At 43.5% G+C, this 72,089-nt stretch overlaps 1 protein-coding gene across 2 annotated transcripts; it reads right to left on the bottom strand.

Moving 5' to 3' along the window:
* Positions 1 to 23,141: 23,141 nt before the first annotated feature.
* On the bottom strand, positions 23,142 to 62,345 carry CEL (carboxyl ester lipase). 2 transcript variants are annotated; one of them, XM_085855676.1, is made up of 10 exons: positions 62,106 to 62,345; positions 51,814 to 51,961; positions 51,408 to 51,530; positions 51,046 to 51,243; positions 30,223 to 30,353; positions 29,873 to 30,098; positions 26,577 to 26,760; positions 24,180 to 24,383; positions 23,862 to 24,065; positions 23,142 to 23,732 (listed from the first exon to the last, which is right to left on the bottom strand). In XM_085855676.1, the coding sequence occupies exons 1-10, from the start codon at positions 62,328 to 62,330 to the stop codon at positions 23,525 to 23,527; spliced, it is 1,851 nt and encodes a 616-aa protein (XP_085711802.1). In that variant the 5' UTR covers positions 62,331 to 62,345; the 3' UTR covers positions 23,142 to 23,524. The 2 variants fall into 2 exon arrangements, with proteins under 2 accessions (XP_085711802.1, XP_085711803.1); XM_085855677.1 differs by lacking the exon at positions 62,106 to 62,345 and adding an exon at positions 52,080 to 52,202.
* Positions 62,346 to 72,089: the final 9,744 nt, after the last annotated feature.

Here is a 72,089-nt window from a genome sequence, read left to right as displayed (position 1 = left end):
TAATCCAGGAAACCGTGAAAGGTTTATTATTTTGACGTTTCAATCACTTGCCTTTCGTGGGCGATTGTGAGTAATCTCGTTCTGCAAACTTCACCAAACACCCCTCTGTATAAGGCATCGACCATTTGATGATTAAATCATTTACTGGATAAAACAATCGTGCATCGTGCATCGTCAATTGTTTTACAGAGTAAATCATTCCGATCGGTATTGCGTTCGGCAACAAGTGAACGTTTTATTTTTATGCACCACTTGATGTGTTACAGAGATTGACGTCATACATTTGCTGTGTCGTCATGATTTACACCAATCACAATACAAACATTTCTTTTGCACAAATTGATTTTGTAATATTGATGATATTATATTTATTTGTAATTTATTTGAACTATTAAAAGTTCCAAGTGGTCTAAAGCTCTAAATGGTCAAGGATAGAAGCCTCTGTTCTTCGTTGCATGGCCTGGCGGCCCCTGGTGGCCTAAAGTGCGGCCCCTGATGTGTTGCTGATAATACACAAATGCAGAAACACCCCATAATGTTCCGCCATGAATGCCATGAAATTGACCCAATGGTTTCAAATGAGTGTTCCAACACGAAGCGTAAAAGTAACATCAGTAGGTGTTAATCATCGTGTCCAAACATAAAACGATGGACGAAATCAATTGTGCCAAAAGACAGAGAATGGTTTTGACATTGTGCACAAAAATGGAGTTGTTAGATAGTGAGCAAGAGGTGAACGTGCAGCATGTGTGGGCTGCCATTAGGAGATCAGGGATCAGTTGTTGTCAGTACATAGACATGTGAAGCAAGCTTTTAAACAATGAACATTGTGAAAAGAAAACAGAGGAATAGATTGACGAATGAACATTTGGACTGTCTCACGAAGATTGCTGTGACGGATTACAAATACTGCATGAAGAGGGTCATGGAGTATCAGGCACACTTCCGCTCATCCAGCATTTAAAGTAAGTTTTGAAATCTAACTCATATTATTATTATTATTATTATTGTAATATTATCTGTATTATTTTGCCTTAAGTAGGTGATACCTTAAGTACTTTTCCCTTAAGTAGATGGCTTTGTATTACATTTTTTGTTTCTAATAATGAAGCCGTTATTGTTTTATTCTACATGCAGACTTCTATTTAGTTAATGTAGCTGTTATCTATCTCTCTATATTATATTACTAAAACTTTCATCTTGTATGTATGTATGTATGTATGTATGTATGTATGTATGTATGTTCCCGAAATACAGCCAAAACAGTACACGACAGCACAAAAATTTTAGGGCCACCTGACTCACCTTTCTCCTGCGGTGTGCAGAATCAAGTTTCGTTCCAATCAGGCAACGAAAAACTAATTTTAAAAATCAATTCCAGATTCAGTCAATTACTCTTCGGGAGAATTTGATCAATGCAAACAACCTCAGTGGTATAGTTCGCTAGAGCTATCTTTCTTTATTTTTTTTTTTGTCAACCACCGTCACAACGGGAACCCAATGGGTTCACGGGTCGTCTAGTATATTATTAAAACTCTCATCTTGTAAGTATGTATGTATGTATGTATGTATGTATGTGTATGTGTGTATGTGTGTATGTTCCCGAAATACAGCCAAAATGGTACATGATAGCGCAAATATTTTCAGCCCACCCTACTTACCATTCACCTGTGGTGTGCAGTATCAAGTTTCGTTCAAATCGGGCAACGAAAAAAATTATTTAAAAAATCAATTCCCTATTCAGTCAAGAACTCTTTGGGAGAATTTGATCAATGCAAACAACCTCAGTGGTATAGTTTGCTGGAGCTATCTTTTTTTTTTGAAATGATTTTTTTATCAACTGCTGTCACAGCGGGAACCCAACGGATTCACGGGTCATTTAGTATAACATTAAATTGCACAAAGGATTGCATTATTTCATCTTGCATGTGCAGTGGCGGCAATCACACTGATGTCTTATCGGTGAAAGTGGCCTCCTATCTTTAAAATAGTGAAGATCACCTGTTTAATCTGACTGAAAGGTGAAAGGGGTCTAAATGGTGGAAAGGTTTAAGGGGTCGAAAGGGTCTTAATGATCTTTGGGGGTGTTGTGGATCTTTTGGGTTCTCTGGATCTTTTGGGTCTTCTGGGTCTTTGGGGTCTGTTGGGTCTTTGGGGGTCTTTTGGGTCCTCGGGGACTTTTTGGTCTTCGGAGTCTTTAGGGTCCTCAGGGTCTCCTGAGCCCTCTCGGTCTTTTGGGTCCTCTGTGTATTTTGGATTCTCAGGTCTTTGGGGCCTGTTGGGTCTTTTGGGTCCTTGAGGTCTCCTGGGCCCTGAGTCTTTTGTGCATTTTGGGTCATTTGGGTCATGGTATTTTGGGTTCTCAGGGTCTTTTTGGTCTTTTCGGTGGTCACGGTCTTTTGGGCCCTCGTCAGGTCAGGTATGGGAGTATGTGCTGCAGCAGCCCAAAAGACCCTGAAGACTTCAGGGTCCTCGTGGTATTTTCGGTATTTTTGGTCTTCGGGGTCTTCAAGGTCTTTGGGGTCGGTTGGGTCTTTTTGATTATCAGAGTACTTTAGGTGAAGTATTTCAGGTTACAATTGTGGAAGACGTAAGGTCCGCTGTCCAACCAATTGGTGAAGTGCAGATTCCAGACATAAATACATAAACACCGACACTTGCTCCATTTGATAAAAATTATTAATTACATGGCACAACAGTACAAAATCACACATAAAATACACCGCACAAAAATACACATCACCACACAAAATTCACCGCACAAAACTACACATCACCACACAAAATACACCGCACAGAACTACATAAAATACACCACACAAAAATACACATCACCACACAAAATTCACCGCACAAAACTACACATCACCACACAAAATACACCGCACAGAACTACATAAAATACACCACACAAAAATACACATCACCACACAAAATTCACCGCACAAAACTACACATCACCACACAAAATACACCGCACAGAACTACATAAAATACACCACACAAAAATACACATCACCACACAAAATTCACCGCACAAAACTACACATCACCACACAAAATACACCGAACAAAACTACACATCACCACACAAAATACACCGAACAAAACTACACATCACCACACAAAATACACCGCACAGAACTACATAAAATACACCACACAGAACTACATAAAATACACAATCACCACACAAAATACACCACACAGAACTACATAAAATACACCACACAAAACTACACAATCACCACACAAAATACACCGCACAGAACTACACAAAATACACCACACAAAATAGACCGCACAAAACTACACATCACCACACAAAATTACACAATCACCGCAAAAATACACCGCACAAAAATCACCGCACAAAACGACACAATCACCACACAAAATACACCGCACAGAACTTCACAAAATACACCACTAAGAACAACATGAAATACACAACACAAAACTACACGTCACCGCAAAAAATACAACGCACAGAACTAGACAAAATCCGCCACACAAAATCCACCGCACAGAACTACACAAAATACGACACTCAGAACTACATAAAATACACCACACAAAACTACACATCACCGCACAAAATACAACGCACAGAACTACACAAAATACACCACACAAAATATACCGCACAGAACTACACAAAATACACCGCACAAAATACACCGCACAAAATTCACCGCACAAAACTACACAATCACCACACAAAATACACCGCACAAAACTACACAATCACCACACAAAATACACCACACAGAACTACACAAAATACACCACACAAAATACACCACACAAAATACACCGCACAAAACTACACATCACCACACAAAATTACACAATCACCACAAAAATACACCGCACAAAACTACACATCACCACACAAAATAGGCCGCACAAAACTACACATCACCACACAAAATATACCGCACAGAACTTCACAAAATACACCACACAAAATACACCGCACAAAATACACCGCACATCACCACACAAAATACACCGCACAGAACTGCACAAAATACACCGCACAAAACTACACATCACCACACAAAATACACTGCACAAAACTACACAATCACCACACAAAATACACTGCACAAAATACACCGCAGAAAACTACACATCACCACACAAAAAACACCACACAAAATACACTGCACAAAACTACACAATCACCACACAAAATACACCGCACAAAACTACACAAAATACACCGCACAGAACTACATAAAATACACCATACAAAACTACACAATCACCACACAAAATACACCGCACAAAACTACACAAAATACACCACACAAAATACACCGCACAGAACTACACAATCACCACACAAAATACACCACACAGAACTACATAAAATACACCACACAAAATACACCAAATACACCACACAAAATACACCGCACAGAACTACACAATCACCACACAAAATACACCGCACAGAACTACAAAAACACCACACAAAATACACCACACAAAATACACCGCACAAAACTACACAATCACCACACAAAACTACACAAAATACACCGCACAGAAACTACATAAAATACACCATACAAAACACACCGAACAAAACTACACATCACCACACAAAATACACCGCACAAAACTACACAAAATACACCACTCAGAACTACATAAAATACACCACACAAAACTACACATCACCGAACAAAATACAACGCACAGAACTACACAAAATACACCACACAAAATATACCGCACAGAACTACACAAAATACACCGCACAAAACTACACATCACCACACGAAATTCACCGCACAAAACTACACAATCACCACACAAAATACACCGCACAGAACTACATAAAATACACCACACAGAACTACATAAAATACACCACACAAAACTACACAATCACCACACAAAATACACCACACAGAACTACATAAAATACACCACACAAAACGACACAATCACCACACAAAATACACCGCACAAAACTACACATCACCACACAAAATTACACAATCACCACAAAAATACACCGCACAAAACTACACATCACCACACAAAATAGACCGCATAAAACTACACATCACCACACAAAATATACCGCACAGAACTTCACAAAATACACCGCACAAAACCACACGTCACCACACAAAATACACCGCACAGAACTGCACAAAATACACCGCAGAAAACTACACAATCACCACACAAAATACACCGCACAGAACTACACAAAATACACCACACAAAATACACCGCACAGAACTACAAAAACACCACACAAAATACACCGCACAAAACTACACAAAATACACCACACAAAATACACCGCACAGAACTACACAAAATACACCGCACAGAACTACACAAAATACACCGCACAGAACTACACAAACACCACACAAAATACACCGCACAGAACTACACAATCACCACATGAAATACACCACACAAAACTACACAATCACCACATGAAATACACCACACGAAACTACACAATCACCACACGAAATACAACGCACAGAACAACACAAAATACACCACACAAAATACACCGCACAGAACTACACAAACACCACACAAAATACACAATCACCACATGAAAAACACCACACAAAACTACACAATCACCACACGAAATACACCGCACAGAACAACACAAAATACACCGCACAGAACTACACAAACACCACCGCACAAAACTACACAATACCACACAAAATACATCGCACAAAACTACACAATCACCACATTTAATACACCGCACAAAACTATGCAATCACCACACAAAATACACCGCACAGAGCTACACAATCACCACACAAAATACACCGCACAAAACTACGCAATCACCACACAAATTACACCGCACAGAACTACACAATCACCACACAAAATACACCACACAAAACTACACAATCACCACACAAAATACACTACACAGAACTTCACAATCACACAAAATAAGTCCTGGCGAGGGTCTGTAATCTCTGATTGCTCATTTTCTTGTTCTTTGTTGTTATTCTTCTTTATTATTCTTCTTTTTCATTCCTCTTCTTCATTCATCACAATCCCACAACAAAAGTAAAATGTCAAACGATATTGTGATGATAAACCATGAGAGGATTGTGGTGTCGTATTGTGGAATCGTACTGTGGTGTTGTTCTTCATTGCTGTTCTTCCTCTTCGTTATCCTTCTTCCTCCATAAAAAAGTAAAATGTCATGATGATAAAATCCATGAGAGGATTGTGGTGTCATATTGAGTTGATGCCTTTCTTACCTTGTTTTTTTTTATTTTATTTAAGATTTTATCCCTCTATGGTTTTACGTTTTTTAAAATATTCTTATTTTCTTGAATATAAATGGAAGTTGGTATATATATATATATATATATATATATATATATACATATATATATATATATACATATATATATACATATATATACATATATATATATATATATATATACATATATACATATATATATACATATATATATACATATATATATATATATATATATATATATACATATATATATATACATATATATATACATATATATACATATATATATACATTGTTGCGGTTGAGGAAATTCGCAAACCACAATTCAGGTCCCGTAGGTGAGATATCTCTATAAGTACATGTGTAGTTAGCCCCAAACTCGTTGTTTAGAGGGAATAAATGTGATTCATTTGGGCTGCGACACTTTGAGATAGCCGTTTTTCTGTTCTATCTTTATTTTGAACCAACCACGTCTCAACCGCCATCACACAACAACCACCAACCACAACAACAACAACGCCAACAGCCACGATCTTTACCTTCACAACTCGCTCCCGCAAACATCGCATCACCGCCATTCCAAACGGCACCATGGCCATAAACCACCACCATAAACCCTCCACCACCTTCACCTCTCTCCTTCTGCGGCCATTCCCGCACCACCTGTGAGCACCGAGCGTCGGGCTGTCCTGGGCTCGTACAAGATACGCACCGAGCCGCAAGTGCAAAATGCGGCTTTTCCGAGGAGAATTCGGATCAGGAATGCTACACGCCCACTTCTGATCCGTCCAATCAGCAAGCGCAGGGCGGCTTGGCCCCGCCTCCAGGCGCGTCTGTGTGGAATCGAGATATGCAAGTTCTAGGATCACGGGAGGTTCACGCCCCTTTTCCTCCATCAAATGGGCGAGCGTGGGTCCACCCCCGAGCTCGTCCTGATCCGGAAATTTGCATATGGGTTCTCCTGCCAGCCTAGAAAGCGCCGAGCGCAAGGCGAATCTGGGCAGAGTCAGTTTTGGAAGAGCGGAGAGTGGCAGAAAAGAGAGAGTTTGGAAGAGCGGAGTGGAGTCGGGAGGCGAGGGTGTCCCAGTGGTTTTCGGCAGTCAGCTGAGGAGAATTGGGGGAAGAGTCCGAGGAGCTCGGGTCTGAGGCAAGGAAGACGGCGGTCGGCGACAAGGTTGCGGTGGAATCGCTCGTCACGGGACCCAAGCAATCCAGCTATACTCTTTCCCCAGAGCATCAACAATTCCCCCCCCCCTTTTCCCCCCGTGCTGATATAGTGCGAAAAGGGATCCCCGTTTCCACCCCACTCCAAGCAGTGCCAACGAAATCCGCGAAGGAGCACGAAGTCGGGGCACCGCCGCGCTGCCACATTTGCGGCTCATCACAAAGACGCGGGTAGGACCCACCCGGTCTCGCGCACCTGACCGCTCTTTCAGGTCCCGCGCAAATATTGGCCCACAGGCCCCGTCTGCCCCCTTGTCTTTGAGGGTGGCCTTTTCTTTTGCTTTTGAGTAAATGTGTTGTTGGCGCCGTCTTTGAAGTAAAACTGTTTAAGTGTTGCCGTGTGTCGGTCTTAGTCGGTAGTATCTCTGCGTCATTGTTTCTTTTGTAGGATTTGATATATGTGCATTCTGTTTGGCTGTATATGTGTGCTCTCCATGTGCCGCAGAATAAATGTGGATCATGTTGAACTGTTTTCCCGTTTCGCTTCGTCTTTTCTTCAATTGAATCTCCATGTTGCTTCACGTAAAGGGTTGGTACTGGGCTTAATACGCCCGATAATTAATCGGAACCGTCGAGGCCGACGATAACACCGCTCGGTTATCCCGATAGTACGGAACGGATCGCTTAAGCGGCCCGTGTCCGGAGTCGACCTGCGGCGAGGTGCGATCGCCCGGTCCACCCTCCGCGTGGGTACTTAGGTAGGTCGAGTTTGGCGAACAACCCTATCCCACGCGGGTGGCCGATTGGCACGATCGTGGTGAGGCCGACAGGCCCACCCATGACTAGCTCCCGACGTTAGTCCGAGAGGGTCACGACAGAATTGTCCGTCCGGTGGGCGACGTGCCGCGATTCGAATCACGTGGCCGTTCGCACGTCGGCGGGCACGAATTCGCAACAATATATATCAATATATATATATATATATATATATCAATATATATATACAGTTTATAATAAAGACCCACCCACATCTCTCACCTGTGAATGGAGGGAATAGGCAATCAACTCTCAACTAATCAATTGAACCCAGTTGGCAAGGACATAATCCTCGCCACCTCCATTCACAGGTGAGAGATGTGGGTCGGTCTTTTTTATTTATATATTGAATGCTTTTGACCTTTGCACGTGGTACATGTTTGGGAGCCTCATTGGTATACATTGCTATCTACGCTATCGCTAATGATTCGCCAATAAGCAATGAAACCGGTCCGATAGCTGAGGGGGTGTGTAGCATTGGGATTTCCATGTGTGTACTATGTGTGAACATCTTTATAGTTGTTGAGGAACTCTGGGAAGGGTTTGAAACAGCGTAGTGCTTACCTTGTGTCGATCTTATTGGGTTGCTTTATGTAGCTTCTTCAGCTGGAGAAGTGTGGGGGTCAAAATATATATATATATATATATATATATATATATATATATATATATATATATATATATATATATATATATATATATATATATATATATATATATATCCTTTATGTGCTCTGGATTCACACTTTCTGTTTCAAATGAGGTTTCAAATCAACATTTCCTGGAAAAAGAAAACAAAACGCAGCTTTCTCTGCCGTTTGTATATCTTTCAGCGAATTGATTGGCAGCGTGTTCAAAGTTTTCCAATGAGTTTCAAAACACGCTTTGGCAAAGTTCTCGAGTGATGACAAGCTCCGAATTCGTGGGTTTGATTTGAGCAGGGTGGGAGGACATGTGTTGGGGAGGGGGGGGGGGTCGTTTTGACGAGAAAGACGAGCGACAAACGAGGAAACTTTGACGAAGTTCATTGGGAGATAAATAAAAGTGCGATGATGACTCAAAAGGTAGTGCACAGATTCGGCTCAATGTGGAACAAGGAACAGGTGAACTTTATCGATGAATCAGTACACCTATTCGCTTAGATCGAAACGGAAACATTTTCACCGCGGGTAGTCATGGAGCAAGTGACACTGGAATTGAGAGTAGGGTTTTAACGGTCGTTGGGACTTTAGAAGGGACACCAAATATCCGTTTCGCTGTTAAGGAGCCTTACAATAAGAAGCCTTTGAGCTGTCCATTGTAGTTTCGATTCCCGACCTGACTGACGACATCACAAAATGTGCCGTCCCTTGAATTGACATTAAGCTGGATGTCCTGTCTGCTAACATGAGCAGGTGGATGTTAAAAGACCCCACTCTGTCTTAAGTGAAGAGTACATGAGTTATCACTGCCACCCTGAACATATTACAAATTCCTGCCAAAATCAGCTCCATCTGAACGTCAGGTTTTGTTAGCTTGTTCGTGAAAGACTTGCACTGATGGACACAGTCGACGAGGCGTCAACCCCGATTTAATGGGAAATGACGTAAGAACGAGAATATTTTGGTGGTTAAGACGTTTTCAGAAGGGAAGTCAAGTTACAGTTTTTGATGAGTGTTAAATGTAATGTAAAGATCACTTAATCTAAACAAATTTAATCTTTATAGTTTTTGCACATCACGTGGTTATTGTACCCAGAATTAAACTAATCTCTGAAAATGTCCTATTATAAGTTGCTCATATGTCCTGTACACAGTCGTGGCCATAAATATTGGCAACCTTGCACTTTTTTCAAATAATGCACCATTTCCTCCAGGAAATTGTTGAAATTAAAAAATCTTTTGGTTTCCACAGATGTATGTATTTCTTTAGTTTACAGTGGAACAAAACAAAACAGAGTTGGTGTCAAAGCCACCCAATGCTCGCCTGTTTATACATTTATCATTTTTAAAAGACTCGTCTAATAATTAATATTTTTTTTATAAAGCATTGCAGTGAAGTCTGATCGAAATAATTTTTAAGCAATATATGTATTTGTATATTGTAATCAGTAACAAGAGCGCAAGTGAGCACTTTATACGCCCGAACAAGAAGGTATATACAGAATTGTGCTGCGACATGGAAAACAGAATCCTGGTTGCCATGGCAACCACTTTAGATGACGAACGTATGTCGCGCTACACCGTCTCCACAGTCTGTACCTATATACCAAATATGAAACGTGAAAGATGAAAACTTTGGGAGTTAGAGTGCGGACAGGAAGGGATGGAAAACAGCATCCTGGTTGCCATGGCAACCACTTTAGATGACGAACGTATGTCATGACACACCGTCTCCACAATCTGTACCTATGCACCAAATATGAAACGTGAAAGTTGAAAACTTTGGGAGTTAGAGTGCGGAGTACCAGTATACTGGGCCCGGTGTATGCCCCGGGTAAAAATAGGTGTACCATATCCCTGTGTCGTAAGAGGCGACTAGGGTTGCGTCAGGAAGAGCATCCGGCGTAAAAACTAAGCCAAATCACTATGTGGATCATACAGATGATCCGCTGTGGTGACCCCTAACGGGAGCAGCCGAAAGAAGAAGAAGAAGAAGAAGACATGTGTATATATATATATATATATATATATATATATATATATATATATATATATATATATATATATATATATATATATATATATATATATATATATATATATATATATATATATATATATATATATATATACAGTGGGGAGAACAAGTATTTGATACACTGCCGATTTTGCAGGTTTTCCCACTTACAAAGCACGTAGAGGTCTGTAATTTTTATCATAGGTACACTTCAACTGTGAAAGACGGAATCTGAAACAAAAATCCTGAAAATCACATTCTATGATTTGTAAATAATTAATTTGCATTTTTCTTGCATGAAATAAGTATTTGATCGCCTACCAACCAGTAAGAATTCCGGCTCTCACAGACCTGTTAGTTTTGTATTTAAGAAGCCCTCCCATTCTCCACTCATCCCCCGTATTAACTGCACCTGTTTGAACTCGTTATCTGCAAAAAAGATAGCTGTCCACACTCAATCAGACTCCAACCTCTCCACAATGGGCAAGATCAGAGAGCTGTCTAAGGACATCAGGGACAAAATTGTTGACTTGCACAAGGCTGGGATGGGCTACAGGACAATAGGCAAGCAGCTTGGTGGGAAGGCAACAACTTTTGGTGCAATTATTAGAAAATGGAAGAAGTTCAAGATCACAGTCAATCTCCCTTGGTCTGGGGCTCCATGCAAGATCTCACCTTGTGGAGCCTCAATGATCATGAGAAAGGTGAAGGATCAGCCCAAAACTACACGGCAGGACCTGGTCAATGACCTGAAGAGAGCTGGGACCACAGTATCAAAGAAAACCAAAAGTAACACACTACGCCATCATGGATTAAAATTCTGCAGCGCACGCAAGGTCCCTCTGCTCAAGCCAGCGCATGTCCAGGCCCGTCTGAAGTTTGCCAATGACCATCTGGATGATCCAGAGGTAGAATGGGAGAAGGTCATGTGGTCTGATGAGACCAAAATAGAGCTTTTTGGTTTAAACTCCACTCGCCGTCTTTGGAGGAAGAAGAAGGATGAGTACAACCTCAAGAACACCATCCCAACCGTGAAGCATGGAGGTGGAAACATCATTCTTTGGGGATGCTTTTCTACAAAGGGGACAGGACGACTGCACCGTAATGAGGGGAGGATGGATGGGGCCATGTATCGCGAGATCTTGGCCAACAACCTCCTTCCCTCAACAAGAGCATTGAAGATGGGGCGTGGCTGGGTCTTCCAGCATCACAACGACCCGAAACACACAGCCAGGGCAACTAAGGACTGGCTCCGTAAGAAGCATCTCAAGGTCCTGGAGTGGCCCAGCCAGTCTCCAGACCTGAACCCAATAGAAAATATTTGGAGGGAGCTGAAAGTCTGTGTTGCCCAGCGACAGCCCCGAAACCTGAAGGATCTGGAGAAGATCTGTATGGAGGAGTGGGCCAAAATCCCTGCTGCAGTCTGTGCAAACCTGGTTAAGAACTACAGGAAACGTCTGATCTCTGTAATTGCAAACAAAGGTTTCTGTACCAAATATTAAGTTCTGTCTTTCTGATGTATCAAATACTTATTTCATGCAATAAAATGGAAATTAATTATTTAAAAATCATACAATGTGATTTTTAGGATTTTTGTTTTCGATTTCGTCTTTCACAGTTGAAGTGTACCTATGATAAAATTTACAGACCTCTACGTGCTTTGTAAGTGGGAAAACCTGCAAAATCGGCAGTGTATCAAATACTTGTTCTCCCCAATATATATATATATATATATATATATCTGAAGAATTGTTTATCAAGCCTCCTTCTCGGGACCCTTGAACTGATTCACTAAACATAAACTGAAAACAAGACTGACATACAAATTGATATTACACGAGTACGGTCAATTTACCTTAAAACTTGCCAAAAATATGAACCCTCTTGTCTGCCGATCCAGTTAAAAACTTTGTAGCAATGTCTTGGGGGTCAAGTGCAGTCAGACGATCTCGGTGAACATGACAGATCATGAGATGGTTGAGGCGTTGTTGGGTCATTGTGGAACGTAACCAAGTCTTCATACGTCTGAGTGCGCTGAATGACCGTTCAGCTTCGCATGAACTTGCTGGGGAAACCAATATAAGCCTCAGCAAATGTTCTACCTGTGGGAACATTCGACGGACTTCCGGCACCATGTCTACAAATATCTTACGGTAATCCTCAACAGATGAACCACTGAACTGGTTACGAAAGAAGCCAAGTTCTTGCTCTCGGGAATCCGACAGTTCGGGATATTTGCGGACTATTTGTGGTTTGAATGACCCAGACAGGAGCATTTCACCCAAGTCCCTATACGCCATGAGGTCGGTTGATGTGAAGTACTCGTTCAAGTTCTTGGATGTGCTGTCGATGACTTAAAAAAATTCAACTCTGTATACCTCCTCTGCAGAATTGGCAGTGTATTCCTGTGTGCCTCTATCAAGTCTCTTTGGAAGCTTGCGCTTACGAGGGAGGGTCACTGGATCTAGTTGGCACTGCTGGAGCTTCTGTTGTGCTGCTTCCAAAGCCTCCTTAAGCGTCTGGTTGGTACGGAGAGACTGGAGATTCTGTGCAGTTACCTTTGCAGCGGTAAGCATAACAGAGATGGTAACTTGTGAACCCTGAAGTGCCTTATTGAGGTATTCAAGGGATTGGAGAACGGGCAATGATGCAAACAGACTGAGAACACACTTTCCTGATGAAAGACAGCTTCGAATACCATTGGCTCGCGATGCCGTGTTCGTACCAAAGTCATCACTTGCTTGTTGAAGGGCATCTAGTACCGCTTCATAGTTATAGTGGAGCAACTTAGCTAAATATAGCATAACAATTGTGCATTTTGTGAGGAAAGCACCAAATTTGGCACACTAGTAGCCTATCATATTATGAACAGATTTGGATATTGGGCCATCTCAAATTTTTGATAGCAGTGTAAAATGGCTGCCACAGCCATCAGCGGCTGAATTTGAGATGGCCCAATATCCAAATCTGTTCATAATATGATGGGCTACTAGTGTGCCAAATTTGGTGCTTTCCTCACAAAATGCACAATTGTTATGCTAAGTTGCCCCACTATTATCCAATATCGAGTTCACGGCAGGAGAACGAGTTAACCAATGTGTCGTCGGGCAAATTGGCCTCAGGCGTGTAGGGCAAGGAGTGTCAGCATCGTCAGCATGGATATTCAAGTACAGATGCTTGAATTTTCCAGAGTTGTTGTGGATGTTGCTGAGTACCTGGACATAATCAAGGGCGTCTCTTATGAACGGTGCAGTTTGTAGGGCTTTCAATGTAATGAGTTGGGTGACATGAGCTCCACAGTGAACATAATTGGCCAGCGGTTGGAGTTTTTTTAGTTGTGCTTGACAGCCCTTGTACTTTCCGGACATGTTGCTTGCCCCATCGTAAGTCTGCGCTCTAAGGTGTTCAATGGGGAGTTGACACCGAATTAGGACATCCTGAAACATCTTACAAAGTGATACTCCTGTTGACGATACTTGGTAGAGGCCGATGAGATCTTCTTGAACATCAAAGGAATCCATCACGTAGTGCACACACACCGACTCCTGCTCATTACCCTGAATATCTTGCGTTCCATTAGTTACGAGTCCAAACTGAGTGGACATTTCATTCACTTTACTGCAGATATTTCTGCGGATGGCATGACTCATCAACTGTAGAATTTCGTTCTGAATTTCTCCACTTGTGAACGTCGTCTTCCTTGACAGCCACGTCTTGAGGTTTACATCATCCTCGGCCCGCAACTATAAGAGCATTTTGAAATTCCCTTCAGAGGCATCCTTCCCACGAATTGCAAAACCTTGTCGGGCTAAATATTGCAGTGAGGTGATAATCTTCAGAAGTGCTGACCATGCAGATCTTTGCTGTTCTAGCATTTTGCTGCTCAGCTGAACATGGACACCAGGTTGACTTCTGCGACATTTCAGATTTTCAGAGGCAAGCCTATGTGTGTTTGATCGTTCGTGTTGTCTGAATTTTTCTGTAGCCTTCTTCCAGTTCTGAAAGCCCTTTGAGACAAATGCGTCTTCTGCACAGCGGGCAAGTTCGGTAAGTTTTTCACGAGAAGCGTCCGTACAGGTGTGACAGAGTACACCGCTGATGCTCTGATCAAAATGAAGCCACGGAAAATGTTTGAATCACTATTGTTGAAACTTCAACTTTCGGTTTGGCAGTATTTGGACTGAGATACAACTGACATCATGAGGTTGAAAAGGCATATCTGGGAAATTAGGCCGAGTGCTCGCACATGCACCCTTTTCTGCTATCTTCTCCTTTGAATCGTCCACCTCTTTCTGGAAACTTGATTGCTCCAGGAGTGGTCAGGGATGTGCTACTTGATGCTGTCGCGAAAAACTTTCTGATATCCATATCCTCTATGAAACGAGAAGGGAATTACATTTCAGTTGAATAAATTTTGACATGTGAATTAAAAAGGTTATTTTTGTGTAACAGGGCATTTTTAAGGTGAACATACTTTTGGCTAGGTCACTATACCTCCAGGCACAATGTTGAAGTGTGATAAGCTTTACGTAGCACATGTATTACTAAAAGAACACCGATACAAGTTCAGTTCTTAATTTAGCATCTGAGCTCCCAATTTAGCATTCCATTACTCACTTAGTTCCCGGCTATGCGCTTATTACTTTTAGTTAGGGTCAGATACCCTGGTATTTTATTACCAGGGATTATTAATATTCATCATTTTATTTAATCTGCATTTAATTTACCAATGAGCTAAAGTTGAGTGAGATGATTATGATATTATTGGTTCATAGTTAGCGTCGTCGTTAAAGATTGTGTACTTGATTTGCATGCCATCAAAAGGGTTCACCAAAGAATGAGCTAAAATCAGTTGTAATTTGAACATTTATGTAATTCTTTAACTCTCACAAACCACGTAACCAGGATATGAGGGATGAAGATCTGTTGCCGTCAGTGTTGGCCTCACGGGGGGGGGGGGGGGCAATGCCCACCCAGATTAGACTTTGTCCAGACACCCCCCAGTCCAGACTTTCTGTATAGTTCTTGTTTTGTTAAGGTGTCAACTGAACTTTTAGCCTATACTTGTAGCCTTTTTCAAAGCACTTTCACTGTGCTGTTTATTGTATCGGTGAGCATTTGCTTGCTACATATAGGGGTGTTGAAAAATAAAGTGCCCCCTTTGGAAAAATGAATGCCCCCCTGCTGATTATAGCCTGCAGCCAGCACTGGTTGCCATCCGGACGTGCACTCTCTTCTTTCCAATTGTTGTACATAGTTTGTTGATTTGTAAATACGTTCATCATTTCCACTAGTGCGTGCCTGTACGTGCAAAAAAAATACAACTTTGAAACCGCGTGCCTTTGTTCAAGTACAGTGCGTGCCCGTACGTTTTGTTTAAGTCGAGTGCGATACAAGTTATAAAGGTGAAATAAACCATTTTAGTCGCCAAAGGAGACCAGAACCGTTGCGGGGTCGACATGGTGAAGAAGAAGAAGAAGCTGACAATCCTCTTTATTTTATTTTCAACGCTGCATTTAAAATCTCTAATTTAATCATTCTAAATCACACAGTTTAATGAGACACCTTATTCGGTCGGTCTATCCTTTGTCTTTGTCCTCGTGCTAACGGAAAATTATTCGGATGATGGCGGAAGAGAAATTCCTTCCGGAACGTTATTTTTCCTCGTAAAAATTGCAAGCCGCGGCTGAGCTACTAAGCCTAAGCCTTTTTTAATCGGATTTTCGAGGTAATCTCATTATTACCCTATAGATACTGAATAATCCGAGAACAGAATTCAAAAATAATTTTCCGTTCGTTTGTCCGAACCGCTGAGGTGAATTTTGCATATTTTTCAACAGCTACCTTTTAAAAGCTATAATTTAATCCTCATAAGTCCGACGACCGAATGATACCTCTCGTTTTGTAGGTCTATACCTCCCCTAAGTCCAAGTACCGATGAAAAAATTATTGACATTAACCGCCGCAAAAGCGAGTGAATCAGCGCATTTTATTTTACGTTTCCCAAGTATTCAAAGCTAATTTAGTCGCCAAAATACCCACTTTCCTTCGATTTTCAACGTTGGGATTTAGGCCGCTGTTATCGACTGCGAAATATGAAAACAGAATTACAAAATATCTTTCCTTCGTTCGTGCGAGCCGGTAGAGTGAAACTGCGTCATCCTGCATCCACCATCTCAATCAGCATACCAGGCCGTGAAATCTTTTATTAGCTTATAACTCGACGGTGCAAAGTCACAAAAATTAAACACACACATCATCGTGCAGGTAATAATATCAGGCATCCGGCGATACAAGTTAGAAAGGTGAAATAAACTATTTTGGTCGTTAAAGGAGCCCCGAGCCGTTGCGGCCTAACACTATCCGAGGCGTGGCGCTCCGGGCCATGAAGCCGCGATTTCTTTAAACACTCATAAAATGACGATACACAGTCCGAAAACGTCCCAACATACCTCAAAATGTCCAGGTCACGTTCCCTGTTAGTGGGTGAACAATCCAACGCTTGGCGAATTCTGCTTCGCAATGAGAGGAAGAGCGACATCGAAGGATCAAAAAGCGACGACGCTATGGGCGCTTGGCCGGTGGGAGACCATGGCTTGGGAAGCACGGATTATCAATGTTGAATTGTTAACCTATCATCTTTAAATGAACTATTATAATAGACCAATAAAACTTTAATAGAGATTTAAAAATTTATTCTTGTATTTGAGGAGCATCTCGGCCTGGTTGTACTAGAGCAGCTCGTTTTGTGTTACGTAACTTACGTTCAATGAAAAAGTGGGGGGGAAGGACAATCGACATATTGTCCCCCCCCCCTTGATAAAAAGTGGGGGGGACATGTCCCCCCCATCCCCTACCAATCGACGCCCATACCCACCCCCATCCCTCTCTCCAGCTCTTTCCCTCTCCACCTCACCCCCATCCTCTCTCCCTCCCTTCCATCCCTCCCCCTCCCTTCCATCCCTCCCCCTCTTCCTCTTCCTCCCCCCTCCCCTTCAATATTCCTATCAGTGAAGTGATGGATTGTATTTGCTAGTAATAAATAAATTAATGTCCCATTTAATCTACGGCTTTTTAAGGACAACGATGTCTCTTAAAAGGACCTCCTTCAAGTTACTCGGTCATCAAACACACCGTTGATTCCAAAGTTTTAACTGTTTTACATTCCACTGGACATGCGATTTATCTCAGGATTTAGAATTATTGTGGAGACAATTACAGTATTGTGTGAAGAACGCAATGAATGGTTTAAACCTTTACAGAAGACAAGTTAATGAACGGTAAAATTAATATTTAGACTTCATCTGCACAAATTCAATCTGGCTCTCCTGCCTCTCACATCTTTCTCAGCTTGACGTTGTGCAAACCAAAACCTACATCCCCCACCGTGAAGCTGGGTCTCTGGGCCTATCACTTGGCCATTGCAAACAGGTGGGTGGTCTCTCTGTCTTCCACCGCATCATTTCTGGTCTTGCACCCACTGCTCTTTCCGTGCTTTGTCCTCTCCACCTCCCCCGACTTCTGCAGGGCTCACACGGCCCCCCATCAACCCCCTTCTGGCGAAACTACTTAAATCCAGGATCACTTCTCACCTCCACTCATTTGTTCCTCTTTTGTCCCACTTGTGGAACCAACTTCCATAACTTCTTCAACCTCATTCTTCCCTCCAGGTCTTCAAGCCAGCTGTTCACCACCATCTCAGATCATCCCCAATACAACACATGATCTTTATTGCCCTCGATAACGCACCCTCCCGCCAACTCCCACAACGCACCCCAATCCCTCTTCCTTCCTAATTTCCAATTTTCCCTCCTTGGAGTTTCCTTCTGTATCCATTTTGTCAAACAATGGCCATGTAATTTCTCCTCCCCCCCCCACCTCCACCCAATCCTCCCAACACCCTTTGTTTGTCCAAGTCTTCCTTTGTCTTGGGATTCGACTCTGCTGTTGGTGTTTCCCCTCTCTTCCCCCCTCTTCTCCCTCTCTCCTCTCTTCTCCTCTCTCCTATCTCTTCTCTCTCTCCCCTCTCCCTTCTCTGTCACTCTCTTCTCCCTCTCCTCTCTCTTCCCTCTCTCTTTTCTCTCGTTTTGTATGTGTTCTATGCATGGCCACATATATTAAGTTACAAACTCCAAACTTGGGGTACAAATAGAACTGTGTGTGTGTGTGTGTGTGTGTGTGTGTGTGTGTGTGTGTGTGTGTGTGTGTGTGTGTGTGTGTGTGTGTGTGTGTGTGTGTGTGTAACATCGGGTATGTGGCCATGGCGTCACTTGCGAGTGTGGGGGGTGGGGAATAAATTCACTATGTAAATGTGTACCATGTAGTGCCACCTGGTGGTGGTGGCAGAGGGTATAACAATCTCCAAATTACCTTTGGCTCACAAAGTGTTACTTCGTCATGTTTCTCTTCCCAAGAAACACCGAGTAAGTATGCGAGTATATATTTTAAAAAAAATACATATATATATATATATATATATATATATATATATATATATATATATATATATATATATATATATATATATATAGTATACACACACACACACACACACACACACACACACACACACACACACACACACACACACACACACACACACTGTACTATGTCCACCACCTTTCCCTCATCCACCCAATCAGACACTGCATCATTGAACTCTAAAAGATTTGTTAAACAGGGACTACCTTTGGTAAAGCCATGCTGACTACCTTTAATTAGTTTGTATGAACCCTCATCTGGACCTTAATTAATGTTTCCACCACCTTCCCCACAACTGAAGTCAAACTTCTCATCCTCTCTTTTGGCTTGCCGAGTTATTTTCTTAACTTGCCTTTGTTTACTCCGATAGTGATATAAATCTAACTCCAGTCCTGTTATTTTATACCTAATAAATACCTTTACTTCTGCTTCTCCTTCACAGCGTTCCTTATCTCACAACTCAACCACCCTGGTGTCTTTCTGCTTCCAGTTTTACACCTCATTGGAATGTACACACTCTACACATTTGCTTTCTCAGTAGAGTTCTCTTGGTATGCATGCAAAGTTTCAGGTTGCTCGGTTTCATTGTTTTGGAGTTATGGACACACATGGAAATGCATACAAAATGATAGATTAGCACAAAAATGTTTCATTAGCTCAATGAATTTTACAATTCGATATAACCGAGTCCCCTCCCTCACAATGGTGTGTGTGTGTGTGTGTGTGTGTGTGTGTGTGTGTGTGTGTGTGTGTGTGTGTGTGTGTGCCCGTGTGTGTGTTAGTAGGTATGTGCGTGTGCGTGTTCGCGTCTGTGTATGTAGGTGTGTGTGTGTGTGTGTGTGTGTTCGTGTGTGTGTGTGTTCGTGTGTGTGTGTGTGTGTGTAGGTGTGTGTTTGTGAGCGTGTTCGTGTGTGTGTAGGTGTGCGTGTGTGTGTATGTAGGTGTGCGAGTGTGTGTTTGTAGGTGTGTGTGTGTGTGTGTGTGTGTGTGTGTGTGTGTGTGTGTGTGTGTGTGTGTGTGTGTATGTAGGTGTGCGTGTGTGTGTTTGTAGGTGTGTGTGTGTGCACGTGTGTGCGTGTTCGTGTGTGTGTGTGTGTGTGTGTGTGTGTGTGTGTGTGTGTGTGCATGTGTGTGTGTGTGCGTGTTCGTGTGTGTGTGTGTGTGTGTGTGCGTGTGTGTGTGTGTATGTAGGTGTGCGTGTGTGTGCGTGTTCGTGTGTGTGTGTGTGCGTGTGTGTGTTTGTAGGTGTGTGTGTGTGTGCGTGTGTGTGTGTGTGTGCGTGTGTGTGCGTGTGTGTGTGTATGTGTGTATGTAGGTGTGCGTGTGTGTGTGTGTGTTTGTAGGTGTGTGTGTGTGCACGTGTGTGCGTGCTCGTGTGTGTGTGTGTGCTTGTAGGTGTGTGTGTGTGCACGTGTGTGCGTGTTCGTGTGTGTGTGTGTGTTTGTGGGTGTGTGTGTGTGTGTGTGTGCATGTGTGTGTGTGTGCGTGTTCGTGTGTGTGTGTGTGTGTGTGTGTGCGTGTGTGTGTTTCGCTCACAAGCCTTACCTCTATCGGTGTAACTCGATCGTCACGCTTGAGTGCTCTATTTGTCCAGCTCACCTTTCCTCTACCGTTTGCTTTACAGTGTACAAATAAAGACTACTTGTGACGCGGCCACAAGTCCAACTACTGTGTGTACAGCTTGGTAGTTGGAAACTTCGTCGACCGAGAATTAACAGGGTCTATCTGACATTTCATTCAAGTTTATAAGAAGTCCATGTAGAAGGGCAACAGAGGAAACTAAGTAAGATTATTTTATGTAACCTTTATATGTACCTGTTATGTAACACACGATATGAAAATAAAATGTTATGAGATAGCGGCAATTCCACTTTGAATTTTTGATTTCATTTTTCTCAAACTTTAAAAAAGTGTAGTTGGACCCTGTTAATTCTCGGTCGACGACTTGTCACCCGCCGGGCACTTGGCCGAGAGGGCTTTGATTCGATGATATGGTGGTGACTGGTGGTAAACAGATCAACCAATTGATTGATTCAATCATTCCTTCATTGTTTTTGTCCCGTGAACTGAGTGATGGATCGATATCCCAGGTGTTTTACCGGCCAATGAATTGTTTGTCCGGGTTGTGTTTTTTTCCCCACCGAACGGAAAACATGAGCCTGTAAACCCTCGTCCTGGTGTTTCACCTGCGTCACTGATCACGCTGCGGGTCTTCGAAGGGATTTTAAGCCGGCTGTCCCTTCTGTTAACATTTACCTATGTCGTGACGTTGCCCGTCCCATTGTCACTGTACGAAAGAGTCGGCTATTATGTGCCCAGACATCCATGACTGCAGTCGCAGTAATGGGAAGGAAGCGGAGGGACGTCCATTGAGCATGTGGCGTGAGTGAGATGCGGAGGAGGGAAGGAATTTCCATCATTATTTGTGTACGTATTAAAAAGATGTCCTTATCTCTCGTCGTTAGTCTGTTTGTTCAATCAAATCCCTTCACGCCCGGTTGAGATCCCTTTTTACAGACTCCCCACAAGTGGGTTTTCCGAATAATCTGGTTTATGAAGGAAGGCAACAAGACGACTTAATGGTGTAATCAATTAATTCACCATAAAGGAATAAAGCTGGATTTGTGTTTGACACACACACACACACACACACGCACACGCACACACGCACACGCAAACACGCAAACACGCACGCACACGCACACGCACACACACGCACACGCACACGCACACATCTTTTTAATGTTTTTTTAATCATGAACTGCTTTATTTCTGGAAAGTTTGTATCACCGTTGGGAACATTATGGTGGGGGGGGGGGGGGTTGAATGGAAAAGTCTTTCTTGCGGACACGACGAGTACACGTGTGTATTTGAAACAGGTGCAGCGGACATGGACACGACGAGTACACGTGTGTATTTGAAACAGGTGCAGCGGACAAGGACACGACGAGTACACGTGTGTATTTGAAACAGGTGCAGCGGACATGGACACGAGTACACGTGTGTATTTGAAACAGGTATAGCGGACATGGACACGACGAGTACACGTGTGTATTTGAAACAGGTGCAGCGGACAAGGACACGACGAGTACACGTGTGTATTTGAAACAGGTGCAGCGGACGTGGACACGACGAGTACACGTGTGTATTTGAAACAGGTGCAGCGGACAAGGACACGACGAGTACACGTGTGTATTTGGACACGACGAGTACACGTGTGTATTTGAAACAGGTGTAGCGGACATGGACACGACGAGTACACGTGTGTATTTGAAACAGGTGTAGCGGACATGGACACGACGAGTACACGTGTGTATTTGAAACAGGTGTAGCGGACATGGACACGACGAGTACACGTGTGTATTTGGACACGACGAGTACACGTGTGTATTTGGACACGACGAGTACACGTGTGTATTTGGACACGACGAGTACACGTGTGTATTTGGACACGACGAGTACACGTGTGTATTTGAAACAGGTGTAGCGGACATGGACACGACGAGTACACGTGTGTATTTGAAACAGGTGTAGCGGACATGGACACGACGAGTACACGTGTGTATTTGAAACAGGTGTAGCGGACATGGACACGACGAGTACACGTGTGTATTTGGACACGACGAGTACACGTGTGTATAGCGGATTGCTCTACCTGGTTCCACAATGAGGTTTTGGACGTTTCTCGTCACCACCTAAAGTAAACCGTCATGGCAGAGAACACCAAACGTTTTGTGCAAATAATTTTATTTTTAGCGGCTGTCGATCTCTTACATGACGTCGTACACACTGGGAAAGGTGGGGGCAACATGGAGAAGAGTGAGGATGATGTGACCGAGGAGGAGGTGGCGGAGCGAGGAGGGAACGGAAAGAGGTTTTAGAGGACGTGTGGGGAAAGGGAGCGAAGGAAAGGGGACATGTTACCAATTTGGGTATGGTGGGTTGTGGTGGTCAAACAATTGCACCACGTTTGCGTACATAATAAATAGATGACTGGTGTCGACGCGTGTGCAGCGGCAAAGCAGGGAAGGAAGAAGGGAAGCTATTTCATCGCAAAAAGAAAAAGCGAATCCGCGGACTATGCACGGTCTGCGCCGCGTTCCATTTCAAGCCTTAAGATCCAAAGGTCTCGAGATCCTTGGAGAGGGTACAATTCCCCTTGGTTGAGAAAGCGTTTGCCCAGAACTTGGTGAACTCGAGCCGAAGGTTCTGCTTCATCGAGTCATAATTCATGTCGTGGTTGATGTCCAGGTAGTATCGGTAGTCCGTATCAAATGGGTACCAGTTGGCGGGAACGCCATTCTCCCCGTTGTTCGGGTCTCTGCCCACACACAGCACGGGTTCGTGGGGGAGGAGAGACGAGAGACGTTGGGCATGTTTTAAATAATAAGGTTCATTCAAGGGATTCATTCATGCGTTTTGTTGTATTGTTTGTCAGTTCCAAGCTCACCCTGTTCGTGCAAAGTTGGTCCAGTAATTGATAAAATAAGTGGACACGTCACGATCCTGGGGTCGGTAACCCAACGGCGTCACGAAGGGTTTCCCAAACACAAACTGAAGATCATCGGCATGGTCCGCGCCCATCCAATCAGGATAGAGGAAAAGACGTGATGGGTGGGAGAACACGTACGCGTAGGTCTTGGAGGTGCTGTTCCTGCACACGCAAGCACAGATCGCGGGTTTGCCTGGGAAACACATGGTGAGCAGGTGCCGAGGCTCGATGCGGAAGTGTGATCAGGTGTATCCAGGTGGGAAACGGCTGGCGCACCTGCACGCACGCTCGTGCAGCTCCAGCGAGATCTGGTTCGGAACCAGGAACATCACATCGGTCTCGAGGTCCACGACGGCCCTGGCAGCTTCTTCCTGGGTTTCGAGTCCACCCCAGGAGTTCGAGTACAGATCGAATGCATCCTGCATGACCTTCCGACCCTTGTCCTTGGTGAATGCCTTCAGAACTCGACGCAGGTCGCGACTGTCGAGCAACACGATCACCACAATTAGCATTGATACTTGTGCCATCACGACCTCTTATTACCGGTGACGGAGGTTACGTTTTCACCCCTCTGTCTGTGTGCAGGATATCTCAAACAGTTGTGGACGGATCCGGATGAAACTTGGTGGACATGTTGGGTGTGTGGCAAGGACGAAATGATTCGATTTTGGTGATGATCCGAATCCGGATCTGGATACGAGGGTTATTTAATTTTTTTAAGTGATTCTTCACCATTGACAGATTGGGTGAAAATATCATGTTGTGGTGTATAGCATGAAAATACCATGTGGTGGTGTATAGCATGAAAATACCATGTGGTGGTGTATAGCATGAAAATACCATGTGGTGGTGTATAGCATGAAAATACCATGTGGTGGTGTATAGCATGAAAATACCATGTGGTGGTGTATAGCATGAAAATACCATGTGGTGGTGTATAGCATGAAAATACCATGTGGTGGTGTATAGCATGAAAATACCATGTGGTGGTGTATAGCATGAAAATACCATGTGGTGGTGTATAGCATGAAAATACCATGTGGTGGTGTATAGCATGAAAATACCATGTGGTGGTGTATAGCATGAAAATACCATGTGGTGGTGTATAGCATGAAAATACCATGTGGTGGTGTATAGCATGAAAATACCATGTGGTGGTGTATAGCATGAAAATACCATGTGGTGGTGTATAGCATGAAAATACCATGTGGTGGTGTATAGCATGAAAATACCATGTGGTGGTGTATAGCATGAAAATACCATGTGGTGGTGTATAGCATGAAAATATCATGTTGTGGTGTATAGCATGAAAATACCATGTGGTGGTGTATAGCATGAAAATACCATGTGGTGGTGTATAGCATGAAAATACCATGTGGTGGTGTATAGCATGAAAATACCATGTGGTGGTGTATAGCATGAAAATACCATGTGGTGGTGTATAGCATGAAAATACCATGTGGTGGTGTATAGCATGAAAATACCATGTGGTGGTGTATAGCATGAAAATACCATGTGGTGGTGTATAGCATGAAAATACCATGTGGTGGTGTATAGCATGAAAATACCATGTGGTGGTGTATAGCATGAAAATACCATGTGGTGGTGTATAGCATGAAAATACCATGTGGTGGTGTATAGCATGAAAATACCATGTGGTGGTGTATAGCATGAAAATATCATGTTGTGGTGTATAGCATGAAAATACCATGTGGTGGTGTATAGCATGAAAATACCATGTGGTGGTGTATAGCATGAAAATACCATGTGGTGGTGTATAGCATGAAAATACCATGTGGTGGTGTATAGCATGAAAATACCATGTGGTGGTGTATAGCATGAAAATACCATGTGGTGGTGTATAGCATGGAAATACCATGTGGTGGTGTTTAGCCTGATATTTCAAACATGTACCGGGCCCAATATGTTCTCATGGATCAGGCATTACATGGCGGAGGGATGCGCTCGACCGAGTGCCCTTCTAGTTATATTTATAATCATAGTCTCTCATCATCCGGAATCTCCCCTTTGTCATCATAGTCATACCGGAATCGCCCCTTTGTCATCATACCTCAGGACTCTACCTACCGGTCTGAAACCGTCCACTTAGCCCCACGAAAAGTAATTTTCCAATGGGAATTGTCAGATGATATCAATATCCTTCTCCTCTTCTCCTACTCCTCCAATTTTTTTAGTCGGTATAATCAAGTCAACAGCGTGTATATATGTACACAAAACACGTGACGCTTTGGGGGGTTGGTGGGTGTTACCCGCTGCATCGAGGGGACAGGGTACCACAGTCACGTGACGCCATTAAGCAATCGTGTCCCATTTATACTTTGAAAGATCGAGGGCCATTCTGGGAGGATATGACTGTGTGAACTGCACTTTATCCTTGCTTTGTTCCCCATGTTTGTAGTCGAAAATGGCTTTCAATAGGAATAAATAAGATGCTTTGAAACATTTCATAATGGTCTTCATTTCGGAGATCTTTTGTTTCTTGAGAGGGAACGCTGCTTTGGAGGGGGCACGGGGAGATTTTATTGACCTATTTTTTTTTTCGGGGGGTCATCATGGCATCATCAGCTTTAATCACAGGGTCTATCTACAATGTCGCCACGTCATTCAACCGAATTTCTCCCTTACTGAGCCATTGGTGCTTCCTTTTAATACCCGTTTGTCCCAAAACCCATGTTGATGGAGGGCACGTCCATCCCGGCAAAAAGATGTCCATCCATGTTGTTTATTCCCGAAATGAGGTCGATGCCGGCCGAAAGGTGGAACAGATTCTGTGGCTCGTCTGGCAGGAAATCTCCATCAACCACTGCACCCCAGACCATGGAGTCGAGTACTGCCCCTACAGATAGAACACAATGCACAAGGACAAAACACATGAGACTAATCTTCTTCAGGTATAGTACAATTATTGGGGGTTAATGGAGGGTTTCGCGCCCATCCAATGAGGGTAAATCCTTCTTATTTCCATAGTCTGAAAGAGTATGGATGATAGAATGTCCACCCGGTTTAAAGTGTCCATCCGTGTCTGCTAATCACCAGTGCGACATTTTATCGTCGGGTTCGGAAGCTGGTCAGTCATCAGATCAACACGGGTGCACGACTTGTGCACCATTATGTCAGACAGGACATTTATATGGAAACAAACCGATGGAAAATCACTCATGGAGTGACAACTTGGCGAAACAGCTCGGCACTCCGTAGAGAACATACCTCCCCCAGGCTGAATAGTTTACATTTTGTATGCCACTGATAGGTCAGATCTGATTCCAGACCGAAACCAAAATCGAATCAGCTTGTTCTTGTCACATAGTCACCTAACCAACTCTTCCACCTCGTTTTGTCACAAGCCATCCACAACTTTGAGAGATAACATGATTATACATAGTGTTTGGCTCCATCTCTCAACGGTGAAGAATCACTTAAAACATTCTCGTATCAGGATCCGGATTCGAATCTTCACCAAAATCGAATCGATTGTTCCTTTTCACACACCAAATCTGTCCAAGTTTCATCCGAATCCGTCCACAACTTTTTCAGAAATCATGCAACATCGTTTTTAGCCCCATCTCTCAATAGTGAAGAATTAATTAAAAATTAAATAATTCTTCTTTCTGGATCCGCATTCGAATCTTCACCAAAATCGAATAATTTCTTCCTTGTCGCACACCCAACCTGTCCACCGAGTTTCATCCGAATGAGTCCTCAACTTTTTGAGATATCATGCAATGTCGTTTTTAGCCCAATCTCTCAATGGTAAAGGCCCAGTCACACCTTGACGTTTTAGCCAGCTTATGCCGATTATTGGAAAATTTGTCTAAAACGCTGGTGCACGTCAAATACGTTATGGGTAAGTTTTGATAACATTGAGAGCACGCTGAAAAACACTGCCATACGTCGTTGTACGCTCGCTTTAAACGTTGAACTTTTGGGTTTTCCTCGAATTTTTTCATGCTTGAAATTTTACGACGTATGCCGGCGTATGACTCACACGTTCCGCTACGCTGGCCATAAGTTGTAAGCACGTTATGCGATCGTTGACACACGTTGAAACACGTTACTTGTAAGTTACTCATAAGTCGAAACATGTCGAGGTAATGTTTAGCGTACCCGAAACTTATTTCTAACCTATGAGTAACGTTTTGTAAGCACGCTACACGAACGTTGTTCACACTTTGCAACACGTTACTTGAAAGTACTACTACTACTACTATTACTACTACCAACATCGACATCACTAAATTCTCTCGAACTACTACTACTACAACTACTACTACTAACATCGACATCACTAAATTCTCTCGAACTACTACTACTACGAATAACATCAACATCACTAAATTCTCTCGAACTACTACTAATACTACTAACATCGACATCACTAAATTCTCTCGAACTGCTACTACTAATACTAATACTACTACTACTACTAACATTGACAACACTAAATTCTCTCGAACTACTACTACAACCAACATCGACATCACTAAATTCTCTCGAACTACTACTAACATCGACATCACTAAATTCTCTCGAACTACTACTACTACTGCTACTGACATTGACATCTACTCAACATGGAGTCTGGAACACTGACGGGTTCCTCTTGTGAAGCTCATTTGTATATACCAATTCCCCTAAACGCTGCCAATACGCCATTATACGGTAGCTGTAAGTTAGAAACACGTTCAGGAAGTTCTGCGGTCATCCGGAAGACGTCAATTAAATTCGTCTACATACGCCAATGTGCGTTTGAGATATGTTACACATAGGTTTAAAGCACGCTACTAATAGGTTCAAAGCACGTTACTCGTAGGTTAAAAATTAAGTTTCGGGTATGCTAAACATTACCTCGACGTGTTTCGACTTATGAGTAACTTACAAGTAACGTGTGGCCGACGTGTGTAAACGATTGCGGAGCGTGCCGAGAACTTATGCCAGCGTATGCGGAACTTGTGAGCCATACGTCGAGTACGTTGTAAAATTTTCAGCATGCTTGAAATTTCACGACGTACTAGACGTACCACGTAATATGCCAGCGTACTTCATCGTTTTTCATCGTGCTCCTAACGTATACACAACTTACCCATACCGTATTCGACGTGTCCCAGCGTTTTAGACACATTTTTCATAGGTCGGCATACGCTGACTAAATCGTCAAGGTGTGACTGCGATGTTGACACTTCCAATTTTTAGGAGGTTATGATTTAAATCTGCGTGCGGCAGGTTTTTAACAGAGAACGCCACGAGTTCGTCGGCGATACGTGCAGCGCGCTATGACTAAGTTAAACTATCGTTGGGCATAGGTTGTGAACGCCGACAACAGGCTAAGCATTCGTTGGTATAAGTTATCTTTAACACAACGAAACGTTCTGTGCCCGTTACTAATACGTTATGCATACGACCAACACGTTATGAATACGACCAAAACTTAAAAAAAAAAACTCAAAACTTCAGCGTACGCCAACGTTTTACATACATTTTTATACGTTGCCATTCCTGGCTAAAACGTCAAGGTGTGACTGGGCCTTAAAGAATCAGTTTAAAATTAAATAATTATCGTATCCAGATCTGGATTCGGATCTTCACCAAAATTGAATAAATTCTTCCGAGTGCTACTCCCAACGTGTGCACAAGTTTCGTGGGAATCCATCCATAACTTTTTGAGATATTGTACTATATATCGTTTTTGGCCCCATCTCGCAATCGTAAAGAATAACTTTAAAAATTCTCAGATTCAGATCTGCAAAAAAATTTGTCATTGCTGTCCTTGGCCAGTCATCTACACAAACAAAAATTCAGAACAATTGCTTGAAAACTGTGACCAAAAATCGTGTGACAAATAGACAGACAAATGCTACAGACCAATATACTTGGCAAAAAAAAAAATTCTCCAACTAATAATGCTTTACAGGGAAACAGAGAGAATCGGTCACACCACACGGGTATTGTACCGGTCGAACTGGGGATCTTGAGTTTGATGGCCATCACGATTGCATTGGGGTCAGTGATACGCAAGCAGTTGATCAGTGCGGCACTATCTTCAGTAGGACAGCCAACACTCTTGGCCACCTCTTCGGCCCAATGTCGAGGGGTTGTCTGCAGGAGCCAAGGATTCAGAGCTGATCCACTCTGCGAGATCACGCGCTTAAATAGACCCTTACTGTGAGGTGAAAGCATCTAGGGTTGGGGGAAACAGGGGGTTGAGTGGAATTCAGATGTGCAATTAAAACAGAGATAGTGAAGATGCATCATGCAGCGCACGTGTTTATATGAGCTCTTCGAGCCAAGGAAGACCTGGCACCTGGAGGTGTGCACTTGCGCCCCCTGCCGACTCGCCGAAGATGCAGATGTTGTCTGGATCTCCACCAAACGCTGCGATGTTCTCTTTGACCCACGTGAGAGCCATGTGCTGGTCCCACAGCCCGTAATTTCCTGTGCGGGAACAACAGGCTTTCCTCATCAGGAACATGACCAACCGCACAAGCCTCAAGGTTAGTGCTGAGATGAACTCGTTGCGTGATCTCATCTCGCCTTGAGGGTTCTCCAGCAATCCGATGAAACCTCATAAGGACCTTTGAGCCAGTTGCCAGTTACAGACCAGGATGGGTCTTCCACTATAAATGGATGAGGTGTGTGTGTGTGTGTGTGTGTGTGTGTGTGTGTGTGTGTGTGTGTGTGTGTGTGTGTGTGTGTCATGTTTTTTGTGGAGTTCTACTGTAGCGTTCTGATGTGGAATGTGATACACCAAAATGATTGTCATGTCCTTCTGAGTTAATTTGGTAAATGAACTACAAAAAAAAAAATCCATTAGACTTCCCATGTTTCAAACGCAAGACATGTTATGGTATATGAAGCAGCATTATACGTTCTTCTACCATTTATTTTGTAATTACATATTTTGTAATTATAATGGCATTCTAATGACAAAATAAACAACAAAACGATGATAACATTGTAACATAGCAACTTACAATAATAACAAGAAAAAGAGTAATCAGAGATTGCAGACCCTCGCCAAGACTTGTTTTGTGCGGTGTAGTTTGTGTGGTGTTTGTGTACTGGTGTGTTCCGTAATTAATAAGAGACATAATTAGATCTGCCACTATATAACTGCTGGCAGCGCTGATCAGGTACCAAGACGTCCCACTTTGATGCAACCCCACTTTGATTTCATAAGCCTACGTGGGATAATGGCTTTCGGAATTGATTTCGCGGGAACGGTACTGATATTTTGAAGGTTTTTCGGCTGTTGCTAGGGAACTAAAGCATCCCTAGCAACCATCACAATTTCCAAAGCACTCGGTCATTATATGTACCTACCACCCGAGTTTGGTCAAAATCGGCCCACGTTTACTACCAATTATGCTGATGACAAACAAACAAACAGGCAGAATTACTGACAATAAGGGTCACCTATTTCGGCGACCCAACAAAATTACTGACAATAAGGGTCACCTATTTCGGCGACCCAACAAACAGACAGACAGAATCACAAAATCGACTGACCAATATAATTGAAAAATCTTTGATTTTGCAAGTAACAAAAAAAGATAGACAGACAAATGACCCAAATTCAATACCCTTTCCTCCAGCAAGGGTAATAACAATGGTAATATCATATGACAATCTCTAATTCTGTATACGAGCAGAGTACTCGCCCGACGGGCGATCTTGTTCCAAGCATGCAATACGTTCTTCTGAGGCATACTTTTATTTGGGTGGTGTATGGGCAACTGACAGCTCTGTGTAGGCAAAAAAAAAACATGGGTTTCGTGCATGAAACAAAAACCTACCTACTGCTTATAATTCAAAACACCACACTGCACTGGAAAACGTAGGCACAGGAATACTGCACTGTAAATGATGGAGACTTGTAATGCCCTCCTCCACCTAGAGGTGGCGCTATATCATACACATTTACATAGAGAATTTGCGTCCATCCCCTACGGCCATCCCGCCCCTCACCAAGACCACCGCCAAAGATTCACCCAATAGAACCTCTGCCACAATTTTGCCAAAGTTGTGGCTACGCCCAAATGTCCCATTGTCTTGGTCCCATGTATGCGTTCCATCACCACTTTCAATTTGTCTGGTACCACAAACAACCAGGAAGCTACATCGCCTCTTGGTGTTGCCAATTTCCTGTACAAATGGCCATCCTTTAAACACATCTGTCATTGCACCCAATAGGCCCTAACCTGAGCCCTGTATGGAGCAACCTTTTTCCAAGAAGGTCTTTTGTCCTCCTCCAGCCAATGAAAAAGGAGGCTCAAAACGGGATCCTCCCATTATCTTTCTCGCCAATTCACATCGCCTAATCCAGGTGGGGGTTGTGGCAAAGTTCGCGAGGTCACTCTCGCTGCATATAGGCATGCATCAATTTGATCATGCTCAATTGAATCCTTGGCTTCTTGCCTATCACAGAATTTACACTGTAACCGCCCAACAGGGTCGCTGAGAGGGAGAGCCTCTGCATTGGCATGTGCTTTGCCAGGCTGATGTTGTGCAGTGAAATTGTACTGCTGCAGCTCCTCAAGCCACTTTGCAATTTGTCCCTCCAGTTCTTTAAACCGAAGGAGCCATTGCAAGGAGGCATGATCTACCTAGATCACAAACTCCCTCCCGTAAAGGTAAGGGTAGAAGTGTCCAACTGCAGGCAGTAGAGCCAATATTTCTTTGTGGGTAATGCAATAATTTCATTCGGGCCTCGAAAGTGCCCGACTGTAATATGCAATCACCCTTTCAACTCCCTGTTGCATTTGCGACAGCACAGCTCCCAATCCTTCTTGGCTCGTATCCATATCAAGGATGTAATTTCCATCATCCGTCGGATATTCCAAAACCGGGGCCTCTACCAGACATTGTTTTAGTGAGTGAATGCCTTGATGCAGATCTCCAACCATACAAATTTGGTTCCTTTCTCCATCAATTTGTGCAAGGGTCTTGCAATTTCTGTGAAGTTTGCCACAAATTTCCTGTAGTAAGAGCAGAGGCCCAAAAATCCTCTAACTTCTCTTACATTTTTGGGGGCGGGGCTGGCGGGCCACTCTTTGACTGATTTTACCTTGGCAGGGTCAGTGGCCATTCCGCTCTCGTTGATCATGTGACCCAGGTAAGTCACCGCTTTCCTAAAAAAATTCGCACTTGCTCGGGTTCAATTTCAACCCAGCTCCCCTTAACCTCTCAAATACCTTCGACAAATTTTTGGCAGCATGTTCAAATGTGGGAGCATGGACCAATACGTCATACAAATGGACAAGGCAAGTTTGTCATGGTAACCCAATTAGAACTAGTTCCATCAGATGCTCAAACGTGGCAGAGACATTGCACAATCCAAAAGGCATGATGACAAACTGCCAGAGACCCTTTCCTGTGGAGTATGCTGTTTTCTCTCTCACTGCTTTCTCAATCTCCACCTGTCAACAACCACTCTTTAAATCCAATGTTGAAAACCATTTTGAGCCTGAAATGGCATTGAGGGTGTCATCAATCCTTGGCAGGGGATACAAATCTTTGAGTGTCACATGATTGAGCTGGCAATAATCCACAAATAACCAATCTTTTTTGGTCACATCCTTCTTTTTCACCAGCACAATGGGTGATACCCAAGTTCGATAAGTACGGCTTTTTCCATTTTTCTCACCTGATCTTCTGCCGCCTCTTTCTTAGTGAAAGGGAGCCGCTGTGACAGTTGGTGAACAGGCCGAGCCTCACCAGTATTAATTTGATGCCTGATGAGGCTCGTGCGTCCAACATCCGAGAGAGGGAGAGAGGGAGAGAGGGAGAGACGAGATGAGACAAGACAGAAAGAAAACATCCAAATTCTTACCAACCAAATTGTGCAATGTCTCTACCTGCTCCAATGTTTAGCCCTCTTCACAGTATGTCATCAAGTCCTGCACTCCCTTGGACCAATCAATTTCCCCCAAATTTTCCTCTTTGTCCTGCTGTGCTGGCAAGCATATGGATCCACCTCCTCCGGTGACCTCCACTACATTACTACACTTGGTGAGTACAGCTCCGCCCATCACCATGTGAGGACTATCAGATACATTGAACAGCTGAACCGCCAACATAGCCCTACGAATGTCCACAAGGGTACGACCCACCATCAATCCTTCAGCTACCTGTGAGGACCACGGCTCCACTAGCCCAAGCTGGCCAATGTGGTGAACACCTGCTGCTAACTCTGCAATTACCATGGCCTTGGACCTGGGAGGCACGGTCACAGTGCGCAGCACCTCCAGCCACATCTCCTGCACCTCCTCGTCATCCCCCAGTCCAACCAATTGCAACCTCTCAGTACCCAACCACACGTGACTTCGCCCAAGGTGTAGTTGACAGTTGTGTTCCACTTGGAAACTCAATCCCAGAAGACAATGGTCGCACACCTCGGTAACCCATATCACCATATTGATGTTCAGACTGCCCAACTCCATACCCACAACCTCCAGACTGCCCATATTGGGTGACGGCACAATATTGGAGCCGTCGCCCCCAGAGCCAGTTGAAGGCTGTGTCTTGCTTATCTATAAATTTTGTCCCAGCCTCCAACACTTTGGTCTAACACACTCGGATTAATAATGGTGTCACTGGCTGCAGTGTCCACCATGGCCTCACAAAGCTCCCCCTCAATTTTGCATCTAACCCTCAAATTACCCATGCCAATTCTTCCACAATTCACTATTTTCACCAAAGAAGGGTGCTTATCCACACACTTGCCAGCCAAGCATGGCCCCATATGCTTGGCTCATTCTAGTTTCCTGTACAGCCCGCAGTGGCTGTGGGGCCCACCCTAGGCAGTGAGTGACCCCATGTGGTCCATCAAGAGGTCCTCCCCTCTCTGGGCTGTGAGGCCTGCTTGGAGGTCTGTGCATGGGTGGGTCCCAACAGTACTGCTGCATGTGCCCTCTTCTCCCGCACCTGAAACAACTCCCCATAAAGGGACCCTTCAGGAATCCATACGGAGCACCCCCTACTCCCAGGCCAATTCGATGAGGATCGGGCTGCCCAGCTGGCGAACCCAGACCACACCGCTGTGACTCACCCGCTGCAAATTTACCCCTTGTCAAATTTGACAGCTGCTGGCTGATCCCCCTAAGCATTTGGGTAATGCCCGTTTCTTCCCGCCTCTCTTCCTGTTCCCGTACCTCCACCTGTCGTACCGTCACAAGCGACCTCTCTGGTACGCGGTTTGACTTCCTTAAAAAGGTCAGTCTTGCCATGCACTCTGCCACTCAGTGGCTGGGTCCTTCAAATCTACTAGAGTTCAGACCTTAGGATCAGGAAGAGTGGCCATAAATTTTCTATTGCCAGCTTATCCCATGTCTGTGCTGGTAGGTTCCTTTACGCAATCCTCACAGATTGGTATATATCCTGGGTCAGCTCCTGCACCGTTTCACCAGGTTTCAGTCTATGATGCAGCAGCTGGGCCCAGACCAGGTCACACCTTGCACTCGTCCCAAACCTCTGGTTCAAGGTGTTGCAAATTCCCATACTGGTCCATATTCCTTCTGGGACCACTTTTAAATCATCTGCAGCTGACCTCCGCAATGTCACCACCAGATTCCCCATGCATTCCCACTCTCCCCAACCATTGAGCTGAGACACACATTCAAATTACTTCAGGAAAGCCTCTAAACTCCCTGACCCATCAAAATGTACAAGGGGGGCAGGGGGGGGGGTTCCCCCGAGGCTCTTCTCCCTGACTCCTCCATGTCCGAATCCATACAATCCTATCTTCGCTATGGGATTCCTCCATATACCCCCACAAACACAACAGTATTTTATGTTACAATTGTGGGAGATGTCAGGTCAGCTGTCCCATCAATGAGTGAAGAGCGGATATACATACATACATACATAATTACATACACTTGGTCCCAGAGGACCAATAAGACTTTGAAGATCCTGTCGACCTTTTAAGACTCGACTATACGACTAAAAATCCATGAGAATTCCCATGTTTTAAACGTATGCCATGTTGAGGTATATAAAGCAGCTTAATACATCCTTATACCATGGCATGGCGTTCTAATTTTTTTTAATGTTGAAGGCTACAGGCATGGACTGAATCGTCCTCATCGAGGGCAAGCCTTAGATAAAAGAACAGCATGAATAGAAAAGTAAGAAAAGAGAATAGTCTAAGAGTTATTGAGAAAGAAAACAAGCCGGTAGGCGACATGGCTGCTCGCTCTCGTCACAGCCCTCTTAGTTTGCGCCCAGAAACCCACCTTGTGAAATTTCAGGCATGTTTCCAAAGAGACTCTAACAAATGGCAGCCCTGGTAATTCCATTGATCTATTCGCGTAAGATTTTTTTTATATGATGCTGTAAGACATTCTCCTTGGGCACAGAAAAAACAGGTCCCTCGGAGGTCCAGTTTCGGAGGTATTGATTTTTTTGTACAGTCCACAATAAGTGTACGATGTACGATAAAGTATTTTAGCTGTTGCTAAGCAACGGAGGTGTGCAAAGCAACCATTCATTTTTGTGTACATGCTAGCCACATTGTACACATTTCACCCAAGTTTCATCAAAATCAGACACTTTCTCTTAGAGATATTCGCAATTAACCGTTTCTGAAATGTTCGACATGTACTCGCCCAAAACCTATCTCCTCCTACAAATATTTTTTGTTAGGGCTGCAAATTGGCATGAAGGGAGTGAGATAGATTACGCACAGAACTCTAAGCTTCGATTTTTCGATTTTTTTATTTTATTTTTTGACCACTTTAAAGGGCCGTTGCTATGCCGTTGCTAGGGCCCGGGGTCCCATTTTCGAAAGCACACGATTCCCAGAAATATTGGTCCTACCTACCAAATTCCATTGGAATCGGTTGAGTGGTTTAGCCCCGAGGCTTGACCAAAGTTTCGCGGACAGACAGACAGATGGAAATGCCCAGAATAAGGGTGCTCTAAGAGCAGCCAAAAACCTGCCTTTTGAAAAGGGGAAGGTCATAAGTGTTTGGGAAAACGTGAGAAGGTAAAGAGTTCCAGAGTTTGGCAGTGGAGGGGAAGAAACAAAAATTGAAACGGCCCACCCTTGAGTTGCCAATGGCCACACAATAATCACGTGATGTAATGGCTTGTCGAGTGTTCCTTGGTCTCGCTAATGGTGGAGGTACACAAGCAGCAAGTTATTGCGAGCATAAGCCAAAGTAATATCTGTAGAAAAGAGAAAGAGCCTACTATGCGGCGTAATGTGAGTGGGTCGAGTTTGGAGGTCACATTGGTGGAGTTGACAAGTCGAATAACTCTGGATTCAATTCTGTCCAGTCGGTAGGTGGAGCTGGAACCTCCCCAGATGTGAGAGCAGTTCTCTGTACAAGGATGAATCAATCCTTTATATAGTTGGAACAACTGTTCAGAGGAGAAGAATCTTTGACATCTGAACAGGATTCCTAATTTCTTCGAGGCAGACTTGGCTATTTGAGTAATGTGTGGATTCCAGGATAAATTTGACATGAGAGTGATACCAAGTTAATTTATTGTATCACTTGGTGTAATTGTAGAGCTTTCAAAGGAGAATGGAGAGTTGAGAGGAGTTTTAGAGGGAGAGATGAGAAGAAATTGAGTTTTTAAAGCATTAAACTTTACTTGGTTACATTTGCCCCACTGGGAGATCTTGTCCAAATCCGAATTTAAACAGGTGGCTGTGATGAAACGAGATGTAGATCGAGTGAGGGAAGACGGGGCAGATGGGAAAGACATGGAGGAATGTAATGTTGAGTCGTCAGCGTATGACTGCATGTGGTTATTTGTGGAAGAAGGTCGTTGATAAAAAGAAGGAAGAGTGTTGGAGACAGAATGGAACCCTGAGGTACACCACTGTTGATAGGGAAGAGGGTCGATGTTGAACCATCAACAATTATGGAGATAGAGTGGTCGGAGAGAAAGCTCGACATGAGAGAGCAGAGTGAAGGAGGAAAGCCGAAAGAGGGAAGCTTGGAAATCAAACCCTGACACCAAACTCTGTCAAAGGCTTTTGAGATATCAAGGCCGACAACAAGGGATTCCCCAAAGTCTCTCAACGAAGAGGCCCAGACATTCATAATGTGAGAAAGGATATCACCTGTAGATCTTGCCTTGCCAAAGCTGTATTGGTGATCAGATCGAAGATTGTGAGATTCAAGGTGCTTGAGAAAATGAGAGTTGAGAAGACATTCAAATACTTTGGAAACAGTAGAAGTCAGAGCAATGGGGTGGAAGTTGGAAGGGTTTGAACGAATCACCCTTCTTTAAAATAGGCTGTACTGAGGCATGTTTCCAGGAAAGAGGAAAAGTTTGGGGTTTCAAACAAAAACGAAACAAACGAGCAAGCACGGGTGCAAGTTCTGAAGCACATTCCTTCAAGACACGGGGAGGAATGCCATCTTGCCCATCGGCCTTGCTTATGTCCAGAGAGAGGAGTATATTTTTTGACTGAATGAAAAGAGATTATAGGGAGGGATATAGGATTGGTGAGGGGAGCATCAGAGGGAGATGGAATGTTGGAGTCATCCAGTGTGGAGTTAGAGGAAAAAAGAAAACCAAAAAGAGTTGCTTTATCCGTCAGAGAGACAGTGATAGTATCATCGGAACAGAAAAGTGAAGGAAAGGTAGAGCAACAGAAGTTGTTGGAGATACTTTTAGCTAAGGACCAGAAAGATCTATTAGTGGAATAAGATGAGAGGTTGTCACCTTTCCTTTGAATAAAGGAATGCTTCGCTTCATGAATAACATGTTTGCAATGATTTCTGGCAGACATGAAAGCTGAATGCGAGTTGGAGGAAGAAGAGTTTTTCCATGCCCGATATGCGGCATCCCTGACGCGAATGGCCGCAGAGCAGGAATTATTGAACCGAGAATTGATCAGAGAGATAGACTTCGCAGAGAAGGGGATATAAGCCTCCATTACTGCAGCAATAACCTCAGCTATACATTCAGCAGAGATGGAGGCATCGCCCGAGGAGAGGCAGTAGTCTTTCCAGGGAAAGTCAGAAAGGAAGTTTTGTAAACCAGTCAAATCAGCATTATTGTAATGCACAACACGTGGCGTTTCATCGGAGCAGTTGGATGAGAAGTGGTGGTAAGTAAAGTGTTCACAAGATTGTGGTCAGTAGAACCAATTGGAGGTGAAATTGTGTAGTTGTATTACAAAATGTATAACAAAAACAATGATCGCATTGAAACAAAGTATATATTAACACGAATAACATTTACAACAAAAATAAGAATCATGTGGCAATAATAAGAACGAACTTGAAATCCCCACAGTGGCTTGAAGCACATCTGCGCTGAGTGAAAGGCAGGTTAATGCTGAAGCAGTACATGAGGCGGGTACGCAACACGGCTGTGAAGACCAACGAAAATTTGGTCCATCAGATCAACAGGCCCACTTGTAATATAAATTGGTCATGTCTATGCTTGATTCTGTAGAAAATCGAGTTACCGACAACTACTCACCGCTAAAGGTTGATGACTTCATCCAGTCTTAGCTGTGTCCCATAAGCTGTTAAGCTTGAACATAAGTGAATACTGTCACAAGATCAACAAGAAGCATGAAATGGTGTATCACCAGTAGACATTCGGCATTGTGTCCATTAAGTAATACGAGTGCGGGCCCGTAGGTGCGGGCCCGTAGGTGCGGGCCCGTACGTGTGTGGCCGTACATGCAAAAAGAAAAAAAATTTACTTTCAAACCGTGTGCCAGAAACAACAACCACACAGGCCGTTCCTTCGCTCTCGCGTGCCCGTACGTGTAAACGACGACTGGATTGAAGCATTGTTTCAATTAGAACGGACCAACCGTATCATAAATGGCCAGAACTTGGGAAACATGGGAAACAGCTGAAAAGGATGAAGAAGAACGATATCAAATCTCTCTCTCTCTCTCTCTCTCTCTCTCTCTCTCTCTCTCTCTCTCTCTCTCTCTCTCTGTCTGTGTGTGTGTGTGTGTGTGTGTGTGTGTGTGTGTGTGTGTCTCTCTCTCTCTCTCTCTCTCTGTGTGCCTCTGTGTCTCTGTGGCTCTCTCCCAAATTGTCACGCCCCTCCACAGTCCTCCCACCTCTCTCGCCCCTACTATCTCGCCCCCTCTCTATCGCCCCCCCTTTCGTGCTCTTCTCTTGCCCTCTCTCTCGCCCCCTCTCTCGCCCCTCTTCTCTCCCCCTCTCTTGAATTGTGACACCCCCCTCTCCCGCACCTCCTCTCTCCCCCTCTCTTGAATTGTGATGCCCCCTCTCTCTCTCCCTCCTCTCTCTCTCGCCTATCTATAATTATAGATAAATAATATATATATATAACTCTCATCCCCTCTCTCGCCCCCCCTCTCTCGCCCCTCCTCTCTCCCCCATCTTGAATTGTGATGTCCCCTCTCTCTCCCGCCTCTCTCTCGCCTATCTATAACTATAGATAAATAATCTATATAACTCTCATCCCCTCTCTCGCCCTCCTCTCTCGCACCTCCTCTCTCCCCCTCTCTTGAATTGTGACGCCCTCCTCTCTCTCCCCCCCTATCAAACACAGACATTAATATTAATATTAAGACACACAGACATTAATATCAAACCTTGAAAAGGCATATCCGCGGGTCCCCAGCAATATTCCTGGCAAGTTTCAATCGTGCAAAAGAAATAATAATAAATAAACATTAAGTGTGATGTCATTCGTGACGTCATAGCACCGTGTCCTGTCATTGGTCGACAGATAAATGGCCATAACTTGGGAACCGCTCGTCCGATTAATATCAAACCTTGAAAAGGCACATCTGCGGGCCCCCGGCAATATTCCTGGCAAGTTTCAATCAGATCGGACCGTCGATCGTGAAAAATAAATAAACATTAATTGTGAGATCATTCGTGACGTCATAGTACCGTGTCTTGTCATTGGTCGATAGATAAATTGCCATAACTTGGGAACCGCTCGTCCGATTAATATCAAACCTTGAAAAGGCACATCCGTGGGGCCCCGGCAATATTCCTGGCAAGTTTCAATCCGATCGGACCGGCGGTCGTTGAGAAACTGTGGTCGCATACAGACATACAGACACACATACAGACAGACACACACACAGATATTTCTGGAATTATACATCGATGATCCATTCGGGGATGCTGGTGTCATAAATGACCAGTGCCCATGAGAATGAGCTGCTCATGAAAAGGGGTTCTATGATAGTAGTCCCACGGTTGAAAGTAGCAAAGACCCACTGAAGATAGGGCCGTGAACAAGACATCTGGTGCCAAGCTCTGTGTGGTGTTGAGTGCAAAACACTGACGAGGAAAGGACCGTGAACAGACATGTGGTACGAAACTCCATGAGTCAAGAGAGGAAATGCGTCACTGAAGATAGGGCTGTGAATGCGGTTTAATTCTCGTGAACTCCAGTGAACTTCATTTTAACTCTGGTGAAACTCAAGTCTGTGAGTCATTTCCATGATGGTGTAAAAAGTGAGCTGCCAGGCAGGAAAGGTTCCTGACACTCATTTAACGCCGATATCTACCCTCATCCCTCGGGAGGGAGGTACTAGACCCCGGCCGTTGTTTCGGGTAAAATGATTTGTTACAAACCAGATTTTAAAAAACCATGCCTACACTACTGCCATTGGTTGGACAAGTAAATGTCACAAAGTTCATGATGGAAAGAAGTAACAAGTTGGCACCGTTGAAAAGTACACCACAAGTAGCCCCCTCCGAGATTGCAAGTAACCAGAATTTATCAACATAGGAAGAAAGCGATCGATCAGAAAGGTGTAAAAATTGTAGTGGAAAACAAGGAACAGTCTCAAAGTTTTAAGTTCCAAATAACTGCACAAAATTAGTTGGCCAATGGACTTGATGGCCAGACCGAGTCTTCTTGGCACTTCAGGAACAGCTGCCAGTGCTGGTGCTGGTTGCAAGTGAGGAGTTGTACATGATGTATGTGCAGTAGTCAGGTCATGTTCAACATAAGCAGGCTTCAACCTGTCAATGCTGACAGTATCATGTTTCCCATTGTAGTTAATAATGAAAAACGTTTCAGCATGGTGGATGACTTCAAACATTCTGTTATAGTGGTTGAAGTGCCTTCCTCACCACATCATGCCTCACAAAAACATGAGTACAACTCTGAATGTCTGAATTGGCCTGGATTTGCCTGAGCTGTAGCCTGGTTGGTGTCGGCTTTAGGGTTCTCATGTTCATCCACAGTCTATATACATAGTTGCTGGGAGCCAAGTCATGATTAAACTGACTAGGTGCCATAAACTGTCATGGCAACTTGAGAGTTGTGCTAAAAACTAACTCAGTAGCCCAGAAACCTATGTCGGACTTAACCACAGTTCGGATACCTTGCAAGACGATAGGAAGACTCTTCGTTCATCTTGTATTTGCATGCATTTTCAGAGATGCTTTCAACTGTTGATGGAATTGTTCCATGAGTCCCAAGAGGTGATGGGTGAGAAGTTGTGGTTCGGGTTCTTCAACTGCTAAGTCGATCAGCAGGGCTTGGAAAAGTTCTGATTCAAACTGACGACCTCTGCCTGTGGTTATCCTTGAGGGTGCACCAAAGAGAGCTACCCAATGTGAGATGAATGCTTGTGCTACCGTCTCTGCTGTCTGGTCATGGATGGGTATTGCGACCGGCCAATGAGTAAAATGATCAATTCATGTGAGCAGGCATGTATTGCCATTGTGGGAGCTGGATTATTTAATGTAATATAATAATCATGTAAAAAGCAAAATTTACTTAGTTTCGAAATTATTTACAAGTTGAGCAAATAGGCATGCATGCTGATGCAGCTAAAATATGCATGCTGATTGAGCAAGGTACACATGCTGATTGAGCTTGTAAGAAAAACACACACTCAGTCCAAATAACCTATTGTTAACATGTATCTGTTAAATGAAATCTTAACCTGTGAACAAGTAGTCAGCAGAATAAAATAATTACTCTCTCTTACCCCTCTCCACACCCCTCTCATTGCATCAGATAACAAACTCAAACCATTCTAAACCAGTGTATGAGGTATGATTGAACAAACCAAAACCATTGTACATATTTATATATCATTGTATATGGCTTATCTGAAGTCAAAAAATTTCATCCGATATCTTGGTACGAACTGTATATAAATGCTCAGAAAAGCTCTGTAACCTAAGTCTTCAGCTTGCAACCACGTCGTAGGCTGGGGTCTTCCCTTCATGCATGGAAGTGTCTTCTATTGTACTGGAATAAATGGCTTGTATATGAACTTACTTGATTTCTTTCTTGAGATAGTAAGCCTCGGCCCCCACACCATCTAATGGAAGGAGAGGTCCAACTCGATCAATGTGAATGTGGTCGAATTTGGTGTCTGGTATAGAAAACGTGCCAAGAGGAGACCTGATTTGTCAATATATTTTGGATCTTTGACGTGCTATACAGTTTATGGACCAGTCTCTGACGTCACAATTCACTCCCTGCCAGCCAACACTCCGAGTTACTAAATGTTGAGTGGCTCTGATGCTGGAGTGGAACAAATTGTGTTTAGCGTCAAAAACTGCACGTCGATACTTTATTGGGACGTAAGGGCAAGGGTCACCTGTGGAAACGTCACAGACAATCCTACACTCAGAAGTGGGGAGTGGTACTTCTTTGAACTGTCGTGATGCTGAATTTGTTTACAGCCTTTGTAGCTCCTCATCACTCTGTTGGGCTTCAGCTATGGTCATGAAATCAATGATGTTAGATGCATTCAGAGCATTTATGTCAACTCAGGAGAGTGCATCTGTTACAGAGTTGTTTTTGCCACTCATGTGCCTCGTGTCTGTCGAGAACTCGGAGATGAAATCAAGATGGCATACTTCTCTTGGAGAGTGATGATCTGGTCCTGACTTGAGAGCATAGGTCAATGGCTTGTGGTCCGTATAGATAGAGAATGTCCTCCCTTCTAACATGTGCTGAAAGTGTTTGACACCCAGGTAGGCTGCTCGAAGTTCTCTCCCAAACGTGCCAGAAGAAGTTGCAAGTATTTGTGCGGTGTACTTTTTCATCCTGACTTACAGGAATCATCAGCTTTGAAACATCAGGGTATCTTTAACATCCACTGTTTTACATGTTCTCCGAATGATGTAATCTTGGATCCAGAGCACCGCGTTCCTTGTGTGGAACAGATGTAAAGAGTAACTCGGAAATAACATTTGTATGACACAAAATGAAATCACTGTTTTATGGACCAATTAATCAGTAAAGTGAAAGTATGTCAGGCATGCAGTGCTTGTGTAAGTTAAATGACAAAGGTATTCTGTTAAAACAAATGGTGGTTCAGCAAATTTATAAACAAGACATAAAGGCCAGATCAGACCAGACCTGTGACTAGCTGCAGGTACCATGTAAACCTGTACTAACCTGTTCCATGGTCAGGTTGTCGGCGACTAAACCATCTCCCCCACCAGGTTTTCTGGTGAGGAGGGTGTATGATATGGAGACCCAGCAGGATGAAAAACAAAACCTGTCAAAGGGTGGAGGAGCTCCTTGTGAGCCAATGGCCATCCATATCTGGTGCCCAACTGTGGCTGCGGACATCCTCCTGCAGTGGACAATCTTTCCTCAGAGGTTGGTGGCAGGATTTGCACTCCGGCCACCGTAAAACACTTCACTCCGCAAAACACACTAAAAACGCAAAGAAAACTGAAAACCCACTCCATGGGAGTACCTCCTGTGCAGCTGCCCTTCGCAGGGCAAATCACCAGATTACGGAATTGGGGCAAAGCCTTCGGGACCCCCACTCTTTGATGATAGGAGAAAACCATGGGGTAACCTTCCTGGATTGGATTTCGGTAGTGTGTGTCGGAGTGGTGCTGAGGTGTCGTCCACCAGACGGCAGTCTCCTTGGGTTAACCTGATGCGGTCCCTTCAGGTGGGTGTCTGGATTGTCCTATCCCAAAGAGAAGATTATCACCTGTCTGCTGTCATCTGAGTTCCAGCACTTGAACATTGGTATTGTAGCACTATCTGAGGTTTGGAGACTGGACAGTGGCAAGATCATGGCGGGTGGTTACACCTACTGCTGGTCTGGTCGATCTGAAGGTTCCCATGCTCAAGGAGTTGTTGTGGCTGTGGCCCATAAGTTCACTCACATGATAATTGATGTTACACTGGTCAACGAGCGTATTATGAGACTGAGGATTCATCACTCCTTGGGTATCATTTTCCTGGTCTCAATAAATGTTCCGACTGAGGCGAGTGATCTCACTGTGAAGGACGCATTTTATGCCACGCTCGACTTTGTGGTTGATCAGTGTCCCAGGCGAGATACTCTTCTAGACTTAGGGGATTTCAATGCATCGAATGGCACTCATAGGGATGGCTATGAGACATGTCGGTCTCCAAGGGTCTGGAACTGTGAACCAGAATAACACTAAGATCCTTCACTTTGCAAGAAGTCATGGACGTAGGGTGGCTGGTTCATGGTTTCAGTGCCCACAAGCTCATCGCTGGATTTGTTATTCCAACGCTGGTGGTGTGGCAAAGGAGATTGACAATGTGCGTGTTCATGGTCGCTGGAGGATGAACTTCAAGGTCTCCTGGAGTGCCCAGTTCCTCAATACTGGCCACAGGCTTGTAGTAGCTTCTCTGAAGTTGCAGCTTAAATCCAGGAGAATGGTACCATCCCAGCATTGGCTGAATGTTGTCAATCTCAGGGATAAGAGAGCAGCTGAGGAGTTTGCGAACAGGCTGAGTGGGGATTTGAGGGGTCTGGGTGCTGTGGAGACTCCTGAAGAGTTGCGGATTGCCTTCAAGACTACCATCCTTGATGTTGCCAGCGGATGTCTTGGAACTCACCATCAGGCGAAGAGGAACTTTGTCTCCCAAGGGACGCCGAATACCATTGACCTGAGTTACAGGGCCAGGCTTAATGGCAGAACTGAGCTGTTCAGAGAGCTGAGATGTAAAACTGCACATGTGCTGAGGGCGGAAGAGGAGACCTATGTGTGGAGAAACTGAGAAGTGGTAGAGCATCACCTGTGGATGAGTGATTCTCATCCTGCTTGCAGAGGAATTCGTGCATTGCCTTCTTCCAAGCCCATCACTCGGTGTGTTGCTGTTAGAGCAGAAAGTGGTGGACTCTTCACTGAGGAATCCAAAGTGAAGGCCCTTTGAGTGGCCTGTGACATTGAGCGGCTGTACCAGGTTGTCCCACCGGCTGTTGAGTTGGATGTCAGGTGTATAATTATCCGTACTGCTGACCCTCCAATCAACTGAACTGCCTCCATTTGTGGAAACATAGGCTGCGTTGAACCAGTTGGGAGGGTAAAGCCCCAGCAATCTGTGACATCCATGGTGAACTTCTCAAGGCTGGTGGAAATGCTGTACTGGTGTCATTGCATGCAGTTCTGTGTTCTGTTTGGAGTACAGGCATCATCCCAACTGACTGAAAAGGGGCCTCGTTGTCCCTTTCTGGAAAGGGAAGGTGATTTGCTTTGAAGAAGAGAAGAAGAGAGAGAAGGGAAGAGAGATAAATTTGCTTTGAGGAGGGAGGAGGCAGCTGATTTGAGAGGGAGGGGTGATTGGGAAGCTTCGAGGTGGAGGGGAGACAATGAGAGCAGGCACGGCCATGGGGAATATGGGAGAAGGGAGGGTTGGGGAGAGGGGAAGCATGAGACTGTGTCGTGGTATTCTTAAGATGGGAGGGGGAGGAACACAAATGGAGGGGTTGGGAAGTGGGGGAGGAAGATTTTAGAAGAGGGAGTGAAGGGGAGATTTGAGGAGAAAGGTCTGGGGAGAGCTTTTGAGAAGGGTGAGGGGAAGCTTGTGGGGGGGGGGGGGAAGAGAGTGAAATTAACTTTGAAGAGGGAGAGGGAGGGGTGATGGGGAAGCTTTGAGAAGGAGAGGAGATGATGGGGAAGGAGGGTTGGGTGGGGAAAGTGGAAGGATGAGACTGGGTAGTGGTATTGGAAAGATGGGAGTGGGTTGGGGGAGGAACAAGATTTGAGGGGGGTGTGAAGAGAGGAAAGGAGGAGCATGTTTGAGATGTTAAGGAGTGTGCTGAATGAGAGAGAGATGGAGATATTTGTGATATGGATGGAGATATGGAGAGAGACCACAGATGTTTGAACACCATACAGATTGGGATACCAGAGGAGGAGCTGTTTGTAAGGAAGAGGACAGCGGAGAGGTATGAAGAGAGGAGGTAGGATGAGGGACAAGTTAGGAGGAGTAAGGAGGGGGTAAACAGGGGAGGAGTTAGGAGGAAGTAGATTTAAGGAGGTGGGGTGAATTTGCACTGAAGTTGGGAAAGAAAGAACGATTGATGGAAGATGAACATGCATTTCAAAATGGGATTTTAAAAATTTGCAGGTGAGGGATACAGTTAAATAGGTTGGATGAGGGATGGAATATTGAAGAATTGAGAGAGTGGAAAAAAGAAACGTTGCAACAGATGGAATTTTTAGACACGGGATGAAAGAAAGGTCGAATTGAACAAAAGATTTTGAAGAAGAAGAACAGTGCAGAGAGAGGAAGTTGACGCATTGTGAGAGACCGTTTATATTTTTATTTTTGAAGATGAGGGAAGAGAGGGGCACAGTCAAGGAAAAGTTTGAAGAAAAGGTCGTGAAGGTGTGTGGTGAAAACCTTCACTGTCAGGGTGGGATTGGCAGGGAAGAGGGAGGAAGGATGAAGAAGTCAGGAGAGGAAGTCACGTGGTTACATGGGGAACTAGAGGGGGAGCACTCAGGAGAGTGCAAAACCTCCGCCGCCAATACTGCTGGGTCACTCAAGTGAACCTTATATCTTATTTATTAAATATGATGTCAACAGTGCTGACAGTTAGAGTTCTTTTCTCCAACATTTTTTTTTTGGGGGGGGGGTTGGAAATCACTTAAAACATGCAGAAATGCAAAAAAAAAAATTCCTTTTTCTCTAACAATTTTTTTTGGGGGGGGGCGGGGGAGGGACCAAGTCAAAAATCTAATGGCATGATCCTTGGACCATACCTAACCCCCCCCACCAAGTTTCGTCGAAATCCGTCAAGGAGTTTTTCCGTAATACTGTTCACAAACAAACAAACAAACAAACAAACAGAAAGGGGTGAAAACAGTAACCTCCAATCTTTGATGGCGGAGGTTCATAAGGTGAGAAGTGAAAATATTTTTTGTTGTTGTTTTTCAAATATATTTTAAGACATGAAACGGGGGGTATAGTTAGGAGGAATTGAAAGAGGGTAGAGGGAAAACTGGAGAAAATAAAAACTGATAACTAGAAGGGGAGCACTCGGGAGAGTGCAAAACCTCCGCCGCCAATACTGCTGGGTCACTCAAGTGAACCTTATATCTTATTCATTAAATATGATGTCAACAGTGCTGACAGTTATAGTTCTTTTCTCCAACATTTTTTTGGGGGGGGGGGTTGGAAATCACTTAAAACATGTAGAAATGCAAAAAAAAAAATCGAAATTTTGTTGAAAAAAAAGTTGCAAAAATTTTTTTTTTCTCCAACAATTATTTTTTTGGGGGGGGGGTTGGAAATCATTTAAAACATGTAGAGATGCAAAAAAATATTTTTTTTCTCTAAATTTTTTTGGGGGGGGTAATTTTATTGTGGGGGTTGGAAATCACTTAAAACATGTAGAAATGCAAAAAAAATTCTCTTTTTTTGGGGGGGTTACAATTTGGGGGGGGGGGTTGGAAATCACTTAAAACGTGTAGAAATGCAAAAAATAAACTAAATCGAAATTTTGTTGAAAAAAAGTTGCAAAATTTTTTTTCTCCAACAATTATTTTTTTTGGGGGGGGTTGGAAATCATTTAAAACATGTAGAGATGCAAAAATAATATTTTTTTTCTCTAAATTTTTTTGGGGGGGTAACAATTTTATTGGGGGGTTGGATATCACTTAAAACATGTAGAAATGCAAAAAAAATTATCTTTTTTTGGGGGGTAACAATTTGGGGGGGGGGGTTGGAAATCACTTAAAACATGCAGAAATGCAAAAAAAAATAATAAAAAAAAAATAATAAAAAATTCTCTAACAATTTTTTTTTGGGGGGGGGTTGGAAATTTAATGTTTAACCAAGTCCAAAATTTAATGGCATGATCCTTGGACCATACCTAACTCCCCCCCCACAAAGTTTCGTCGAAATCCGTCGAGGAGTTTTTCGGTAATACTGTTCACAAACAAACAAACAAACAAACAGAAAGGGGTGAAAACAGTAACCTCCATCCATCTTCGAAGATGGCGGAGGTTAATAAGGAGAATATAGAAATAAACACGATCGTGCACATCAATTGGAAGAAAGGCATCAGGGAAACCCGATATGAAGACACAAAAATTCACCAAATAGGATAAGTTTTTAAACGAAACCGAACTAGCAACACGGAGTAAACAAGGAGACAACAAGATAACAGTGAAAACGCGACTTAAAAAAACGACCGGAACACTTATCTTTGAGAAAGTCGGCAGAGACCCCCTGGAGAGAACTCACCGTCACTCAAGAACCAGAATCGGAACAAAATGATTTTGGCAATTTCATGAGCATGTCGTACACATTTAGCACAAAGGATGATCCTGACATTAAATATTCCGTTTCTTTCACAAAAAGGAGGCGAGTCATCGCCTGCATCCGGAACAAATTACAAATTCCCGCTCAAACCTGCATCAGCAGCACAGCATCGGAAACTTGCAGTGAAGCCACCTTTAGCACGAAAGAGAAAGGAAAGAAAATAGGAGTGAGAAGAAGAGGAATAAGATGAGGACAATGATGACAATGACAACGATGTGTTAAACGTGTACAAATTTCTCTTGAAGTATCACGTGGTGAAATAGTACCAATACAATTACAGTTTCAATACTGGAAGGGCACTCGGTAGTAGAGTGCATGCCTCCGCCAGTGGCTGAACAGTTTACGTTTTGTTTCCCACCGATCGGCTGGATCTGGATCCGGACCTGAACCAAAATCTAATCGGCTTGTTCTAGTCACCCAAACACTCATCCACCAAGTTTCGTTCGAATCCTTCCAAAACTTTTTTAAATATTGTGCTTTATATTGTTTTTAGCCCCCATCTCTCACTGGTGAAGAATCACTTTTGAAATTCTGGTATCCAGATCTGGATCTTTACTAAAATCGAATCATTTTGTCCTTAGCCTGGTGTTGACTTAGTGGTTAGGGTGGCTGGCTTGGGATAGTGGTTAGGGTGGCTGGCTTGGGATATTAGGGTCCTGAGTTCGAGCCACATTTTCCACTGAATTAACACCAGGTGGGGTTGACTCAGCCTGTTATCCTTTTGAGGTCGGTGAAATGAGTACCAGTGTACTGGTATAGGGGCACAGCATCAGCAGGATAGTTGCGCTCCAACAAAATGATAGTTACCTGCCAGTCAAGCTGCCATACGCAAGAATAAGATTTTGTCCTTGTCACACTCCCAACCTGTCCACCAAATTTCATCCGAATCCGTCGACAATCTTTTGAGATATTCTGTTCACAGAGACAGACAGATGGGGTGAAAACAAAACCTCCAGCCACCTTTGGTGGCGGACGTAACGACTGAGACCGAGACGCCCCGTGACTGCAGGTGAGCACAGATGGGCTTGGCATGGCTTGATCATGTTCTATCACAATGAAGAACAGGTCGTTTGACCATTTTGGAGCGAGTATCATGCAGTCACAACTTTTGGCAGCATTTCACACAACCACACAATGAGCAGTGCTAGGTTGAGCCACGATCTTGACTCTTTTAGTAGCTTGAAGATAATATATAAATTACCATTCTGATGGCGAATAATATTACTGTGCAAATCAAAGGTTTATGAGAACAAAGTGTGGTTGGAATCCTACACAGTGCAACGACAAGGTATGTATGTATCCTTGGAAATGGTCTAAAGGTTAGGTGCCATCTATATATTATGTATGCAAATGTGGCAGAACTTTTCATCTCCTCTCTCCCCAACCCCAGTTCTCTCTCCCCAACCCCAGTTCTCTCTCGATGATCTGTACACGATCCCTCCATTCCCTCCCCTTATTCTTCTACCCCAAAAACATTTTCCTTATGTTCTCTAATCCTATAATACCGGACTGCTATCCCATCACATACCACCTTTATGTCTCAATTTAACCCCCTCCGCATATAAGTAATAAGTAGGTAGAACCACGTAGCATTTGAATGGCTTTCCATGCACACATCACTAACCCGGTGCATTGGTGTCATTCGTGCTGAGAAACCCCAATGGACCCAACCGATAGTTGAAGTTCACCACAATGACCTTCCCACGGCTTGCTATCTCTTCCCCATCATACAGGTAGTTGTTGAGAAGGTTTGGACCCTTTCCGCTCCCAAAGAGGAAAGCACCTCCATAAATCCATACCATCACAGGAAGGTTCTTGGACACTGCATAGGGAAGGCAAAACGTCAGAGGACAAAAGCAGAATTGATGTGAAATGAGTTATTATAACTTTAAGTTTAGAAAATGAAAACATTCGATCTTAAAAAGGTGACACTGTAGAGGTTAACCAATTTACGAAGAAATCATAAACAAAACTTTTGCTGTTCACCTTGTGAGCCGCTCTGTGGTACCCAGAGGTCGAGGTAAAGACAGTCCTCACTCCCGCGAGTTCCCACCTGGCTCAGCATGATCTGGAAGCAGCGCTTACTGTAGTCGTAAGCCTCCAGTGTGCCTGCAAAAGCAACAACAAGGCAACCACCTCTACAGTAATCTCCAAAAAATAATTCCTTCACAGTTATCTCAACAAGCACTTTCTTAAACCCACTTGATTAGAACACAGCTTTAAAAGTGTTGTACCGTAAGTAGACTGAACGGGATTGCTGGGGGTAGGGGAGACTATAAAGTCGATATCAAATTAATTAATGGAAAACACATCAATGTTGTTGAGGAGTATATTACATATCATAGGTTCATGATAATGGAGGTGCATAAGGTGTCAACCATAGGTGACCTACCATTCCACCCTGGATGCGGTTTGGGTTTCTCGAAGCGACCTGGTGGAGCAGCAAATGGAATCCCCTTAAAGATATCCACGGAGGAGGAAAGACCCGTCTTGCGACTCTTTCCCTGCACGTAGCCATAGCGTGTATGGACCACACCAAGCTGCAAAACACACGAGGAGAACTTGCGTTATTGTGTGTGATTGCCTGCACCTTCAGGTCTACACTATAGTCCGGGAAGAGGCTGCATGGGAATAGAGCTAATTACGTGACAAACCAACCGATGCAGTGTTGGCCACAACGAGGCCACTCGTCAGGACGATGAGCGTAAGAAGGACCATGGTTTCTCCGAATAACCAGTGGCTCCTTTCCCACGAGGCTCTTATATTTGCTGCAGACCTCAGGTGCTGGAATTATCTATTTATAGGGCAGCAGTAAAGTTGGAAACACCACAGCCTGAACAGCTGACCCCAATCACCATAAACACAATTAAACACCATAAATATAAAGCCAACTGGAACTCGGTTGGGAGCAGAGTCGGAGTGAAAAACAGCTCGGTTATAGTTTAGCTTTTGTACAGAGACTGTGGCAAAGCATTGCTTGGATCAACAGAATGTTAATCGGACATTGTATAGTCAGCCAAATCGATGTGGGAACAATGAAGTAAATCGTTAAAATACAGTAGGGGCAATATCACCTGGGAACTCACCTGGGAGAACAATGATACCGAGGAGGAAGTCAATATGGGATGGAATCAGCAAAATGTACCAATGAACCAATGTTATAACAAATTCCTGTTTTTTTGGGGGGGAGGGGGTACCCCCATCTCCTCCCCCGACCCAAAAACCCCCTCAGACCCCGAATTTTCAAATAGCATGAGCAAACTTTCAAATAGCAAGCATGAGCAAACGTAAACCCCGGTGCAGACCGGTGATGAAGGTTGTGGTCAAGTTTCATCAAAATCGTGCGTGGCGCTTCAGAGAAGAAGTTGCAAGTGTTTACACTGACTGACTGACTGACTGACTGACTGACTGACTGACAAACGGACAGACTGACGGATGACACTCCATCCCAAAAGCTCCCCAGAACTACGTTTCAGGTGACCTAAAAAAGGAATGATCAGTTTACTCTAAAGGAGACCAGAGACGGGATGGTTTACCAAAACAGAACTAATCAATGAATACATTCAAACATCACAAAGTATTTCTTTTGCAACAATATAATAAAAAGTAACAATATTCATTGATAAAAAATATCTGGTTATAGTTTTGACACGAGTGTGTTTTTAAGCAGTGATTCCGCTTCAATATTTGGGTATTTCCTTCGTTCGAGCCATCCGTCCATCCATCAAAAATTAAGAAGCCGAATCTCTCTAATCCACCATGTTTAATTCCAAAGACTTCTAAGGTGTAATTGCAGAGGCTTCCAAAGGGTTATTATAGAGTGAAATTCTAAAGGGTTATTCTCGAGTGTAATACTAAAGGGTTTTTCTGGAGTGTAATTCTAAAGGTAAGGGTAATTGTCGAAGTGTAATTCTAAAGGGTAATTCTAGAGTGCAATATGAAAGGGTTTTTCTAGTGTGTAATACGAAAGGGTTTTTTTGGAGTGTAATTCTAAAGGGTAATTCTCGAAGTGTAATTCTAGAGTGTAATACTAAAGGGTTATTCTGGAGTGTAATTCTAAAGGGTTATTCTCCAAAGGGTAATTCTAATTACATGACAAACCAACTGTCGTAGGTCATGTGGTGTGGTAGCCATGTTGGAAAATTCTAAAGGATAATTCTAGAGTGTAATACTAAAGGGTTATTCTAGAGTGTAATATTAAAGGGTTTTTTTGGAGTGTAATTATAAAGGGTAATTCTCGAAGTGTAATTCTAAAGGGTAATTCTGGAGTGTAATACTAAAGGGTTATTCTGGAGTGTAATACTAAAGGGTTATTCTGGAGTGTAATACTAAAGGGTTATTCTGGAGTGTAATACTAAAGGGTTATTCTGGAGTGTAATACTAAAGGGTTATTCTGGAGTGTAATACTAAAGGGTTATTCTGGAGTGTAATACTAAAGGGTTATTCTGGAGTGTAATATGAAAGGGTTTTTTTGGAGTGCAATTCTGAAGGGTAATTGTCGAAGTGTAATTCTAAAGGGTTATTCTGGAGTGTAATTCTAAAGGGTTATTCTAGAGTGTAATATGAAAGGGTTTTTCTGGAGTGTAATATGAAAGGGTTTTTCTGGAGTGTAATACAAAAGGGTTTTTTTGGAGGGTAATTCTAAAGGGTAATTCTAGAGTGTAATACTAAAAGGGTTATTCTGGAGTATAATTCTAAAGGGATGTTCTGGAATAATTCTGAAGGGTTGTTCTGGAGTGTAATTCTAAAGGGACGTTCTCGAGTAATTCTAAAGGGTAATTCTGAAGGGTAATTCTCGAGTGAAATTCTAAAGAGTGATTCGAAAGGGTAATTCGAAAGGGTTATTCTTGAGTGTAATTCTAAATGGTTATTCTTGAGTGTCATTCTGGAGTGTCATTCTGGAGTGTCATTCTGGAGTGTAATTCTAAAGGGTATTATTCGTTTCTTGGCTTTGATTATATACCTTTTAAAATGCCAAACTGAACTGCTTCCTTCAACACGTGCATTTTTTTTTAAAAACGAGTGACTTGCAGATCTTTAAACAAGTACATCGCCTTTTCCTTGGTAGCTCATTGATTTTACTTCTATTGTTTTAAACTGCGAAACAGATACAGTTTTTCTCTCATCAAAGCACAAACGAAGATATAGGGGATCAGCATTCTATGATCAGACACAAATTGTCATTCAATGAAAGCCCTTTTTTAAGCCATGGGCATGACGACCAGTGCAATATCTCCATCATACCGAATTTTTTTGAAAAGGAACAGTGAATAACAGTGTTGCTGGTTCTCCAACTTCTAACTACTACTACTACTACTAGTACTACTTTAGCTACCCCAAATTTGAGTTTGTTTTGGGTGCCGGCGATAACTTGCCGCCTCTTCATTAAGGACATTGTGGGATCTTTAACGTCCACCAACTAATGCTCGCAGACGGGCTGTGTGGCTTATAACCTCCATCCGAGGGATGGCACACCAATTGATTCCTCACACTGCGTGCGAAACACCAGGATGGCAGTTTTAGCTGGGACAGGATTCAAACCCCGGGTTGACCTGTCAAAGGAGGTCATGCATGTACCTCAAAGAACTACCCTGCCATGAGCCCCTTTTTCAATATACGTACACATACAGCTAGATTTCTTTGCCCAATTGAGGGGGGAGTATGTGGAGTGAGCAGGCATTGTGGGGAGTTTTCTCACAAAATTTTAGATCCAATGGTGCGAAAATCAAGAACAAAACGGTGCAAGTGGTGTATGGACCGATGTTATTGTTACCACTGTGACAGACAATCTACACAAAAATGCCCATGAAATACAATGTAAATGTTGCCTTGCATGTACATATACAGTGTTTACCCCCAAATACGTCATGGTGGGTTTCTGTCCTGTTTATGAATCCTGGTGTTATCCCCTGTACCTCTATTTGTTGTAGCCAGTATTTATGTACATACGTCAGTATGTGACATATTGCCACTGAATTTAACCACAGTTGTCCCATGGTGTTTTGGAGCCAGGTATTCAGCCGACAGAGAGAAATGAATGAGTGCTCTGCTTGGCACGAAGTAAGGCCAAAGGCACATTTGCCACTGTGGCCATGGGGTCTCCAAAATCTACGGCCACTAGCAATTCTACGGCAGCCGCAGTATTTCCACGGTCACACAATGTAGCAGTCACATATGTTTTTATTTTTCGAGGAGCTGCACGGCGTATTTATAAATTGTGGAGACCGAAAACGTGGGGGTGCCGTACGGTCTTTGATTTGATGTTGCACGGTAACCTTAGGGCGTTCCTGTGGCGGCCATATCATTTTCAAGGCAGACGCAAGGTGCCCGCAAGGTGACCACAAGGCGACCGCAGGGGGGCCCTAAGGCGAACGTGCGCCAGACGGACGGTAACGAGTGGGTTCTTTTTTTTTTTATTTTTTTAACAGTTCTTTTGTTTCGGCTTGTCGAATTGCTACGGGGAACATAGAAATGAAAAAAGTTATAACTCCGCACTATAATTCCACGGCGACCCTACGGCCTGTAAAATATAGCCATATGGTGTAGGGCCACCCTGAGGACACCTCAGAAACTGCGGCCGCCACACGTTTCTGTCAATTCAGAGGGCGTATGGCCACCGTATCCTCGCGGTCGAGTAAATGTGACTTAGGCCTAACAGGTGCAAACCAGCAGTAACCGCTGAAGTTTCTCCACCTGGTAGAAAAGATACCTAATATCAGGTGACATGGCAGTGAGTGGTATCAAAAACAGTTTAGGGTGGAAATTATGCTGGACATTTTGAACTGGATCGGAAGTGCTTCAGTCCAGTTCATCATACATACTGATGCGATTTTTGTCCACTGTGGAAGTTCACATTGTTGTTTCCAAACACTGATATACAGCCAACCCAGTAGTTGATGCTGTGTTCAGTAGCTCATCTCGCTGCTGAAGGGCAGTGTCTACAATTGTGAAGAATGCTTGTCTGGAGTGCTCCACTCAGGGGTGGATCCAGGGGGAGGCACACTTAGCGTGCCCCATCCTATCACCCCACCCCTCCCGTCAAAAACGATTTTTTTTTTAATGCCTCCGCAGACGAAGTCGCTGAAGGCATTATGTTTTCAGGTTGTCTACCCGTGGGTACGTCTGTACGTGTACATCGTCCATGCTAATTTTCTCCGTTTTCTCTGCCACCGCTTCTCCGATTGACACAAAATTTTCACCATCGGTGCAACTACTCATGTAGAATATTTTAATAATAATTATGGCGTCGTAGGTCATGTGGTGTGGCAGCCATGTTGGAAAAAAGGAAAAACTTTGGACCTCTGTACCTCTGAAACCACTACATGGAAAAATTGAAACTTGACACATGTGAAATACTCCCCATGCGAAACAAGTCTAATTTTTTTGATGATGTCATAGGTGGCTTCATTGTGACATCAAAATTGCATACATCGAATGCTTTATCTTATCGGTGTGAAAAATTTTGAGGGTCATCTTGGGCTAAATTGTAATTGACAAAAAATGACATCATCGGTCATGTGCTCTGGCAGCCATTTTTTGTTGACATAAAAGCCTTCACAAATCCTCTCCGAAACTTTACAGGTATTATCGCCTATCCATGAGGACCAAAAAGTTCTCCACCTGTGACAGCACAGGTGACTTGGTTTGGCAAGTTTGATTTTTTGAAGAATAAACCTTTAAAATAATGTTCTCCAGAACAGCTGGACTGATCGAGGGGAAACTTCGCCCACATGTTCCCCAAGCCTTACGGAGACCAGGGTGTTAACAAATAATTAAAAGGTCACATGGCCTGGCAGCCATAATAGATTCAACAAAAAAATCATAAAAAAACATATTTATCTTGAACCGCTTCATAAATTCATGTTAAACTTCACAATTAATCCATGACTCATGGGGAATATATTTTAAATTTCAACCTGCTTGGACACATGGTCTGGTAGCCATAATAATTATTTAATACTAGCAAATACTACCCGTCGCTTTTCTGATGTGAATACTGAAGGGGAGGGGGATAAAAAGAGGGGGGTGAAGAGGGAGAGAGGGGTGGGGGAGAGAGAGGGGAAGGAGGAGCGCAGAGGGGTGTGGGAGCGAGGAGGGAGGGAGAGTGAGGAAGGGTGGGGGAAGGGAAGACAGCATGAGGTGGAGCATTAATTACGATTTATACTGTCCATCGACATGATTCTGCATAGAATAACAGTGAAAATTGAAACAAAATGTCGGAAAATCCATTTTATACCGGTCATACTACAAATACCATTCAGAGACAAATGCCACCTGGACACATCCAGAGCCAAGCCGTCTGGAGACTAACACCACCTGAAGAAAAACTCCCGTCTGGACATAAACATTACCCGGAGACGTCCAGAGACAAACTCCCATCTGGACATAAACACCGACCGCCCGGACACGTCTGGAAAAAAATACCGCCCAGACACATCCGGAGACAAACACCGCCTGGAGACAACCACTGCTCAGGCACACCCAGAGACAAAACCTGGCGGATGCATCAGGAGACAAACACTGCCCAGACACGCTGTTACGTACATCCTCTTTTTTCCTCAGAGCAAGTGCCCCACAAGTATACGTAGGGTCACATGGCAGACAAGTAAAACATTGACTTTCAACTTTTCTGTCAATTGACAACCAGTGCACAACATAAAACAGAAGCAAACTAGAACGAGCACTCATAGAACTTATGGAGTAATGTCTGTGTGACCAGGGCTTGATGTGCTAGTCTCCAATTCAGGTCTCCAGTTCGCCCAAGAGTTGGAGAACTATACATTTTGTTCCACACTAGAGTTAAAAAAGCTCCAGCAGGTAAGGTCTCATTCCACCGATTTTTCAACAGTTTTGTAAAACCAGGTGTACATGCTTCCAGACATATGTTGTAGATAGCCGTTTTCCCCATGACGTGAAACACACCAATTTCCTCTAAGTTTGAGGAGAACACACCCTCTTGGTTTTTTGAGGCAATTTGAAGTTCAGGGAAATAGAGATGTGAGTCTACCACTTCATCCACACCAGTCCACCCAATGTTTAGTCCATGAAAGGTTTGAATTACTGCTTTCAAGACATTTTCCACAATACGAGCAGAACGAACACCAGTTTTTATTGAAAGTGAGCTTACAGGTAGCCAGGCATTCAAGGATGGATGCAACAGGTCTCCCACTCTGTTTATTCCAACACTGGTGAAACAATGCATTAACAACCTGGAGGTTGAAATTCTAGAGAATAAAGGATTCCGAACTAATGGCTCATGTACAAACTTTTGGGCATCGTATGATACCTCTAAACGTTGCACTGCGAGGACTTGCCAAGCATTCAAAAGGCTCAAAAAAAAACAAAAAAACTGGGGAGCTGAGACATGTCAACGTGTTGCAGGACGATGAGGAAAAGTTCACGGTCATGTTTCAGACCTTCCACTTTCTGCAAACAGGCGCTTGTGAGAGGTCGCTAAGGAACACACTCACTTTACAGTAGGCGCTTAATCGTGGAAATCCGGAATGCCATTATCCGACTTGGGATATGCATCAGATTTTGACCACCTGCATTTCAGGGTCTGCAGACCATGTCTGGGCCCAGCCAATGGTGACCACCCCAGAAAAAAAAAAAATCAGTCGAACCCTCTGAATGCCTGTGACCAAGTATCTCGGAGGTTCAAGTGGGATAACTCTATGCTAAATAAATGGAACCACCAGGTTGTTTATGATTGACACCCGTGTCTTAAGCGAGAGAAGTTGGTACAATCTTCTCCACCTTGCCAGTTTCAATTCAATTTTTTCCAGGAAGTTCTCCCAATTTTTTTGTTCATACGCTTCAATTCCTATAAATAAGCCTAAATATTTAAACCCCTCACTACTCCACTGTATTCCTCCTGGTAAAACAGGCAGGGACGAGGAAGGCGATCTGGGGCCCACCCAAAAAGCTACACTTTTTTCCAATTTACCCTTGCAGTAGAAGCAAGCTCAAACTGGGTAAGGCAACAAGAGACCTCAGAAACATCTTTTTGATTTGCAATAGCAACACAAATATTATCAGCATAAGCTGAAACGACGACTTTGGAGTTTTGTGAAAGAGAGACTCCTAACACTGAGTTCCGAATAAAACTAATAAAGGTTCAATGGATAGATTGTAGAGCATGCCTGATAGCGCACAGCCCTGACGGATGCCTCGCTGAAAGGGGAAAGGGTAACAAAGACTATTATTAACCTTCAGCAGACAAGATGCATTTTTGTACAATAACTTAACATAAGCAATAAATTTTTCCCCAAACCCTGTTCTCCTTAATACATCAAACAAAAAAGAATGGTTAACACTGTCAAAAGCTTTTTCTTGGTCTAAAAGTAATAAATCAAAACCAGGAGATGTAGTTCGACCGAGACTGATCAAGTCTCGCCAAAAAAAATATTATCGTATATGGAACGTTCTGGAACACAGTATGATTGATCAGTGCCAATCAAGAAAGAGATTACTTCCTTTAGACGGGTTGCAAGTGCTTTTGACAATATTTTATAGTCCGTGTTGAGGAGTGACACAGGCCGCCAATTTGCGGTCTCATGCAGGTTTCCTTTCTTCGGAAGGAGACACAAAACTGCCCTCCGGCAGCTCAATGGCAATTCACCTTGTTCAACACTCTCCTGAAAGATCTCAAGAAGAGTAGGGCCTAGAATGTCCCAGAAAGCCTTATAAAATTCAGCCGGAAGGCCGTCTAGTCCAGGGGCTTTCCCATCCTTGCTATCCTTGAGCGCAGCAGTAAGTTCTCCAAGAGGAAAGCCAGGCTCAAGCAATTGTTGTTGGTCTTCAGACAGAGAAGGGAGCTGTTCAAGCATTGGCTTCCTGTTCTCCTTATTCACAGCTCTTATTGCAAAGAGTTTAGAAAAATAGTCTTGTAGTTCATGCTTGATATCACTCTGGGAGGTCAACAAATCACCACCAGAAGAGCGCAAAGCATGGATTTGTTGAGAGGTCTTGACCATTTTTTCCAAATTGAAGAATCCTTTGTTTGGTGTGTCAAGTTGGATTTTTTTCGTTCCGCAGTCGGAAGACAGCACCGGCCGCCCGCTCTTTCACCATTTCAGCCAGAAGGGTCCTTTTCTCCGACAACTGCTGGATATTCACGCGAGACAATCCAGTTTTCTGCTCACAGATAAGTATGTCGTTTTTTAAAACAGATATCACACCAAAAGCGCTGTATGTGCTGTAAGAGCAGTATTGCTGGCAAAAACATTTGATTTGGGACTTTGTGCAGTCCCACCATTGTCTTAAGTTCAAATATGAACCATTTTGTGACTCGCATTTTTCCCAAACAATTTTAAAAGCCATTATCAGTAAAATGTGCACTTTGTAAAAGTTTCAAATTAAAAGTCCAATATGCACCTCCACAGACATGATGAGGACACCATAACCACCATAACAATCATGTGATGATCGGAAAAATCAGACGGCCTTATATAAGAGTTCTTAACAATGTTTACCATTTCATGATTAACAAAATCTGTCGAGGCGAGCCATCGTCAAAACATTTCTTGATGCACAAACCCATGTATACTGACGGAATTTACGATTTTGTACCCGCCACACATACACCAGTTTAAACCTTTTGACTAGCTGTGCCAAACGCCTTGCACTGGGTGGATGAGGCTCACAAGTGTTCCGATCAAGTTGTGGGTCAAGGGTGCAGTTGTAGTCACCCACCAGACACAACAACATGGTTAAGTCAATGGTGCTTACAACTCTGCCAACTTGTACAGAAAGGCACCTCTTTCAGAGTTAGCACTAGGACAGTAAACATTTGCCATGCAAATCTTTAGGTTACTACTGACAAATTGCACAGACAGTAAGTAACCTTTGCAAATTTCCTTACAAGTTATCGCCGAAGGCTGAAGTCGAGGATGCAACACTATTACCACACCAGCCTTGGCCTCAACAAGCGCACTCGAGAAAAAAGACAACCTTTAAAGATCTTACACCACTCATCCTCAGAAGACTGATTTGCATGCGTCTCCTGTAGCATTAGCACATCAATTTTTTTCATTTTGGAAGAGCTGAAATACCTGGAGGCGACGCACACAACTGCAGCCTCCATTGATGTTCAGGGATGCTACTTTTATCTCCATTCTGTTAGTTATTCTTGAAGCTCTTTACCAGCCCGAGTAACACATTTCCTTAACCTTTGGAACTGAGGATCTGACATGTTAACCTGATAAGGATCACGAATCATACTCCTTGCAGTTTTAATGAAATCGTGTAAATTCAGCAAGTAATCTTTGATTTTTATGTATCTTTTCCTGAATGTCTCATCCAGGAATTTAATCACATTTTCTTGAGACACTTAGGTTGTGTCGTTTCCCCCCTCATCCTCTTGAGAGCTTAAAGCACTAAAATGTGGGGTAGAAGAGGTTTCATCTGAATCAAGTGCTTCATCTATGGCCTCTCCAATTACTTGTGGAACACTTACTTTTGGCTCAACAGAAAGTTCTGCTCTGTTTATGGACCCCTTCGAATTTGCCTTGTCCATGTCCTTCCCCTCTACAACCCTTACATCATCATCTGTGAGGGAGGGTTGACATTTAACTCACAGGGATTTCCCCCTTTATCTATTTCTCCATCACTGTCAGACACAGCTATTAACTCGTCTGAACAAGTTTGGCTAACAGGACAAACACTTAAAACATCCTGAGATACCTCACTGTTCTCTGTGTCCCACTCGGAGTCAGCCAGTGGAGCAAGCGAAGTTTCCACATCCGCACACGGCTCCGGTTCCACCAAGGGGTTTCCAATGTGACACGTACCTTGGAGATTCACCGAGCCTGACACGATCTGGACCTTATTCTTCTCCTTAGCATCAAAGGCATCAACATTTGTCCGTTTTTGGCCTTTTTTCCTGGTGTCCGTAACAGATACCTCCATATCGTCCACACTGTCCTGTACAGTGGATGGTAAAGGAGAGGAAGCAACCACTTTCACCTCCTCGTTTGGTGGGGGTGGATTAATTACGTCACGATTACACACCCTCTCTCCAACGCCGGTCGGGGTGGATGAGTCCAATTCGTCGTTAACACCTCAGCCGGTGGGGGAGCGGGGTGAGGCTCCCGATTCACCTCCTCCCCATTAGTTTGTGGTGAGGAAGAATCGTCCCTCACCAAACCTTCACTTTCTTGCGGTGTAACCGCATGGGGACAAACACTCTTCACGTTCCCGTAAGCTCCACACCCAAAACACTCATAACCTCTGAGGAGCACAACCGGATTTAGGGATGGCCAGGTGGGGCCATGGCCCCGGGACCCCCCACATTTCGGGGCCCCCCACAATTTCGATGACATTTTGAAAATCCCTTGAAAATGTGCTTCGAAAGTTTTATTGTCGGTGAATGAAGATTGTAAACTCTTTGTAAGGATATCTTTTCAAAATTGTCCGTCATTGTGAGGGTCCTTTTCAAGCTTTGGCTTTTTCAAGCCGTTTCTTCCACGGTCCACAGAACGGATCCAACGTGGTCAAAAATTCCTGGGGCAAGCCTCGGGCATGGGGGGGGGCCCGCATTGGGATTTTTTTTGGGATCGATCATCGATGCTTCGGATGGTTGAGCATGACCAACAAACTACGGCAATGCCCACCAGAGCCCAGCAAGCAGATGGAATACAGAGGTCCAGCCAGAGTTGGGGTGAAAAGGTGAAAGTCGATGTGGTAAAACTAGGCCAGGCCAGCACAGCACACGGCCGGCAGGGGTAGTATTGTACGCACTAAAACTGCGGCTGGCAGGGAACGCCGTCAGTTCCCTGCTTACTGGCGCACACAGCACAGTAACACGGTGAGACTTTCTATGTTCCAGGTGTGTGAAACATACTTGTTAGAAAGTCTTTGCTGTTTCACCATATGTATGAACGTTTGGTACTCTTGTGCCCATGAATGTTTCATGCACTTTATGAATACCATGTCGGTGTAGTGCAAGCCTGTAATTCTCACTTTCTTGGCGTTTTCCCACCGGATATGGTGAGAGCTTCCGGTTTCTTGTCGGTTGGTGTAAGTGAACCGTCGCCATATTGTCTTTGCTCGCTGAGCGAGACTTTCGTTATTCGTGCCATTGTATTAATAAACATTGTGTGGAAAGGGAACTTCGGTGTCTCGTCTCGTCAAAACCGTTTGATCACGGTATTTTCCTGGATCCGCTGTTCATCGTTATCCTCCGTATTAGCAGACTTACCGCAGGTTACCAGAACCTACTTTTCAATACTTGTTCGTGATTCTGGTACGTCCCACGTGCACTCTGACGATGCCTCGGTTACTCGGTACCCACCAGCTGCAGGAACCACAATGAGCGGCCTCGGTGATGAGAGGCACAAATCCAGGGCCCCACGGAAATATGACAGTGGTGCTCAAAAGCGGAAACGTTCCAAGGAAAAAGATGAAAGACACAAGGCCATCCTCAACAAGACCCAGAAAATCTCAGAGTTTTTCACTCCTGCACAGACAGGCGATTCGTCCATGACAGAGGCTGGAACACCAACAGAGACAGAACAAGCAGATTTGGCAACGCAATCCCCCGCGTCAAGATTTGCCCAACATCTCGGAAGGTTCCACCGATGAAGAACATGCATCAGATGAAGAAGCTCGAGATATACTGACTGATCGTGGACCTGGCTTTGCCAATGACTTTGGATGTTGGCCTCCTGAGCGACCGTCGTCAGGGATGATCGACTACTGGGCATCACGAGATTTGGAGCCCCTGCAGAATTGGACTGGTCCCTTTGATTCATCCATACAGTTCGTTGAAGGTAGGAAACGCTGCTGCTCCAAGAATCTTATTTTTACCGTAGACTACAAAACGGAGAGTCCGTGAAAAGGTCCTGGCTTTGCTTCTCCACATCAACCGGAAAACTGTACTGCATCGCTTGCAAGCTCTTTGGAGGCGCTACTGCCCTGGGCGGGGAAGGATTCAATGACTGGAAGCATGCCAGTCGTTCTATTGAGGTGCATGAGCGTTCACATTTACATTGTGCGAATATCATCCGCTTTTCAGACAGAGCAACATCCACAGGTCGTATGGACACTGAACTCGTCAAACAGGTGAGTGACATTGTGTCCTATTGGAGGGATGTGCTAAAATGAAGTGTGAGCTTGATATCGTTTCTGGCTGAGTGTGGTCTAGCGTTCCGTGGATCGGGTGAAATTGTTGGGTCACGGACGAATGGTAACTACCTTGGTTTAATGGAATTACTTGCGGAATACGATCCATTTTTGGTGCAGCACATTCAGAAATATGCCAACCAAGGTAGTGGCCGCACCAACTACTTATCAACTATGACATGTGAAGAGTTAGTCTCCATCAACGGAAAATCTGTTCTGGATAACATCTTCGCTCATGTGAAAGAGGCAAAATACTTCTCTGTGTCAGTTGATTCTACTTCTGACATAAGCCACAACTACCATCTCACAGTTATTCTACAATACATCGAGAACGAGGCTCCAGTGGAGCGTTTCATGACCTTTCTGAGCAACACACTGGACTCCAGCAAGCGACGGCATTACTGGATTTTTTTTGAAAGCCACTGGATTGGACATCGCTAACTGCCGAGGACAATCTTACGATAACGCATCTAATATGAGTGGCCGATACAACGGGATGCAGGGAATGATCCAACAGGAGAACCCTCTCGCAATATTTGTGCCATGCGTGACGCACTCACTGAATTTAGTCGGTCAGTCGACCGTGGGATGCTGTAGACCTGCAGCAGCATTCTTTTAATTTGTGGAACAAGTGTATGTATTTTTTACAGCTTCCACATCGCGCTACGCCAGATTATTTGTTGCCCTGAAAACCAAAGGTCTGCAAGTACCAAAGCGCCTCAGCGACACTCGCTGGTCGGCTCATTCTGATGCAACCTGAGCTCTTCCAGACGGTTACAGCGAAATCATGGATGTCCTCAATGAAATCGCAAACGATGAACAACTGAATAGTGAAATGAGAAACACCGCAGAGACACTTCACCAAACGATGTGCATGCTTGAGATAGGGTTCTATGCTGGTTTCTGGTCTACTGTCCTTGGTAGATTTGATGGTACGAGTAAAACCCTTCAGTCACAAGCTACCGATCTCAACACAGTCGTGCAACTCCTCAAGTCACTGGCGAGCTTCGTGCAGTCATTACGCGATCAGTTTGATACATTCGTTGTTGACGGAGTGGAGCGCTCAGGAACGGAGGAATTCACTCGCGGATCGCGTAGACGAAAGCGTAATGTCCGCCTCGGTCCCTTGGACTACGGACACACTCCAGAAGTAGAACTAGACGCCAAGGAGTCCTTTCGCATTAGTGGATACGTTGCAGTGATCGACGTACTGCTATCGCAGTTGGAAAAGCGTACAAACGCTTACAGCGAGATGAGCGACAGATTTGGATTCCTGCGTGCTCTTGTTCAACTCGAAGTGGAGCAGATTCAAGAGTCATGTTCGAAGCTCATCGAGCTGTATCGGGAAGATCTATCACCTGACCTCACAGAAGAAATGATTCAGTTTCAAGCCATGATGAAGGAGTCAGAGCCAGACTTGAGCCATACTGAACTAGAGATGTACAGTTTTCTCATCGAGCGAAAACTCACCGATACTTTACTTTCCCAAACGTGGAAGTGCTGCTTCAGATTTACCACTCACCAATGGTGTCGAACTGCTCCGGGGAGCGCTCATTTTCGAAACTCAAGCTTATCAAGAACCATCTTCGCTCTACGATGGGGCAGCAGAGACTGGTCAATCTGACCATCATTTCAACCGAATCCGATGTGCTGAATTTCATGCAGGTTGACAGTATCATATCCGAATTCGCTGTCGCGCAGGAAGCTTGTCCATTGATTAAGGCACCGTGTGTATGTTCATTGATGTGGATGACACTGCCGTATATTTGCGGTCGATGGAAGTCGGCTATTAATCACCATTTCGGATTTCTCTTGTCCAGAGGGTTTTTAGAAGTTAGAAGATTTTTAGTCGAAGTTCGTAGTATGATTAATGACAGCGCGTCATTTGTTATTTTTTTATATTGGTCCATCTCTAACACTTACTCTTGCAGCAACAGCATTTTTGTGATTTGATTTTAGAATGAGCTCAGAGATAAGTAATCAGCTCATATTTAAGTCACCAGCCATATCAATAACAATCCGTCCATCTTGTCATATTGTCAGATTTAATTGTAATTTGTGAACATGTATGCCAAATCATTCCTGATCAGGATCTGCCAAATCTATAGATACAAGTTAGGTTGTTGATGAAAAAGCAGTTATAATTTAAGTTGTTGATTAATCTCCAAATTTGGGGGCCCCCCACAATCATTGTGCCCACGCCCCCCCACATGGTAAATCCGGCCCTGCTGAGGAGGCATACATTTTATATTCACACCCTTCGATTTTTACACCGAGTACAACATTCAGTGTTTTTTAATTTTCAGGTAGTATCATATAAACCACTCTTTTAAAGGACATGACATGTTTAAATTTATCGCTAACATGACGCATCGGCACCATTGAGATCCTCGACACAACCTTACCGAACTTGTTTAACTGGTTACACAAGTTCTGATTCCTTATAAATTGGTGAATATTATTAATATTAACTTTAACTGTTGGGGCCTGCAAAGCGAACACAGAGAGGTAAGTGTTCGGTTCGATGAACAGGCCATGCTCAACCACCGTGGCGACCATGTGTTCCTCCGACACAAACACCACAAATTTCTTATTCATGCGAGAAGCAGCATGAATATTATGTAATCCAACGATGTTACCGATGGCAGAAAGCACATCGTTAAGTTCCACCTCACTGGGAGGGAAGCAAAAAACAGCGTTTTTACGAGTTAGTGACTCGAACATCTCGACACGGAAACGTTCACCCGCCATTCTAACTCAAGAAAGCAAGTTAGTAAACTTTATCGGGAGAAATAAGGCGTTTTCACAAACACCAATAAATCAACGATTAAAGTTGAGAATTAACAAATAACACGGTCGCAGTGGATGAGAAAAAACTCCCCCGGCGGCCATGCCAGGCCTTAGGCCTACGATTTTCTCGACACGAGACCGTGGGCTCTCTCCCTTTCTCCTCCAGACAGGAAGGAAAAAAACACGGGAAAAGTCCACAAGTAGAAAACGAACACATAGGAAATGAAAAATGGGGAAAGTGGAAACCCCAAACAGCGCAGCAGAGGAGGGGTACTCACGACACAAAGCAAGGAGCGGCCATGACAGTACACACAACGTAACAGCCAGCAGGGGCAAGAAAGAAAGAGAGATGTATATATATATATATATATATATATATATATATATATATATATATATATATATATATATATATATATATATATATATATATATATATAGAACTTTTGAAATATTTTTATTACAAAAAGTATAAAAGAAACAAGTAGTAAACAATTACAATTAAGGAACAGGAATACATGATAACTCATTAAAGGAGCAAAGATAATTCATCTCCCTCCACCTTGCACAAAACTTAAACTTTGCGCCATTTCTGAATGAAATCATTAACTTGAGACATGTCTCGGTAAAAATGAAATTCCATTTTAAGACGGGCACGTACAGAGCCTTGAAAGGCTAGCAAGACACTGCATTCTTCTTCATTAACACCCAAAATCATTCTCTTCGGAGTAATGTATATCGAGAGTTTTGCTTCAACGAGCAGGAAATTTGCAATTTGAGATGACATTTTTTCAAGATACAGGCATACAGTACACAGAATAATGGAAAGAAAAGCACAAACCAAATCTCTGGAAAATAAAATTCAAGAGTTGGAAAAGCGGAACCAGCCTTTGGCATCCAACATAAGCATGGAAAATGTCCTCGGAGTGTCAGCAAAAAGGACATTCATCAGATAACGCAAGGTTCAGTCTTTTAAAAAACACGTTTAAGGTAATGAGTAGTGTGTGAGCCTCCAGCATGTTTAGACACAGGTGATGTATACAAGGAGGACCAGGCAGGAGATGATGGAACCCCTGCAGGCAGAAGTTCTTTCCAGTGGGTGGTCAGTGTGCTATCAGGGTTGGCAGAAATAACAACATTAAGACATTGCACATACAGAGTAGTCTTTGTACAGGTTTGTAAAGGCTTTGTGGAGGGAGCGCTAGAAAAACAAAAGTCAGGGAAGTCAGGATGTGTTGTACTTGTATGTTGAGCACCATGCAATGGAGGCCATGATAAATTAAAATAATTGAAAACTTTAACAATTGAATGTAGAAGATGTCCAATTAAACAAGCTGACTTGCCATGGCAGACTTCCAAAATCTGGTTCATGGTCTGCCATCCAGAACAAGTATGATTAACGAAGTCCCTTGCAAGGTAGAAACCAGATTCAATGAAAGATTGAATTTGGGACCTACTTTGGTAATCATGATGGAACAGGCTATTGTAAAAGACAGGTTCACGCATAAGATTACAAAATTTATTTTTGTTTTGTACTGGAATGACACACTGACTGGCATTCAGAAGACTTTGTAGAAGGAGGGCAGTAGTGAGGTGTCGATTTGCCGCAGGTCAAGTAGGAAGAGCTCAGGGCCACACTTGAGCTTACCAGCTTGCTGCAGCAAGCACAAAGCCAGGGGCTGTCAAGACAGGACTTCCTTGTACAGAAGTTGATGCAAGGTAGTCAGCCAGAAGGACAGTATTTTGCTGGTAATGTCCACAAGCCCTTAATCACCTTTTGCTGGCAGGAGACTCAGAAGATCTGCTCGAAGCTGGTACATGCCATTCCAGAAAAAATTCACAAGGATTGGTTGCAAATTGACGATTAGTGATTTTGGGGGGGGGGGTGGGTTATCCCATACCAGAGTTTAGAAGTGGTCAAGTTGTTAATTATCAGCACTCTTCCTCTAAGACAGGAGGCTAGACAACTTTTTCCAATGATTAAGGGTGTGAGATATTTGATCAACCAGTTGATCCCAATTCTTTAAAGCGAAGGTCTCATTCCCAAGGAACACCCCAATATGCTTTACACCATCATACCTCCACTGCAAGGCTTTAGACAGAGAAGGTGGGATAAATAACCCTGAAGGACCAAGACACAAGGCTTTACTCTTGCTCCAATTAACAGTCGCAGAAGATGCCAGGTTAAATTAATATAAAGCACTTGTAAGGACAACAATGTCAGACTGAGTGTTGACAATCACACACACACATCATCAGCATATGCAAGCACCTTGACAGGATTAACAAGTGGTGCCACCGAAAAACCAGAAAGCTTTTTACGTCAATGAATCAGCAATGGTTCAATAGCAAGGGAATACAGGCACCCAGAGAGAGGACAACCTTGTCTAATACCTTGCTGAAATGGAAAAAGTGAACCTAAACTGTTATTGATGTTTATTAAACTGAAGTTGTGATACAGTAATTTAATACAAGAAATAAAGAAAGGATAAAACCCAAAGCCCTTCAAAACTTCAAATAAATAGGGATTGTCAACACGATCAAAAGCCTTTTCTTGATCGAGAAAGATCAGGCCATTGTTAACATTCTGACAATAATAAATAGAAATCAAATCACGAACAGAAAAAATATTGTTAAATATCGATCTACCGGGAATACAATAAGACTGGTCAGGAGATACAATGTGCCCAATTAAAGTCTTTAAGCGATTGGCAAGTACACTTGGACAGTATTTTATAGTCGACACAAAGTAGAGAGATCGGGCACCAGTTCTCAGCAAGTTGAAGATCTCCTTTTTTCGGAATTAATAAAATGATAGCACGTCTACAGCTTTAGGGAAGTTCACCAGTCTGGATACTTTCTAAAAATACAATCAATAGACACAGTCCCAGCAGATCCCAGAAGGTGCTGTAGAATTTAACTGGTAACCCATCTACACCAGGTGTTCTCTTGGTGGGCAAGTCCATCTAATGTTATTTCACCCTCAACAGTCAAGTTCTGGGATTCAGTAAGTGTTGGCAATGGATCAGTAAATGAATGTGTATGGCCTAGAGAAGTGTGCTGAGAGGAGTAGAGGTGAGAAAAGAAAATTTTCACTGTAAGTTTAATGTCACTTGGATCAGTCAAAATCCTTCCGTCAGCAGAACGCAAGGGCAATGTTTGTTTATGATTTTTTGAGGCAGTTTCTCGCTTAAAGACGAGCCTGCTAGTAGTATTCAGTTGTTGCAAGTGAACCATTCTCATCCGAAGAAGTGCACCTTTTGCACGCTCAGCCAATAATTCATTCTATCAAATCAAATAATCAAATCAAAGGGCTTTCTTTTCATACAACATTTGTCACTGCTCATTATTATTACAAGAGGACATCTTGTTTTGCAAGTGAAGAATTTGTGTCACGATTTCGAGTACTGTGTTGTGAGAAATTTTGACAAAAGACTAATTTGATCTTTAACGTTATCCCACCACTGACATAAACAAGAGAAGTCCTGATCCATTGCGATGTAATGTGCCCAAAAGGTCTTAAAGGAAGAAACAAATAACTTGTTTTGAAGGAGTGCTGAATTGAACTTCCAATATGGACTCACCACCTTAACAAATGGCAATTGAAACCGCATTACAACTACATGGTGATCAGAAAACCCAGATGGGTGAATAGAAGTGTTTAAAACGAGGTTAAGGAAGTGATCAGAAACATAGAATTTATCAAGTCGAGCTAGGGACACTAAATTGTTAGAGCAGCGACATCAAGTGAATTGTTGCTGCGTCGGATGTTGCAATCTCGAAATGTCAGTCAACTTGAATCTTGAGATGGAGTGAACAAGAGATCTCGTGCTGGCTACATGTGGTTCAGCTACATTCCTATCAAGGGAGGGGTTTAGTGTGCAATTAAAATCTCCTCCAAGACATAGAAAGTGGTCAGAAGGAACACCAGCAAGATACAAATCAAGACGGCCAAAGAAGGAAGATCTTTCAGGATTTGGACTTGGTGCATACACATTGACAATTGTAAAAGGGTGTTTACTAATGAGGAAGGTTAAGCCGCTGTCACACCTTGACGTTTTAGCCAGCGTATGGCAACATATCAAAATGTATGTAAAACGCTGGCGTACGCTGAACTATTGATGTTTTTTTCAGTTTTTGGCGTATTCATAACGAGTTGGACGTATGCATAACGTATTGGTAATGTACACAGAACGTTTCGATAACATATAGATAACTTATACCAAAGAATGCTTAGCGTGTTGTTGGCGTTCACAACCTATGCCCAACGATAGTCTAACGTATGCATAGCGTGTGGCAGCATATCGCCGACGATCACGTGGCGTAGCCTATTAAAAGGCTGCCGCTCGACGATTCAAATCATAACCGCACTAGACATCGAAGTGTCAAGGCCCTGTCACACCTTAACGTTTTAGCCAGCGTATGCTGACATATGAAAAATTTGTCGAATACGCTGGCACACGTCGAATACGATATGGTTAAGTTTTGTATACGTTAAGAGCACGCTGAAGCATGCTGGCATACGTCGTAGTACGCCGAGCACGTCGACAAATTTTAAGCATGCTCAAAATTTTTTGATATATGCCAGCGTATGACTCACATGTTCCGCATACGCTGGCCATAAGTTGTAGGCACGTTCTGCGATCGTTGACACACGTCCACGCACGTTAGTTGTAAGTTACTCATAAGTCGAAACACGTCGAGGTAATGTTTAGCGTACCCGAAACTTATTTCTAACCTATGAGTAACGTGCTT

This window comes from Eptatretus burgeri, chromosome 14, assembly GCF_056783735.1.
Source record: "Eptatretus burgeri isolate ZD-2024b chromosome 14, Ebu_testis_v1, whole genome shotgun sequence".
NCBI lineage: Eukaryota > Metazoa > Chordata > Myxini > Myxiniformes > Myxinidae > Eptatretus > Eptatretus burgeri.
This window is presented reverse-complemented; position numbering and strand designations above follow the sequence as displayed.

What these genes read in the sequence shown, in the direction of transcription:
- CEL (XM_085855676.1), bottom strand. Translation starts at nt 62,330, where the DNA reads ATGGAGGTATCTGTTACGGACACCAGGAAAAAAGGCCAAAAACGGACA. An exon ending in GAATGACACCAATGCACCGG is followed by an intron (nt 30,354 to 51,045) that starts GTTAGTGATGTG and finishes GTTCCCGCACAG; the next exon opens with GAAATTACGGGCTGTGGGAC. An exon ending in CAAGATCCCCAGTTCGACCG is followed by an intron (nt 26,761 to 29,872) that starts GTACAATACCCG and finishes TTCTATCTGTAG; the next exon opens with GGGCAGTACTCGACTCCATG.